General features: G+C 33.1%; 6 protein-coding genes and 2 long non-coding RNA genes across 10 annotated transcripts; 2 read left to right on the top strand and 6 right to left on the bottom strand.

Annotated features, from left to right (window-relative positions):
- Nucleotides 1–16538: 16538 nt before the first annotated feature.
- LOC135120287 (proteasome subunit beta type-1-B-like) lies at nucleotides 16539–22548 on the bottom strand. The gene is made up of 7 exons (XM_064044591.1): nucleotides 22388–22548; nucleotides 22106–22213; nucleotides 21701–21782; nucleotides 19933–20062; nucleotides 18395–18457; nucleotides 17246–17361; nucleotides 16539–16652 (listed from the first exon to the last, which is right to left on the bottom strand). Exons 1-7 carry the CDS (start codon nucleotides 22501–22503, stop codon nucleotides 16539–16541), a joined length of 729 nt encoding a protein of 242 aa, XP_063900661.1. The 5' UTR covers nucleotides 22504–22548.
- Nucleotides 22549–23675: 1127 nt separating this feature from the next.
- On the bottom strand, nucleotides 23676–24912 carry LOC135120290 (grpE protein homolog 1, mitochondrial-like). Its single transcript, XM_064044593.1, has 6 exons — nucleotides 24616–24912; nucleotides 24452–24553; nucleotides 24277–24385; nucleotides 23979–24043; nucleotides 23824–23923; nucleotides 23676–23758 (listed from the first exon to the last, which is right to left on the bottom strand). The coding sequence occupies exons 1-6, from the start codon at nucleotides 24886–24888 to the stop codon at nucleotides 23697–23699; spliced, it is 711 nt and encodes a 236-aa protein (XP_063900663.1). The 5' UTR covers nucleotides 24889–24912; the 3' UTR covers nucleotides 23676–23696.
- Nucleotides 24913–33637: 8725 nt separating this feature from the next.
- LOC135120277 (L-aminoadipate-semialdehyde dehydrogenase-phosphopantetheinyl transferase) lies at nucleotides 33638–35242 on the top strand. The gene is made up of 5 exons (XM_064044575.1): nucleotides 33638–33901; nucleotides 34092–34404; nucleotides 34461–34544; nucleotides 34651–34759; nucleotides 34871–35242. Exons 1-5 carry the CDS (start codon nucleotides 33792–33794, stop codon nucleotides 35194–35196), a joined length of 942 nt encoding a protein of 313 aa, XP_063900645.1. The 5' UTR covers nucleotides 33638–33791; the 3' UTR covers nucleotides 35197–35242.
- A 5-nt stretch (nucleotides 35243–35247) lies between these two features.
- LOC135120276 (uncharacterized) lies at nucleotides 35248–37727 on the bottom strand. Its single transcript, XM_064044574.1, has 14 exons — nucleotides 37649–37727; nucleotides 37444–37586; nucleotides 37317–37396; nucleotides 37050–37188; nucleotides 36916–36994; nucleotides 36640–36860; nucleotides 36494–36561; nucleotides 36355–36432; nucleotides 36240–36293; nucleotides 36069–36186; nucleotides 35868–36005; nucleotides 35658–35812; nucleotides 35462–35599; nucleotides 35248–35395 (listed from the first exon to the last, which is right to left on the bottom strand). Exons 5-14 carry the CDS (start codon nucleotides 36957–36959, stop codon nucleotides 35333–35335), a joined length of 1077 nt encoding a protein of 358 aa, XP_063900644.1. The 5' UTR covers nucleotides 36960–36994; nucleotides 37050–37188; nucleotides 37317–37396; nucleotides 37444–37586; nucleotides 37649–37727; the 3' UTR covers nucleotides 35248–35332.
- Nucleotides 37728–37814: 87 nt separating this feature from the next.
- LOC135120274 (uncharacterized) lies at nucleotides 37815–38268 on the bottom strand. Its single transcript, XR_010278556.1, has 3 exons — nucleotides 38216–38268; nucleotides 37937–38158; nucleotides 37815–37889 (listed from the first exon to the last, which is right to left on the bottom strand). It is a non-coding gene; the product is annotated as an uncharacterized LOC135120274 (long non-coding RNA).
- Nucleotides 38269–38381: 113 nt separating this feature from the next.
- Nucleotides 38382–39031, bottom strand: LOC135120275 (uncharacterized). Its single transcript, XR_010278557.1, has 4 exons — nucleotides 38755–39031; nucleotides 38625–38702; nucleotides 38492–38554; nucleotides 38382–38441 (listed from the first exon to the last, which is right to left on the bottom strand). It is a non-coding gene; the product is annotated as an uncharacterized LOC135120275 (long non-coding RNA).
- Nucleotides 39032–50924: 11893 nt separating this feature from the next.
- LOC135120279 (uncharacterized) lies at nucleotides 50925–54058 on the bottom strand. 3 transcript variants are annotated; one of them, XM_064044578.1, is made up of 15 exons: nucleotides 53947–54058; nucleotides 53744–53877; nucleotides 53595–53654; nucleotides 53471–53544; nucleotides 53169–53298; nucleotides 52903–52966; nucleotides 52572–52664; nucleotides 52214–52507; nucleotides 51949–52005; nucleotides 51829–51895; nucleotides 51684–51774; nucleotides 51488–51556; nucleotides 51266–51432; nucleotides 51095–51204; nucleotides 50925–51044 (listed from the first exon to the last, which is right to left on the bottom strand). In XM_064044578.1, exons 2-15 carry the CDS (start codon nucleotides 53871–53873, stop codon nucleotides 50927–50929), a joined length of 1524 nt encoding a protein of 507 aa, XP_063900648.1. In that variant the 5' UTR covers nucleotides 53874–53877; nucleotides 53947–54058; the 3' UTR covers nucleotides 50925–50926. The 3 variants fall into 3 exon arrangements, with proteins under 3 accessions (XP_063900648.1, XP_063900647.1, XP_063900649.1); XM_064044577.1 differs by having other exon boundaries at nucleotides 51829–51898; XM_064044579.1 differs by having other exon boundaries at nucleotides 50933–50993; nucleotides 51045–51204; nucleotides 51829–51898.
- A 3342-nt stretch (nucleotides 54059–57400) lies between these two features.
- On the top strand, nucleotides 57401–59431 carry LOC135120289 (uncharacterized). The gene is made up of 7 exons (XM_064044592.1): nucleotides 57401–57531; nucleotides 57623–57664; nucleotides 57789–57860; nucleotides 57917–57994; nucleotides 58045–58089; nucleotides 58161–58246; nucleotides 59417–59431. Exons 1-7 carry the CDS (start codon nucleotides 57447–57449, stop codon nucleotides 59429–59431), a joined length of 423 nt encoding a protein of 140 aa, XP_063900662.1. The 5' UTR covers nucleotides 57401–57446.
- Nucleotides 59432–62807: the final 3376 nt, after the last annotated feature.

A 62807-nucleotide genomic window follows, 5' to 3' on the forward strand; every position in this document is an offset into this window, starting at 1 on the left:
ACTCTATGGAGGCAAAAATATGAGGTTTCTCATTACCCAAAAGCATCCTCTGACTAATTACGAAGAGGATAAAATAATGAACAAGTTGTTACTTAAGAGGATTACTGTTACATAAATTATATGAAAGCACATAGGTGGCAGTCTAAGCAATATTATATCGTGGCAACTTGAAAAGCGCCCGAGGTTACGCGCTACCCTGGTTATAACTCTTGGGTTAATTGAGATAAAAAGCTGATAACTAGATTTGTTTACTTTGGTAACAATTTTTAACCTCGTTATACTAAAAAATTATTGCAGAGAGTTAACAAAACGTGTATATTTTTTACTTAATTAATCAGTTATAGGCATTTATTCCTTTTGTGTACATGTAGAATACCTAATGAACTTTTTAACCACAAATATATTTGTCGAGGTTAACACTTAACGCTTTAGGAAGACAAGAAACCTAATTTGTTTCATTCAGGAATTCTGGACTGTCGAAATCTATTATAATTAAGAATGTATTTCAAGATGAAAGCTTCGATTCTATAACCCTCGTTTTATAAATTCCAAAATATCATTAACTAAAAAGTCCAGGTGGTTTTATAAGCCTAATCCTTTATGTCTAACATTTGCCAAGCTTCTTCAACAGACATAGTAATTAGTTTCATTGAGACCACTGTATTTTTCTGTAATAATAAAAAGGTCAAAACTTTGTTTACTTTCAAAGTAGGAGCCCTTCGTACCTCTTAAGACTTTCCTTGCCTCTCAATCTTCTTTTTTTGTTTAATTACTTTACAAATTTGCTACTAAAGAATATATTATATTAATGGTTATATTTTGGGCTTCCGTGTGTCTATATGGAGCTTATTTAATTAATTTTATGAAATTAAATCCGTTTTTTGTCTACTTTTCCTCTTATTACATCATACTGGTCTCCTAGGTTGGTTGTCTATTGAAAGAAAACAGTATCAGAGTAAGCCACGTCTTTTGAGAAAAAAAGTTTTAAACAGACGTGTCATTAGAATTAAAGGTTATAGTATTTAACAAATGTGGGCAATCAAGTTAATTTTGCTGCCACTCTAGCTTAGCCTTTGCCAATTTCGCAGGAAAGAATAACCAGTATTTTTAAGGCGTTTTCATTTTATAGCAACAATTTGTTTGTAATTATATGGTCACCTTTGACGATCAAGGAGGTTTTTAATTTCAAAACCTGATATTAATTAGTTAAAATAACAGTTTAAATAACCTGTTAACTCTCATTAAAGAAGTACGACTACACATAGATCCTATAGACTTGTAGCTTTGTAATAAGATTTATGAAAATTAATTGACAACATCAATTTTTATTGCATTGAATTAAATAAGCTCTCCTGATATTTATTTTAGAAGAAAATTTTTGGAGAAAAGCATTCCACATACGAACAAGTCACATTTTACTACTCACGAAACCAGGCGCGTTCTCTGCTTATTATCAGTCCCTGTAAACCAGGTCGGGTAAAATATTGTGAACATTAATATAGAATTTTGTGGGAATACTTAAGGTGTTAAAAACGTAATAATTGTTCATAGAAGGTTATAGAGCATTTAAATTATCTCGGGTCTGTGAGGCCCGTAGCATAGTATTTAAAGGTTTAGTCCCAGTATTTTTTTTTTTTCACTTCAAAAAAATTAATTTTTAAAGAATACATATATCAGATGGCTTGGATGAAGAAAGTAAAAATATAAATAATAGGAAAAGCTACCTGCGTTAAACAGGTCACTAAATTTTTTAAACTTTATTAGCGTATGACGTTAAATTAAATTTGCCTGGTTCTAGAAATTCACGTTGTTTTTCTCTCTCAAAATTAGAGTACTTTTATTAACGAACTTCGCAAGAGTTAAAAACTAGAGATCCTGAAAGTAACTGTGAACGGCACATCTTTTCTTAATATCAGAACGCCAAATACCGGATTAAAAGGTTGTCAAAGATTTTTTCTGATCTTCGTGTAAAATACATTAGCTGATTCTCACAGAAAAGAAGGTATTAAGTCTCAACTATTTATTTATGCCGTATATAATATCATCTTCCCCGGGTACTTTGACTAACAACCAACCCATAATACACGATATATTAATATTAAGAAATAAAGACTGCTCTTGGCGATGTGTTCAACTTAAAGACAACTCGCTAACCTTGAGGCAAGCTCGTACTTGGCGGAAAACCTACACGTGAACCATTTATAACTTATAATGAACCAACAAAATCTCTCACTTAGTGGCTCTTGCAAGTGTTTTAAATAAAATGCAGATCAACTTTATTCAATTATTATGGCAACAATAATGAAAGATTCGGAATTTGATTAAAAGATAACAAAGTAGACCAATGTTTAGAAATAAGAAGTAATTTTTTTTTTAAAAAAAGTTTTATACTGTAAATGAACACTTTATAGAATGTAAAAATTATTAGTAAGTGAAAAAACCTTTTAATAAATAGACTTTGAATAAGAGAACAAAGGATAATTTAATATGCTCGAAATTGAATTACTATTAAGTTTTACAACAGTTAACTCAATAGGAAGGTGTAACTTTAGGCAATGAAAAAAATTTCACTAAAGAAGCACTTTGAGTCAAGACTGAAAATATCTATGCATAATTAGTCATTCTGGCAATATTTAGAATTTTAAAAGGCCTTCCTTAAAGTGGTTTTCAAAATAGTATGGGCTGATTACCGTCATTTATCCGTGAAGCGTAATTTTGTCATGTTCCCAATATGGGTTTAGAGGTCATAAAATTTTATGGTTAGGATTCATCAGAAGAATCTTTATAAATAGTGAATAAAAATGCAATAACTTTTTTATTGTGTATATTATCGGTTAGGTTACTTAAGTTTTTTAAGTATGTAAATAAAGGGTTTATGTTTGTTTCCTAATTCACAGCGTTACATATATGTTCCCCGAATCTATAATTAAGATATTTCCCATTTATAAATAACTTTATCGGAATATATACAAAATGCAAAAAGAAGTAGTACGTGGCTAAGAAGGTATATGGCTAAGATATGTAAGAAAAACTGCAACTTCAATACGTGGACAAGTGACAAAAATTTTAAGGGTCCCTTGATATATACTTGCATGTATAGGGGCAGAGGTGCAGTAAATCGGATAGTACAATTCTCAACCAAAATAAAGGAATTAAAAATAATTTGTTAAATAGTTTAAAATAAAGGATGTATATAAAGAAGTGACTTTATTTTATAATTACAATAGTATTACCCAGTACTCTGCTAGAAAGCGCCTTTTATATATAACTTACTAGTGAAAAACCCTATGTAAACATTAATATTACCTAGCATCCTGCCAAATCTTAAAAAATTATAAGAAATGTACAACTAAAGACACTTTTTAACTAGTACTAAAGCACCTAGAAGCAATCTTAATGTTATTCAATATCGCTTATTCCTTGATACGGCCCAACCTTAGCTTAGAAGCAACTAGTCACCAAAAATAGTCCGTATTATAGTAACTTAGCTCTAGACGCCTCAAATTCAAAACTTTACCGGATTTTAGTACCGAGTAAGAAAATATTATGTTAAAGGGTAGGCACTACAGCTCGTTAAGTCGATAATAGCAGCATACTAGTGTTCGAATAGCCGTTCTTTATAAATGAGATTATTGTATAACCAGTCCGTTTCTAACGCAACGCTGAAAAACACTTTATTATACCACTCAGAGGTACGTTGAATGCTCTCAAAGGTAATGTCGTCGCCTTTTAGTACAATTTCTTTAAAAGAGATTCTTTTGAACTGTGCGGACTAAATAAAGAGTTATGCATAAAATAATAATATATACACAAACAATTCGGATATTCAAAGAATGATCAATGCTTGAAAAGCGACCAAAGTCTAAAAATGTTGCTAGGAAAGAAATGCACAGCTTTGATACTGTACCTCTAGAGCTAGCAGCGTACTCAATCAGTACTCAAGTAAATAGAAATTTGAGTTATACTGGCATACTCTTTTACGATAATGTAAGAACCAATGAGTGTACTACCTTAAGACGTAGGCTCCCAAGCTATTAGCTCACAGTCACAATTACGACAAACAGCTTATAACCCACACTGACATGAAGCTTAAGGATCGAAATGTGTATCACACAGTGGTCATAGTATTAGCTAAGTCGCTGAGTTTTATAAAGACTTGGCGCATTAATGAGCGAGCATTCAAGCTGGACTTCATAGGTATTTTTGTAATTTTATTAGTGCTGTTATCCAGAATTTAGCAGATGTGTTTTTAAATTTTTACATACTCTAAGGAAAGCTCTGTGTTTCTACATATTAAGGTTTCTATTTGGTTGGAGTCTCACTATTTTTTTTATCTGCTTGTGTGTTGAACACTATTGTTGCACCTTGGAGGAGTAATATAACTTTTTGATTAATGCCTCAAACTCGCAGAAAAACGCCTGAAAGCTAAAAGGTTTATAATTTATTGCTTTGGTAAGCAGATTAAAATTTTTTGTTTAAAACATATTTTATAACTCTTAGCTACAAAGTAATTTAATAAAGTTTAAGGTGAAATAGTCATTTTGTATTGATAATACTAAAAAAGTTCTGTTAGATACTAAGTGACTAGGATAATTCTTCATCCGGAGAACAATTCTACACTAAATATTATTTTTTTCTTCGGGCAAGGCATTTCAGAATAATTTCGGTACAATTCAACAAGTTAATTATGTAAAACCGTCATGCCGCGGCCAAGAATTATGGTCGTCTCTACGGTGGGGGGTGGGGGAGCATAGACGCGCGTACACAACGTCGTGGGCTCTATTCCCACCGACGTGACTCTCTTTTTCGGTCTTCGATGATAGCATATATAACCTCGCTCTCATTTATTTCTATTTCAATTTTCTGCTACGGATATACAAATGAAAAAACTGATTTTAAATCTTTCTTCTTCAAAAGATACAGATTAAACACAAAAACAGTAAATTCTGTAACAAATGTTAAGTATTTTAGAAATATTAATTAAACGACTTCAAAGCAGAAGACAACGTGAGCAAGAGGAAAAAGAAAGACGAGATAATTCTTCGTGCCCAGTTTACAAAACTGTCAGTTTTATAAAGATATTAGGGTTACGAATTTTTAATTTATAACTTAAACGTATCAACTTCTTTTACAATATGGTGGTTTTTATCGTTAAGGGGCTTAACAGTGTATCTGTTAGCTTTAGCCCTAAGAGCTTTATATTAAACAGACGCCCTTATCTTTACCAAATTATGCTGTTCCATATTCCGTAAAAATAACTTCAGCTTGTATTTGCTTATGATTTTTTGCTTATGATAAAAGCGGTTAAAACCATAAGGATTAACTGTCTCCCTAAGTTGGCATAAGAGTGAGCTATATTTAACCTTTTTACTAAGTATATACTTTTTAATACTTTTTTGGTCGAATACCCTAGCTTTTACTACTCAGTATAAGCTTCGTAAATTATTATCATCTGTATAATAAAGAATGACCAACGATATATATCTATTTTTATTTTTTAACCATTATATCCGTACGCTTTGACAATACATCTGCAACTCCATTTTCTTGCAGCAAAGTACAACCTTTTAAGTTTATAAACTGTAGCTTTTTAAAAGCCATAAATGGTTCGATGTTATTGCATATTCGACTACAGCCTTTTAAGTTTAAATAATTGAGGTTATTTAAAAGTTGTAAGGACGTTATATCCCGTAAATTGATGCAACCCTTTAGTTTTAATATCTTTAAACCCTTTAACATACTTATCAATTCTACGTTAAAAATTGTGCAACTGCTTAAGTCTAGATGCCTTAAACCGGTTAAGTGTAGTAAAGGGCTAAAATCAGTTATATTTTCGCAGTGCCTCAAAAATAGAGAGCTTAAATTTGTTAATTCTATTAAGGGCTCTAGGTTACATATTTCAGAACAGTCATTAAGATTGAGGGATCGAAGTAGAGAAAGGCCGCGTAAAAAATTCAAATCACTATAACTAAAAACTTTAAATTAATTATTGTTATAATTATAAATTATATATGTTATTATCAAATTACTATAAAATTTATTAAACAAAAAAAAGCACCCAAAAGTTTTAGTTAACTCGAGTTTGCGCAAAGATTTCAATTTTAATAAGGGCTGATAATCCACGAGAGAAGTACAGGAAGCCAGGCATAAGATGTCCAAATTAGCTAATTTCTCTAAAGAGTTGATACTAACTGGACAGTTAAAAATAGTTATTTACTAATTATATATAAAGCCGTTATTTGTAATAAACCTAAGCCCCGGCAGAAGTTTAAATTTAAATATCGAAGCTCCTTGTGGGCTTTCAAACCCTCAATACTAAGTAGAGAGGTACAGCAACTTAAGATAAGGGTTTTGAGAGAAGTTAGAGATGGTATATGTTTTAAGTCCAGCAGTCGCGAACAACTGTTATACAGTTTAAATACTTTACAATAACGTTTAAACAATATAACTTTACCCCCGAAGTATTAATATTTCTAAGTTTACTAAACCTCCCAAACTTGAAAGGGATGTTAATTCCGTAGAAAAACTAAGATCAAGCCTTCGTAGACGCGAATTTTTTTTAAAAAAATCAAAGTTTCTAAGTAGGAAGAAATTGCCAAAGCTACCATACCTTATATTTGAGTGCTAAGTACCTTAAATTAAAACCAGCCAAAGTTAATTCTTCTAATCCACTTAAGGATTTTAGAGTGCTTAAGTCAAGTTGTCTACTATTTGCCTCTTTAAAAAAGCGTTGCATCCTTAATTCTAGCTTTAGTACTTTAAGTTGCCTGTAAAATCACATATAAACAAAAAATAACATTTTTACTTTTTAGAAGAGACCTCAAATGCATAATAGGTGGGAAATTACAAAAAGAAGGACAGTTTTTTATTGAAAGAAATTCCAACAAATTGTAGAGTTCCAGTCCATCTAAATTTTCTAACAAAAAACAGTCATTTAAACCTAAAAAGATTTTGTTCATGTGAGGTAAATGTTAAATATAGTAAAGAAAGAGATCTTTACTTAATTCTTTAATATTTAAAATATTCGCATTTATGTTTTTCAAATAACATAAAAAGTCCAAAGACTTAATATGTTCTAAACCGGATACTTCCAAGGAATTTAAAGAGTTAAAATTAGCAAAGGTATACAAAAACTGTAAAGATTGTAAAAGTATATCTGAATTGAAATGCCTATCGGAGGAGAGCTGTTTCGACAGAATTGCGTTGTCGGCTTCAATAGTTTCGGTTTTAAGTGATTTAGAATTTAGCACAATTTCTCCTCTATCGGTATTAAAATATTTTAAATTTATTTTAAGTTTAGTGGCCTTTTTTAAAGTTAATTTTCTATAAGTTTTACTAATTCTCAGGAGCGTGTATATATCTTGGTAAACGTAATTACTTGATACTAAGAAATTAAATACAAGTTCAAGTTTAGGCACGGGCATCATATTGAATAAGAAAGTTAAGTTGGTATTTCTTCTGAACTTCAAAATAATATATATATGTGTATTTTTATATATATGAATATATATAACAAGTTTGTAATAACCAGTCCAGGTCATAATGTAACAACGTTAAACAATTTTATCATTTATTACACAGCTTAAAATTTTAAAATGAACGAATTAAGTAAATTTATACTATTTTATTTATGTGGTGATAAATTTTATCCAACAGTACAAATTTGGCAGCTTACCTGATATTAAAAGGTGCTTAAAGCTTAAAAACAGCTTGTAAACAACATATTAGTTAAAGCTGTACACTGCAGTAACCTTATAACAATCATATCTGTTTCGCATTTCATTGCACTTCGCTAGATGGCAGAATGTCTAGCCAAAAATTGCTGCAGTATTTAAAATTTTGGGGGCAGCCATTCCCTTGGGAGTCTCATCCCTTTTAAAAGGAAAGTACAAATTAAGAGGTTTTGGCTTCTTAGAAACTCAGCAAAATCTAGTGAAAAAATCCTTTTAAAATACTCCCTGCCTTAGGGTGGCGAGCTGATAGCCGAAGTTCTATTGGCGGCATTGCTGATCGGCTTCTTCAAAAGCCCTAAAATTTAGCACTCGGGGCCAACTCCTCCGTGGCAGTGCGGTATCACAACTATATTCTGAATGGCGTAATACAAGAGCGGCGTGTCACAGTTACCCCTCAACTATAATGCTAATCCTTTAAAGAGCAAGATTAGTGAAAAAACTTATCCTAACATGCCAAGAAATACATGCGTGCTTTACTAACGAAAAAATCTGCTTTAGGAACGTATATGAGAATATTAAAGAAAGTTAGGAGACACATATAAAACGGCAATGGAAAGGTTAAGAACTCACTTGGGTGAAAGTCTTTAGCCATATTCATGCCAAAAATGCTAGAGCTATGTTCTACTAATGAGTTGCAACATTCTTGGCCCGGAACTTCGTCATTCGACCTGTGAGGTTGTGTAAGTACCGATAAAGTTCATTAAGAGCACAAGACCAAGCTCTCCTCCTACATTAGCTTGAAATTAAAAAGCCTTTCTGGTTAAAATGAACGGTTTGTCATATATACAAAAAAAGGACCGTATTGTAGACAAGTCTGTATTTTGTATACAACCAGATAAAAATTTACTAAAGCGCATAGTTAGCTAATTAGCGGTTACTACATTCTTTTCGTGTGTGAGAACACGGCAACTTAACAATTGCTTTCCTGTCTCCTTAATATCGGCGTTTTTGTAAACTAAATACGCTTATATTTTAAAAATAGATAAATTTTTAGACAGAATTTTATCTTAATGAATAAACAAAATTGAAACTTTTTTATATGTAATCACGAAGGAGCTTATTTTTATTTATTATTAATAAATTATTAAAATATTTTTTGTAAAAAGTTATCAGTTTCTAAAGGAAATTCTCTAAGTCATTTTCAAACTTGGCTACTTTGTGTCGCTGGTAATTTTTAAAAATTAAAAGATTTAATCGTTTCTTTTTTAAGCGGCTTTATTATTATTATTATTTTCTATAGAAGTTTTTACTCTTTTTTAGTATAATTAACTTTTTTAATAACAATATTTATTTTAATTCAATCTTTCACAGTTTGTATTAAACAAATAATTGATATAAATATTTTTATATACTAATTTTTATATATACAAAAAATTATGTTTTAATCAATATTTTCTATAAAATATAAATTTTAAAATAGAAAGTATAGCAAAACAAGTTATTTAATATAAATTTAAAGATTTTGTTAATTCATATTGATTATTTTTTAATTTTTTTTTAATGTGCGTTAAATTATTTATAATTCAGAATTTTTTGAATTCTTGAAAGATAAATCGACAAGAATAAATATAAAAAACTTATCTAATAAATAATATAATTTTAAAATGCTAATTGAACATTTAGTAAATTAATTTTATAAACTTATATATTTAGTTTTATTATATTATCTTTTTAGGTTTTTTTTTAATTTTCATAGAAAATAAAGAAGTTTAGTTTTTTATTTTAAAAGTTAATGTTAAAAATAATTATAAATATCTAATAAAACTTATAATAATTTGATCTTGTGAACTTTATAATTGAATTAATTTGCTGTTTTATTGAAATAGATTTTATAAATTTTTATTAATATAAAAAAAAATTTAGTTTTTTATTTTCAATTTTTATATAAAATAATTATAAAATTTTTTCTAATAAACTTAAATAAAATTAATCTTGTAAACTTTTATATTCGAATAATTTATTCTTAAAATTAAATTTTCAAAATTCTTTTAGAAATTTAACAAAGTTTTTGTAAACTTTGATCTTCGGAAATATAATCCATTTTGTATTCTAACTTTTTTGGATTTTTTTGAATTTAAAGAAAATCAAAAAGTATAAAATTTTATTTTAAGTTTCAATTATAATAATTATAAAGCTCAAAAAAAAAAACAAAATCTGAAAACTTTTATATTCGAGTTAATTTATTTTTAATTTCTTAATTTTTTAGATTTTCTCAAAACTTCCATTTAAAAATGTTATTGTAAACTTTTATTATCGAAATAATTTTTTTTTAGATTAAAAATTTTAATAAAATAAAATAGTTTACTAATAAATTTTTTTAAAATTTATAAAATTAATAATGATTTTTTTTCCTACAACTAAATTCCATTAACATATAAATTTTGTTTAAAATTAAAAAATTTTATATAAAAATAAAAAAGTTTACATAAACTATTAATTTTTTATTTTTTTTTTGATTTCTTTATTTTATATAAAAAACTTTTTAACAGCTTATTTAACAGAAAAATAAATTTCGAACTTTTTATTGTGAATAAAAGTTTTTTATATACTTTTTAAAAACTTTTTATTCTCTTTTAGTTGTACTGTAAATATAAAACTGTTTTATTTTTTTTTTAAAAATTGTTATTTCATTTATTTTTCTATACTTTATTATTATTTTTTTAAATTATAATACATTTTTTATTATTAATTAAAATTTATCTAGGTTTATTGTTATAATATTTATTTTCTTTTAGTTTTACTGTAAATATAAAACTTTTCTATATATTTTCATTTTTTTTTTAATTTTATTTATTATTATTGAAGACTTTTTTATTCTTTTAACTTATAATACAACTGGTATTATTTCTTATAATTTAACGAATTTAATTTTTTATTATCTATTTTCTTTTAATTTTGCTGTAAATATAAAACTTTTATATATTTTTTATAAAATTTTCTTATTTTATTTACTTCTTACTTCTTTAACTTTAATTCATTTTTTAATTATTTTTTAAAAATTATCGAAATTTTTTTTAATTACTTATTTTATTTTAGTTTTACTGTAACTATAAAAACATTAGTTTATATATGTATTATTTTTTTATATTAACTTTTATATTTAATTTATTTATTATTATTATAAACTTTAATTTTTTAACTTTTTATTTTTATTATGACTTTTTTATATCCTTTAAAGTTAGTATCTACATGTTATTTTTTTTATGGGTTAACATATATATAATTAATATAAACTTTTAGTACATTTTTTATTGTAATTACTAACTTTTATATATTTTTATTTTTAGATCATTATTTTTTTTATTTTTGGTTATAAACTTTTCTTAAAATTTATATATTTATATTTTTTCTTATTTTTTCTATTTTTTTTTTATAGTTTACTAATTGTAGTATAAAATTTTTTAAAATTTAATATTATTTTTTTTAGTTAAAATATTAATTTTTAATTTTTTGCAAATTAGAAATTTATAATTACTTATTTTAATCAATTTTTTTTATTAAAATTTTATTTTTTACTATTATAAACTTTAATTAAACATATATTTATTTTTTAATTAATATAAATTTTTTATTTATTTTTTATTACTAACCTTTTTTAAAATTATATAATAATTTTAAGTCAACATATTTTTTCCTTTATAATTTTGTTTATTATTATTAACTTTTATTTTAATTTATTATATTAATTTTTTGTTAATATTGTTTTTTTTTATTTTTTTATAATTTTTTTATTAATTTGTTATAAACTTGTATAAAATTATTTATAATTTTTTTTTATTCTTTTCATTTTTTTTTTTTGGCTTTTCACACACTTATGTTTTGGTAGTGACTAGTGTTGGATGAATAGGGTATTAAGAAAAAAAGAAGAATAAACGCATAAGCGGATAAATCACCGAGCTCAATTAATTAGTCACAGAATGGCTTATGTTAATATTTTTAGAAAGCTAAAAATTAAATTATTTTTATTAATCCGCCACAGATTTTTTGCCTTTAATTGGTGTTCTTTTTTAAGACAAAAAGTTAAATTAATATTTTTTCATGTGTTAATATCAAATAAATTAATTGTACAGAAAAAAGTTGACAGATCTTATTTGACTGCTGGTCCTCTAGACCAACGTAAACTAAAACATAAAGACTCGGTAAAAACCGAGAAAGTATGAAAGGGCGAGAAAATAATTGACGAGCCACCATCTATTTAGTTAAATATATGTATATATATGCCCTACATATTGAAGCAATTGATTTTAAATAGTTACCCCCATTCCAAATTTTAAATACGTGCTGAAGGGTGATTAAATCATAAACACAATTTGTAAAACAACCCCTTGTGCAATTCAATCAAAGGTTTTTTCAACGTTAATAAAGATGGCGTCGTTTATGGCTTTACTGGTAAACAAATTGGAACTCTAGCAGGGCTTGGCTTGCTTAAAAAAAAGGCTGGCGCAGTATCACGGCTTTAGCTACTTTGCTCAGAGGCTGCTCTCGGTGTTTTCTCGGGAGCATCACAACAGTAGTCGCTATAGGAAGGAGTCGAGGGCCACCGTCAAGTTGACAAGGTAGTAAAGACGATCCACTGTTACCATTGGGATTTGTTTTAAATTCACGTTAGTGTAACCTTAAAGACTGGGAGCTTTCCTTGGTAGAACTTTTAATAATCCCTTTAACCTCTAATATAATAATTGGCACAAGCTGCTTTTTAGCTTTAGCGAAAAAGTTCGATTTACGGGGTATTTCATCTGCAGCTAAAGTAAGAGGTCAACACTAATTAGCAATGTGATCGGCAAAATTTGTTGCTTTGCCTACATTCTCTTCCGCTACGAAGTCGCCGTCTCGTAAAAGGGTTAGGGTAAAAACGCCCAATTTTGTAATTCTCATTGAACGATTAGAAAGACAAACGGCCGTTATCGCCAGCCTCTTGTATGTACCTTCACTTTGTCTTCCACTGACGTTTGTGGTGTGTCAACAGCTCTTTCCGGAAGTCCCGATGTAGTCGCTAAAATGCAAAAAATTTGCTTTCGAGGCGTTACGACAACGTAGATACTCGAAAGAGGCGTTGACTCTTAGGTTAGAGCATTTAACTCAAGCAAGGCGGTTCTGAACTTGACATGCCGTCGTGGCAGGAGTAGCACGCCATGGTCTCTCTCGACTCAGCAATTGTTTATGTAGGTCCTAGGTAGTGCCGGGAATGTTTTAAGAGCTTCTCTAAGGAGCACTCCCCCCCCCCCCCCCCACCCTCAAAAATTTAGAATAGCCCGCTAACGTTTCGGTAAATGTCTTTAATGTCTCCCTTTAGTCGCCCAAGCAGGACGGGCGGACGGTTCGACATTCGTACAGCCTTAGCACGAATACTGAGCCTGTCTTCGCCATGCACGTCTTTCGTCAGTTAAAGTACTAATGATGCGGTATCGTGACCTGATGGCCAATTAAATACTTGCTATGACAGACAGCAGGTTCCGATTGGTCATTAATGAACGCTCTATTTTTAATGTTTAGCAGGACTGAACAGAGATATTGCATAGTGTTAAATGTTGTTACCGCCCAAAGTAACTGTGCCTCTAATAACACTATCGAGGCGGTCTCAGTGGTACATCGAGAAATTGCAGAACTTAAAGACTCCTAAAATAAATTCTTGCGTTTTGTCATTGGTTTGTACACAATTAAAATTCCTCAACCTTTTCACACCCGCAGTCCACAAAAATTATTTAAAGTATTTTATTATTTAAATGTGATTTTATAATATTTTAAGATTTCGTAACTTAGATGAATATATTATTTGTTGGGGGTATTAAGAGAAGACGATAATTGCGTTTCATCTCTGGGCACCAAAGTGACATCAAAAAACAAAATTTATCAGCTTTGCTTTCTCTTGGGGATCAAGTGCGCATAATTTACATGACTGAAGTATTAGTTCATGGAATTCTTTTAAGGAGTTCCTATTTTTTAGAGTAAATAATTAATTTCTCGACTAACGCTCTTATTGTTCTTTTTATGTTAAATATTATTTTGTGGATGAGATCAGCATCAGTTTAAAATTCTTTTAAAGTGTAAATATTTTTAAGTTTTCCTCTTCCTAGGAATCGGACCCTTTTTAAAGGCTTGTAAACATAATGATAAAGATTTCGAAGAGATATACGCTTTTAAAGGGTTATATATGTTCACTCTGCTATATACACAAGCTTAGCCATTTAATACCTATTCGATGAAAACTCTACTAGGTCAGATTTTCGTTTAGCGGGAACTGATTTCTCCCCGTAGTTCAAGCAGGCGTGCAAGAACTCTTCTTTTCGATAACCATCTCACTTCTGCATGGAAGAGAAGATGTTCGCCATGTGAGTCCAGATACTCACGCAGTGTTGTAAACAACAATTTAGTTAATGATCTTTACAATATTTAGTTCAGCAGAGAGCTCCTTTGCAGCTAGTTGCCCCAGATGGATCATACAGTGTGCGAAGAAACCACTCCTCTATATTTCGCAACTACTGCACGACGAACAGTCAAGATCGCAGCACCGTCCGCACACACACCCACGTATATACTTAAGACTAAGCCCTTTGCTCATAAATTGTTATCGAGGGTATGTCCCTCTCTAAAGTAGTAATCAGTCTAGGGAAATCAAGGCAACCAAGATGTTCTCCCCTCAAGTCTTCGTCTTCACTGTACTTTACGAAACAAAGAAAGATAGCAAGGCAACCCACGTCAGTTATTTCATAAAGGTCAACCACAAAACATCTCGATTTCTTTTTCTTTCTACAACTTGCTTTTCAGTATTAAGGGCCAAGTCAAGAATTCTCCTTTAAATAGTGTTGTCAAAGAGCAATATAACCTCTAGTCTTTTTGTGTCTTGAAGAGACCAGATTCCCTGTGGGGCTTATAAGAAGTAAGGCTTTACTAACTCCTTAGCAAAAGTAATCGGTTTTATCGTTTTAGTTACTCAAAAAGCGACTAAATAAGACGCTTGGTGCAGCAACTTGTCACTAGACGTCACCGTTTTATTTTACTTTCCTAGTTCATCTATTCACATAATCTTTTGCAAAAGTTCGGTGGCATATCAGTGAAATCTACAGGCTTTGAAAGCAAATGACACAGTATAAAAGGTCTCATAGCGCCATTAGAAAGAACTTTGGAACATATTACACGTAGGGTCGTGGCAATAATCCACTGCCAAGCGCTTCAGTGAAACCAAGCTTTTATTAGTACTTTAACATAAAGCGGACAAAGTTAAAAGGTTTTGCTGTATGATCTTGTTTATCCATCTTGTAATGTTTAAAATTTTACGAAAAATGTTTTTTTTTAATCCACACCAAAATTGGTTTACAAAAAAACAATACACCCAAGCGCGATGCAATAAGCTGGTGCGTATGCTGATTACATAAAATTATTTATTACATACACAAAACAAATTATCAATTTACTATATAACTAAACTTAAGTTAGTAATAAATTTACTAGCATTTTAAGAAAGTATACCCTATACGTTAACTTTTTAATTGATATCCGTTTTTTAAAAATAATATAGTTATTTTACAAACTATACGCTTTAAACTGAAGACCTAGCAAGCAAATTTTGCGTTATAAAAAGCTACCCACAAATGCAAGTGGAATTCTAGGTTAACCTAAAAAGTACTTTTGCGTTTATCCATTAGAATTTTCTTAAGACGCTTTCATAGCTTCCACTGCTAATTTACAAAGTTTTATGAAGCAATATTTTTTTATAAACCAACCAAAAGGACTGCAAAACTTACGAAAAACTTCGACTCTTAACTCTTAATTTAACAAGTCAACTAAAAAGCTGCTACTCTGTATCTTTATTTGATTAAAAATAATCCCGGGTATTCCAACCTTTTTAAGCTGAGAAAAAATTTACCACTCTTAAAACTATTTTAATTATAAAAAATCCTGAACTTTTTAAACCTCATAAGTTGAGGATAAAAACAAATTATAAAAAAACTATAAACTTGTAATCAAACCCCAGAAATAGGCAAGTTCCCCTATACTTCTTTTTTACCTTCTTTGCTCATTTTTTAATACAATTTTAACATCTGTAGTTATTGTGCATACAATTAGCGAGGTATTATAGCTGACCGCGTAGGGGCATCACCCTAATTAGTAACTATAGGGATACCGCGCTCTTTCTCTTTTACACTCTGTTTGTCGCCGTTTAGTATGTGGCGGATATGGTCGTTCAAAAGCTACTAATAAATTACTGTATTTCTAAAAATTTTAACTCTATATTATAATTCTTTGTATACTACTACTGTGTTATTATACTTTATTGCGCTTAAATGTATAATTTGTTTATATAAACTAGCCAGTGGCGCTGTTTGACAAAATTTTTTCTTCCATCGCGTGGTTATGGAGTAGAGCTACGCTAATAAAATTATAAAAATACATTATATAGTTTCCGTACTCAGTAATTTTAACTATACTTTGCCTCGCTAAAATAAATGTAAGCGCACAAACACAACATATCCCCTAAAGAAATATTGTTTTTGCCTAGCGATATTCATCATCATTACCACTTCTATTTGCGGATTAAAAAACAGTTCGGCCGGCCTTTAACCTACAGCCTCTTAAATTCCCTCTCTGCCGGGCTCGCACATGAATGGTCGGCGCTAAAGCTAGGAGCTAGGTCACGAGTGCATCTTCGGCCATTTAAAATAAATTATGTTTAACAAAAGCTTGCGCCACCCTCTCAAATTGTACAAGAAAGTACAACTAAAGTTTAAAATCGTCTAAGAGTATTATTTAATAGTTATAATAAAAAAGTTCAGATAAGCGTTTTATTGAGGTTAAATAAATATCTAATTAATCTCTACGCAAATTAAAAGTTTCCTGCTGGATCCCAAAATTAGTAATGGTTATAATTTCAACGGAATCTCCGGTGTAGATGTCCCTTTCAGCACAACCAGAAAAGGCATCCTTATAAATAAATAAGAAAATTTAATGAGTAAACATAATAATGTTTACATGAAAGCAAATAGAACATATATACAATTAATTTTTCAGCATAATTCCAACTCGCGAAGATGTGAACAAGTAAACAAGGATTTATAAAGTACACAAATACTTATTCATTACAAATAAGTATATGTGAAGAAAAGTTTTAAAAAATTAATTAGTACGTGTATAGGTTAAAACTGATGTATATATGCATAAAATATTAAGTTATTTTAAATAAAATGATTCTCTAAAAATATTAATATACCACATATAAAGATATGGACGATTACGGAAATAGAGATACTATTTTCAAAAATTACTAAAAAGAAACTGCGACAAATATATCAAGTGTTTGTTTCACTTTCACATGCCACCTTTAACAACACCGCGAACCAAAAAAATTTTAAAAAATATAAAAATATTTAAAGAAATATTAAAAAGAAAATAGCTGTCAAGCAAGTAAAATAACAGCAATAATAAAAATAAAAGCAATATATATTGTATAATAATATAAAAAAGAAACACTTTAATAAAATAACATGTACATATAAATATATAGTAAAAAGCGTTACTTTAACAAGAAGAAGTACTTCACTCAAGGAAAACTTTTTCTTTTCAATATTTTGTTTATTTTTTTGGCCAAGTTCGCTATCGAGAAAGGGCTGCAATAAAGATGCTCCCGTTCCTCCTAATTAGATAAAATTTATAGAAGGGTTGTCACAAAATAATTTTTAGATTTATAGAAAAGGTGATTCTTAGCTATTAAAGTATAAAGTATACCTTTAAATTCTATGAAAAACCTCCAGTTTTATAGTGAAACAAATATTAAGAGGTAAAGATTTAAATAATAAGAACATATCGTATAATAAATAAAAAATATAATGATAAAAAATTACATTTCACTTTGCTTTGCTAGTTAACGAGAATAAAAAATATATCTATTATCCATTAAGTTTTACATTAAAAGTAGATTCATGACGGAAATTATATATCTAAAAATATTTATAAAGAATAAATGATGAAGGAAAGTTTAGCTAAAGCAAACTCAAAGTCACGCATTTCTGTTTTACTTTGTAAAGGAGAATGATCAAACTTACTTTAAAGTAACCAGAATGCATATATACAAACCATTGACCCAAAAATATTGCTAAAAACTCATAATTACTACAAACTCCTGCGCAAAAACTTTTTGTCTCCGCCATGGCGCGTGAAACAATTTGTGTCCAACTCTATTCGGATATGTGATTACACATGCACATGTGGAAACATTGCAACCCTTCCGCCGCTCCCCTCCGGTTACAAAGCGCTTTCCTGCTACCAAGGTCTTTACCGCCACCCAAAAAATATTATCAAGAATGCTCCTGTAGTTCATTTTGTTAGCTGCTATTGTTTATCTTCCAGAATTAGTCATTGATCCCCCGTTATATGGAAAATAGAATGACTGAGCAACTACGAATAAAAACCGAATTCCCAACAGTCTTTTCCAATACGTTTGAAATAAAGCAATTTTGCAGCATTTTTATTAAAGAAAATAAATACTATATATACTTCCTTTCCTTCTATTATAAAACAATATCAATACTTTAAATATGTTTCATGATAAGAATTTGTTAATCACAATTAATCAACTTTCATTATTAAGAAAATTTTTAATACTATTATTAGTAGGAAAGTAAACTCAATTACGTAATAAATAAAACAAACATATAGAAATTATTTACCAGCACGATAGTCTTCTCGCTCGTATGAACCAACAGGATCATAACTATAAACCGCACCTTTGCCTTAAAAATTTACATAATAAGTATAAGATAAAAAATTTTTATATAAAACTTTAAAAAACAAAAGGAAAGAAAAAAATAACAGATACTGATTTATATAGATAATCAAATTAAATAATGTAAAAAAAAATTGTATAATTTAATAATAAAAAAATAAAAATAAAGGTTCCACGAGGTATTTAGCCATATAACGTTAGCATATAAATATTTAATTTACCTTATTTTATCCAACATCTTTATATGAATATCATTTAATTTACAATAGTTTTGCGCACCATAATGATTAAAAGTAAAGGTTATTAACAAAATTTTAGGATCTTATATGATAAATAGTAAACTTGACAATGATTTGGTTTTATAATTATTGTTAGGAATAATTCTCTCATATATGAATAATTGGTTTAGTTAGAGTTTTCTATAATTTAATAATGCTTAAAACTAATAAATTTATCAAAAGTTTATCGTAATATTTAAAACTATAATTCTACTTTTCTTATGGTAAATATAATAATATAACGCTATGTTGTTAATTCATTAAAACATGCTCAAAGTAATATTAATTATTATTATTATGTTGTATTTAATATTAATTATTACAAACTTTTAATTAGTCAATAACTGTTGTTTGATATTATTAATCAAAATGTTTTAAAATTAATATAATTTGCTATCAAATAAAGTTTATATTGTAGATATTATTATGTTCTGAAAGTTTAAAAGATTTAAAGAACGCTTTATTCCTTATATATGTATCATTTAATAGACTTTGAAAGACTTTTTTAATATTCTAAGGAACAGCATATTCTTATATTGACTAATATATATATGATCGTAATATAACTATTATAATAGCAACACACGCAGTAATATCTCATACATAAACTTTTATTTATTTATTTATTTTGTTTTCGAAGTAAACGTTAAAGATGCACTATATTATATAAATTTATTTTATTAGATAATTATTATAGTATTAAGTTTTATATTTAATCACTATAACGTAAAATTATTGATTAGCTAATTATATTTCATACGCTCAGTTTTATCTGCCACCTTTTTTAATTAACTATAGCACTATCATTACCTACACTGTATATAATACAAGTTAAATATTAATTAAGTACTAAAAAAATTCAAAACTATAAAAAATACAACTTTGTTGCGGACGATAATTTAAAAAATTTTATTTTAAATGAGTTAATAAAAGTAATATAATTATAAGTAAACATCTATCTTTTGATAGACCTACATAATAAGAATTAATAATGAATTCTATTAAAGAATATATTTATAAGCTTTTTAACTTATCTTTCGTATAATAAGAATAGAATAATTATATACTAAATTTTATAAAATTTTTAAAGACACCAAAAATTTCAGCAAGAAAAAAATTATAATAGTAATAGATATACTATGAATAATAAAAATAATTAAACAAAAAACTAGGAAAATATGGGTATATTAATATTTAATACTACCATTTTCGTCTAGACCAGCCAAAATATTATAAGCATAATAAGGAAAGAAGCGCTTGTAATAAAGCAATGTGGAAAGCAACTGAGCAGCTGCAGAAATTGAAAGTTCCTTATCGTGGTTTTGCCAATAGACCTTTCATTAGATTAGTATTATTATATTTAAATTAGCTATTGTTATTATTTACTACTATAATTAATATTATTGCTAATAAATTGTTACAGTTCTTATATTTTAACTAAAATTACTATAAAAAATATAATAGCGCATAGTTTCTTGTGTATCAGGAAGTGTAACCTATTTGCATTATTAATAAAATAATTAAAAACGAATGCATATTCCATTCTATTTGATATACACAAAATAATTACTTATGACTAATAAAAAGTATTAGTTCAACTTGAATATTGTAAATACATTCTTTATAATTTATCACAACCTGGAAAGACATACACCGCTTTATTTTCTTTATATTAACCCCTGTTAATCGTTTGGTTTATATTATTTGTAGTAAAGTTTCTTTAAAAGACAGTTCAAATCTCTTATTATATTAATTACTTTTAATTATTATATATTACTATTATTATCCGGGTCTACTACTATTAGTGGGTCTTCATTTTTATCAAAGTATTATTGACGTTTTCTAGAAATATATTTATATATTATTGTAATTATAAATAGTATTATTTTTATATTTCCTGCTGTTAATATTGTTTATGTTCATTTAAGTATTAGTATTATTTTGCCTTCTTAACTCTAAGTTAAGAAGTATCCTATACTATTCACAACGAAAAATGGATATGTAATTACTATATATAATAGTTATTACTATACTTAATATGATATCACAAAAAAAACATAATACTGCAGTGTTATCTTTTCCGCTATTACTACATTCATTCCTTTATTATGCTAACGAATTAACAGCAACCCAGAGGTAAACAATTCAAAATTAAAGTATATACAATACAAAATTAGAAAAAGATAAGAAGTATAATAATAATAAGAAAGGTACATCTCCCAACAACTTTAGTAAATAAATAGTAATGAAATACAAAATAACAAAAAGAACGAAGATAAATTTTTAGAAACTAATAAAGCATACCTGAACAAATATAAAAAAGAACAAGGACGATAGATATGAAGATACTATGAATAACCACTAAAACCCTGTACTTTTTGATCTTTACTTGCGTTAATTTCCCAATTTAAAGTCCAGCGAAAAAAGTTCATCATTTTGTATTTACTTTTAATATATTTTTTTTTAGTTTTAGATGAATATATTTAAGGGAAGACTTACGGTATTGCAAAACATTTTATAAGCGTGTGCACGCCAAAAGAGCAAAGCAAGGGTAAAAGTGTAAATCATGTGCTTTATTTTCTACGTGGTATGGTTCAGATTGTAAGCAATTGTTAAGAAAGTAAAAAAATTACTCACAATTAACATATATAAAAGTTAAAAAAGTAATTACCGTAATGCCATTTTTAATATTTATATAAATATTATAAGTAATAACTAAAATAACTTATAATTTTTGTATACAATTTAAGTATTTAAGTAAACTATAACAAAATAACAAGTTCTTCATTCGTTTTTTTAGGGGTTAAGGTTAAGGTTAGGGTTAAGTTTTCCTTCTTAAAATGGACTATATACACTATCACAAAAAATTATAAGGCTAAACGAAATAAAATTTTGTTTAAAAGGAGTTTCTACAATAGCAATTAACCTTTCTTGAGATGTACCTATATCTATAACTTATAAATAAAATTTACTTTTGCTCTCCAATTTAACTGCTTGTGTAAAGTGACCGCATCTCCATGAAAGCCAGTAGTAGCCAACACACAAGTGGAGGTGCTTTTTAGTCAAAAGTTAAAAGTAAATATTTAAGAGTAAACGAGTTAGATCAATATTTAAATATAGTAAGCATATATAAACTGGAGTTTAGGCGCTCGAGTAGTCTGTAAACAATAATTATAAAGAATAAAATAAACACAGGACACTTACTAAATATATAGCAAGCTCACTTAACAATTCTAAGACACAAAGTAATATTAAAAAGTACATACAAGGAAGCAATTAAGTGATATGCATTGTATAATAAAGTGTGAATAACAATGTTAACCAAAAATTCAAATAGATTTGGTAATATTAAATTCTTTTTTTATGAATAATAATACATTGGTTTAGTTTTTGAGATATTTCTTGAATAAATGGAATAGCCTGTACTTAAGCGTGTATCCCCAGCAATTACTGCGAAATCTTCACCAGCTACAGCCATAATAGTTCTGTTGAATAGTTATACTTTAATTAATTCTGAATGCGAAAGTATAACACAAAAGTATTCCTTAAAATATAAACTATTTTAGTAAACTTTAATTAATTCCGAAAGCGAAAGTATGGCACAAAAGGTATTCTTCTTTTAAGTTATAAACTATTTTAATAGAATAACAAGAGAATACCCGCCGTTCATAGCATAGGGATTAAAAGTAGGCTGGCATTTCTTTTCCGAAAAATTATAAGGAAAAGAAGTTTCTTGATAAATAGATAGGTTCTGCGGATTTACGAATGAAATCATCCCCGCCCTAAGCACTTTTGCAGGAAAACTAAACAATAGCAAAGAGGCCAGAACGAGCAAGCAGATAGTTGGGGAGATGCAGAGGAAAAGAGACGGGGAGAGGACCAATGGTCATTTAACTGTTAACTTTGCTGGGCTGTTCCTCTTTTTCCCGTTGCTGACATAGGATAACTTATAGACTTATTTCCTATATAGAAGCTAACAGTTTTTTTAAAAAGTTAATGCAAATTTTTTAACTTATTTAAAGGCTTAAAAATATATAACACAATGATCCACGCACATGTCAAGATAAACGAAATCTTTAACTTTAAGGCTTTATAAATTTATTTCAACCTTTAATAGATTAATGTACTTGACAAGGCTGTCGAAGCTTTTTTGTTTACGTTATTTAAGAGATGTTCGTTAATCGTGTTAGAAATAGTATTTCATAAGTTGTTAAGACATTTTACATTTAACAACGTAACGTATAAGAACATTAACTCTATAGATCACTGGCCCGACTCTTACCTAAGATTATTATACAAAAGCTTGAATTTAACTTACGTGAGCCCCTTTTACCTTTTATTCTTCTCTTTAAAGTAGCAATCGAAGGTTCAAATGTAAAAACAATAGTTATACAGTCTAGAAAAATACTAGTTATAAATACTATATGAAGCAACAGAACTAAATCAGATAACACTTTTGACAAGTTAACCGTTATATTCAATTTTCATACTACAGCTTAGACACGGGGGCACACTTTGCAGTTGTGCACTAATTAACCTCAGGACAAGTATACCCAAGTAGACAGTGCTCATAGTTTAACTGATATTTATTATTTCTCCAAAGAATCTCTACTGAAGAAGTGATACCTAACAATGTAGCCAAAATTCTATTACGTTTTAATAAAAAATACCTCCATAACTGTGCTACTACTGTCATATGACATATTACATAACCCCATCGTTTTTTAGGCATAATGTTTTCCCTTAGTTACTAGCACTAAAGTATTGGGTTTATGGCGAGCAATAGCAAATTAAAGTGTACTCTAGCTTAGTACACTGTCCACTTTACTTTTTTTTAACCACATAAAAACACTACTTAGATCTTAAAAAGAAGCCTTATAAAATAACGATAAATTATACTTAAAATAGTATAAACAACTCCTTTACAAGAGTACGATATAAAAGTAAATTCGTTTATTTTATAGAATATTAAGCTTTCTTTGATACGCCAACTACCGCAGCTCGAAGTGTTCTTCCGTTAAGTTGGTAGCCTGAAAATAGAAGAGTTAACTATTATACCCAAACAGCAAAAATAAAAACAAATATATAATACAACCCAACTTCTGAACCAAAGTAATGGTTCCTGGTTCCTTTTCGTTATCTACTACTTCAAACAGAGCCTCGTGGTAGTTGGGATCAAACTTTTCGCCAAGAGGCTTAATAAGTATACGTTAGGTACAAGAACTTTAAAAATAGTATTAAAACGAGTACGTTATAAGACACTAAGCCATGCTCTCTAAATACTTTATGTAGTTCTTTTTCAGTCATAATAAGACCTATATATGATAATAAGTAAGGTAAAAAACAATTGATTAATAGCATTAACGTAAAGGATGTAGTTCTTGCGAATTCTCCAGAAGACAGATAATATATAATTATATTATATAGGAAAAAGAATTAATAAAACTCGTAAAAACGAGAACAAAAAAGGCCTTTAAATTTTCTTTTTAGTAAACAAAACAGGTTTTACATTTTTTATATTATTCATAACAGTAAAAATATAAGCCACCTCGTGTCATTTCTGTCCATATTTTATCTACCTTATCACTAATGTTTAAAGGCTCCTTAGTAACATTTTTAATAACCAATTCAAATAAGTCTGCCACTTGAATTAATGACTATTATAAATAATATTTAGTCAAAATTCATATTATTGAGTTTGCTTTAAAATAAAATAAAGGTACCTTTGAAAAATTTTGAAGTGCAAAAAGCCGTCCTTGTTCAATATCTTTTTGACAACGTTGCCGCACATTTTCGGTTTCAGCAAGCGCTCTAAAATATTTTTCCTTTTATTAAATTAAAAACACCATAAACAACAGAATGAAGAAGCTTTTAACGCGAAACTTACCTTAAAATCGTCTCTTAGGACAGTAACGGCATCAAGAGTCTTCCTAAGTTCCAGAAATTCTTCCTCAAGTTTTCTTTTTTCTTCCTCTTTTTTATTCTGTTGACCTTCTAAATTTCTTGACTCTTCCTTCTTCTCCGCTTGTGCAGCCTTTATTTCAGAATAAGTACTGTCCAAGTCGACTTCACCAGAAAAATAACGATTATATGGGAAACGTAAAATCGCTGTCAATGGGCTCTTGCAAACGGTTCGAAAGTTGACATATGTTTTTAACATGTTGTGAATATGAAATTTTTTATCAATATTAGGTATGAAAATACTGAAAAAAGTGAGCCGGGCGTATAGTTAAATGAAGAAGTTAACTAAAGATTCTGCCGCATGACTTGCACATGTAATATTATATGTTACTAGCGTATGCTGGTTTAGAGATCTGAGTTTTATAGGCAAAAGCGACTTTTTAATACTTTCAGATGGTTTTCCTGGCTACAGAATTGAATTTAAAAACAGTAAAGCGCAAATTTTTTTTTTAAAAATTATTTAGTTTAATGTTTCTGGACCAAAAGATGGATGGCGAAAAAAAATCCAACAAATTTTTTTCTGCCCAAAATTAACGTAACAATTAGAAGGTAACGCAGGCTTGGCACTCCGCCTCAAGATATTTCGACTAATTCACTGGAGGCGTCCAATCCTAGAGGGTTACTAACCACCACCACAAGATTTTATTTAGTTTTGTCGCACAGACTAATCCTTCTGTGGATTATTAATTGTTGTCTTTTTCCTAAATATATGGTAACTTGGTAGACCTGTGGGGCCGATTAGGTAACTTAATTGTGCTACTATTCAAAAATAAAACTATTACTAAACTTAATATGGGCCTAGTTTTATAAAAGTTCTGGAGAAGCTGCTTCATCGCTTTTACAGTGAGACTAGCAGTTAAGAAGTCTCCCCACTCTTTTCATATTAACTATAACAGAATAATACGTAAAGCCATTACGCAGGAGATAAAAGTTGTCGTCTACCTCAGAGGTGAAGAGTATATATCTTGTTGGGGTATTTAAACCTTTACAGACCGGTATCCAAACGTTTAAGCTCTTTAAAATTAATTGTAAACAAATATATATATATATAATATAGAGATGTACAGATGTGACCAAAACAAAAATAAGCACTAAAAAAAATTAACCCGACCGCCAGTTTATTTTTCGTGAACCTTCATTGTATCCTAACAACTAAGCAATGAAATAATCAATAATAATCATAAAATTGCTTAAAAAGGGTAATTTGCGTTAAAACTGATGAACTGGGATCTTTTCCTCCACATATCTAAATTTGTATAGAAAATGTATGAAGAAGTATATTAAATCAAGAATGCTTCCATCGACCAGTTTCGTTCTGTATTTATTCCTTTACAAAAGGTCGAAATACGCTTCCATATATATACGATAAATTTAAACTGAACCAGGTAAAATTTTATTGTGTTTAGTTTGTATCCAATTAATAAGGTGGGCCAACTCAAATTTTTTGTGTTGAAGTAATTTCTCTTGTATTTTTATTGGTTGTTTCTCAGGTTTCTGATTGGATTAATCACTGATCATTTTTCCTGAGAAAATTTAGTGGGTTAGTGTTGTGTTCCCTTTGTGCTCTGTGTTTGTGTACCTTACACTTAATATATTTATGTTTTTGTTATGTATATTTATTTTTTTTTTTATTTTGTGTTTTTGAAACTTGTGTTTTAAATTGTCTTAGGTGTTGTGTATACTATGTTATGGTGTTAGTATAGATGTGCATATTAAAGTAATGGGTTCGATTCCCACCGACGCTACTCTCTTTTTCGGCCTTTGATGGTTGCGTATTTTACTTCGCCCTCACAATTCTAGTAAGTTATAAGCACCTGCCATTGGTTAAACGTAGGGTTACCTAATTTTTGGGGCCCTCATAACGGTCTATTATTATGATTATATAGATAACTTTCTTGTTTCCCGAGAGAATAAAACTTCTATACTCGAGCTCTCCGTTAGAAGGAATCGCATATATATTCCATCAATCGCATTTTTTGCTCATCTGGATATTCTGAAGGGGACGCAGTACTACTCAAGCGACTGGAGCTTGACTTCTTGGAATTGAAAAGGTGAAGACTCTCGAAGACTTCGACCATCTTGAGTGCCTCGTGTTTTGTATAGTTCGTCTGGGGCCAAGGGCTTCAGCCCATCCTCAGTGCCCCAATATTTATTGTTTGTCCTTCAGACTGGAGTCTTCAGCATTTGCTGCTAACTTAATTGGGAGGACGAAATTCTATACACACAACCATCAAAGCTTGAAAAGAGAGTGGCATCGATAGGGATCGAACCCTTGAGGATATGCGTCTCTCTTAATTGCTAACTACGAAGCAACTCTCGACCCCATATAATTTCTTACGTATTTATCCTGCCAAACTACATCCACAGCGCCACCGACGACTTCTGAATGAAGACTTCTAACATTTGCATTAGGCTACTGGCATCTAATAAATGAATACTGCAATTTTAAGCTATGGATATTGGATATGTCACAGGCAGCTACAGATTGTAATTTGATCGAAGAGGCTGTGATGCTATTTTTTTTTTAACTTTAAAGAAAATAATATTGGAGTTAACTTTGATAAACCACACGCCATCCGAGCGGTGAATCATATGTGCTACTATACCACATGATATACCATGTGACTCTTCACTTGCTGCTTTTTTTGTCCCACCTTTTGGATTACCTCTTTTTGAGGTCTAAGTGCTCTCTATCATTCAACGGTAACTTGATCGATCCTCTGTACAAAGATACTTTCTTCCAAAGTTAAAAAAAATGTAAAAAAAATGGTTTAACTAGAGGTTGTCGTTAGTAAAATCATGTGCATTCGCAAAGGCAAGGATCAAACCACTAAGCCAAGGAGTGAACGGTCACTAATTAAGGTCTCAAGTCCTAACACTTTGCAAAACTAGAATCTCATTGTTTTCACACGCAGTGTATAGGCCCCTTATAATTCTAATTCAAACCATTCTGCAAGCAAAAAAGGACTGTTTTCTAGCCCTCGGCACCTATAAAACAAATACTTTGATATATTATTTCATAAATTTTTAGTAGCTCATTTAAAGTAAGGAACTTATTGCTAAATAATAGTAGAGTTCAAGAAGAACTGGTAAGGGTATCAAACTCAAGGAAGTGTTTTTGCAATTTCATATTTGTACATCCTTATTAATTACAGCTATATAAACTATAGGACACCTAAGTTATTCTAAAACTATAGTTATATTCTTTAGGCCGTTTAATGTTACTAAATATTTAGCTAGCTCTCCACACTGACAAATACTCATAAAAATAACTTTTTATATTCACATTTTTATAAAATTCTTTTTTACAAGATAAAAGCAAACTGGTCTTACCTTGTTGAGTTAAAGGCATATGGAAGATTGATTTGAAAAAAGATTGTATGTAACACGAAGAATATAACAAGTATATAACCTTTAACTTAATTACTGCCATCTATATAACTTAGAAATAGAAAAGTAACTTTACACACTATACAAACTTAAACAGGTACGTCGCACATACATGCCACAAGATATATGGGATCAAAGTTTTGTGCACAAATTTTTTTTTACAAACCAAAACGGTAACTAAAAACTGAGAAAAAATTATCTATGGCCAATTAAAAAGTAAAATTATACCTAGTTAATAATTGTAAATGAGAATGATTAAATTGGATTAAGATCTTCCTTTTCTTTAATACAAATAATGTTTGGTACAAAAACACAATATTGAAAAAATTAATTTAAAGCCTCGATTCTAATTAGATGTAAATTATAAAATGGAACAAGATCCCGTAACCAAAAACAAAAGGTAAAAATTCGTAATACAAAAATTGGAAGTGATTATTTAGCCTTTGGTAAAGTATTAATTATACGTTATCTACGGCAAATAAAATGATCATCAAGGTTTATTAGCTGTTGCCCTTGTTTTTATTTTCTCATTAACTGTGCAAGATTGGAGTGTGCGAGATTATTAAGCTCTTATAAGCGGAATTCAACACCGAAAACAAAAATTGCTATTTATACATAACCTTTTTATCAGTAGAGCATGATTAACAAAGATGGTCGCTAACAACTGCTCAAATGAGAAGTATAACTGTTTACTGACCGAAGTTTTCATTTAGGGCTCGTTAATTAAATAGTTTTTCTAATAAGCTTTTATAATTAAGGAGAAGACGTGTATAGACCTAAGTAAATGGAAGCACTAAGTTTCATACTTTAATTGCGATTCCACGTCCCAAAAAGAATCACCCAAGGTATTTTGTCTCTTCATGTGGTTCGAATGCACACAAAAAAAAAGGAACGAAGCGACCTTTATCATTGGCTCTGGTGCAACTACCGAGGTGTGACCGACTGGAGTGGTTGTTTTCCGCTTTGACAGAGTGGAAAAGCTAGGGAAAAGTAACCTGTTGGAGAGCGCTAAAGTTACCGTCTTCGAACACACATGTTCCCTTAATCCATTAATTGTGGCGAGGGGTACTTAATTGCGTGCACGGCATACAGAAGCACGAGAATGTCCCGCCAAATGCATATTGCGGGGCAGCACACACCACTAACTTACGGACTGAAAACATTATCCGCTAAGACTTTCAATACGCAATTAAAAGGCTTGAGCCACACTTCAGACGCTCACTTCGTCTAATGTAACTTCGTAAAAATAAACTTGTATTGCCACTCCTAGATGACTTGCTAAACTACCGCATCTAACACTACGGCAACCGCTTGCTATATTTCCACAAACCTGTCACCAATGCTATATAGACAGTAAGGGGCCTGGACTTTGTTTGCTAAGGTTTTTAGCCCCTGGGCGCCCAGCTATATCCGGCTTCTTTACTGAGAAAAGCTAGCTTTTTATGAAGTAAAGCTGAATATACTAAAAAATCATCTTTTTTACCGGGGTCTCCTTTAAGTTCTGCATATTCTCGACGTACAACTAGGACAGCTTCGACAAGGGCGGTAAGGAGGCAGTCATCTTGCTTAAAAGCAACATTCAACACGTTGAGTTGTTCCAGCCTTGCAAAGCGTTGAGACAGTTGAGTATATTTCTGCTTGATCATCAGGGGTCATCTGTGATTGCAGCTTATAAGATTTCCAACAAATCATTAAAAACCACAGACTAAAATGCCTTTTTTATAAGTAGTCCCTCAGCTGTTGTATGTAAGGATCTTAACTGCAAGAATTTCGCTTGGAATAGCTATGTAAAAAAAAAAAGAACCAAACGTCCACGGCGAAGAAGGGAACATCAAAAGTGCCGTTTTACAAAGTAAATATTTGAAATTTAACAGAAATTTAGGTTCTTTACGAATTTTCGTCAGATCAATTGCCAGTCTGCTCAAAGTGGGCTACGGAAAATAGGGATTAAAAAAATTAATCAATTGGGGAGTTGTATCTATGACTGCAGCTAATAAGTCCAAACTACGTGTTCTCTGACGCGGTATCCCAAATGCACAAAGAAATAATGGTACATTAGACTTGTTGGATGATCCGATTTACAGAATCTACATACTTCGAAGACATATAAGGCTCTTTTAACTGAACTATCATCATTTGCCAATTTTGCTTAAAATGGGAGAGAAAAAGACGGTAGCGAAGAGAGCACCTAAACTTTTACAAGGAATGAACCGAATTTTCCGTGCCTCTTGAGAATGACCCTCCCAGCACCTTCAGCACTACCGGCGGTATATCTCCTTCTAAACATTCTTTTAGTCAAATTTAAAGATGCTCATTCCTGCCAACCTCAGTGCACGAACCTCGACCCTACTCTCGGAAAACGAATTTGCACTAAGATGACCATACCCACCTCTTGGAAATAGCTATCTGCAAATTTTAATCGTCGATGGAATTTTTTGTTGTGCGGACAGGCTACGACAGTGGCGACTTTTCACCTCATTTCATTTTGAGATAAAGGTCTTGTTCTGTTGCACCAACTCGCTGCTGAGTGTGTGCCTCCTGCCCCTTCAGTTGCAAAAAAACAGCTACTAAAGATGGATTCTCAGCAGATCTTACACCAACTTGCCATTACAACTAGCTTTCAGAAGATTGACAAAGCTCTACCGGAACGGAAGAAGTTTGGCCTACACGTGGGATGTTAAAGCGATTGTCACGATTAATCACCTATCGATAATGAAATGTAAGACGACGACTAAGTATCTAAAATAATTATAGTGCACCGCTTTAATGCGTTTGTCGACTATTGCGACGTCTTGTCAGAGCTTCAATTAGAATTTTAAAAGAGCTCTTCGACACAGTAGTTTCTCCCTCTAACAGAGTAATCGATCGTGCTTTCAGTTTCGAGAAGGCGATAAGCGCTGAATCACTTAATGTGGAAAAAAAGTTTAACCGGTTTAGTAAAGGCTTGCTTTACAAACTACGCATCATCTATCCCTTTGTGCCCTCTTCGACGCGCTCAAGTTTTGTTTAAAGGCCGCATTTTATGCACCTGTGTGGATCATGCATTGCTGCCAGCAAAAGTTTCGCAGGGTTCTCTCCTATCAAGCTTGTTTTTGGCGCTTTATGTGCACGACTGCTTCTGTTAGTCAGTCCTCATCGTAAATCGCCTTATGCGCAGTAGATACCGCGGCCACTCGTCATCAAAATTGCTCGCCTACTTATCCAGTATCTGCGTAACTATTTATCGCACTCACCACCTAGTGTCGCTGGTGAAGAAATACTATCAGTGCGGTGGAGAGCAAAACCTTTTTATCACGAAGAAAACCGTTTCACCACCACCGCCTCCGATCTTAGAAGACGATGTCACGAAGACCGCACTTAAATCATATATTGGAACTATGCCACACTTGTATGTTGCTCTAGAGCTACGACTCACCGGCAGTATAGCCCTCGCTTCATGTAAGACAAAACAAGCTGCTTTTTGCAAAACAATGTATTACAATGGTCTCTAGGAAGTGCTGCTGGATCGTTTTTCAGAGCCGCCTCAAATACGAACGACTGCTTAAACTCTCTAACAGACTGCCGGTAGGAGACCTCATTTACCGGTCATACAACAATTTACGTTATTACTTTCACCTGATGAAGCTAGTTTTGGTTGTAAACGTAAAGAGGTTTAGCGCTTAAGGAGATAATAATAAATAACTGATAATAATAAAATTCTAATCTAGGTTAAAACTTTATTCATCACCACCAAGAATCAAACAAAAGTTATAAGAATTACAAATAGAAACCTCATTTAATTATCATGGGAAAAATGCTGCACGTAAAAGGATAAGAGCAATGTTGACAATGCAGTAAAAAAAACCAGATAAAAAAACGAATAAATTTATAGATTAGTAGGGGGGTTTAAGTTATATTTGACTTGAAATTTAATAAGCGAGTTTTTAACATTAATTTTGGTGGCTGGCTTTATAACAAATATGAATTAATAAAATTTAAAGTAGGGACCTGGTATATGCCAAAGGCTTATAAAACTTTCTATATATAGTAGTCGAAGCTTAAAGGCATAATTATTTTAAGGTTTATTATTGGCCTAAAATTTCGCCCTCTTAAGGCAGCTTAATCCTTAGACACGATTGCGAAACAGTTTAATAAAACTGTCTTCTTTTCTTACTGTTACTCTTACCTTAGGGGGGATTGAAGTAACTTGATCTCCTTATTTATTTGAATATGTTTAACTAATCTGGCAAAATTAAATTCATTTCTACCAATAGGAATGCACCTTTGAAATTATAAATACTGGGAAAAATGGGCAGTAAGTGCGTGGTTCTCTTCCCACTTTACAATATAAATATGCTTCTCACCCCTTTAAGCCTAAAAAAGCGTAATATTTTAGTATAATAACTAATTGCAATCATCCTTTAAATACTTTTTAAATCAATTTAAAATTTAAAAGGTTAGATAATAGAAAACTGCTTCTAAAAAAAAAATTATTTTTTATGAAGAGCGAGATGATTAGCAAGTAAAAAAAAAAGATATACTAGAGAATTCCAGTTTCCACAACTTGTCCTTGCTGTAACTAACTCTAACGCTACTTGGTCAATAAGTTTAGCTTTACCCAGATAACTGGAAGTCTTTTACTGCTTAAAAAAAAAATAAAAATATATTAGAAGACAAATAGCTTAAGAGCGCAGACAGAAAAATAAAGATACTAAAAAGAAGAAGTCCCCTCTTGCTATTAATCAGCCAAGAACTTCTGAAGACAGGTGATTACTACATATTAAACAGTGGAGGTCGCCCATTCGGGTCTTAAGAAGTCGCCAAAAGGTTTCTCTATTTTCCTCCCACTAGGAAAGTTAATTCGTTCTACTTTGATAGAGCAAGCTAATTAGCATATCTGGTGGGTTAGTTATGTTCTACCAAAGTAGAACTCTAGCATTGGAAAGGATTCTACCTTTTCGGCTGTTAATTTAGTCCAGGTGTTAGGTAACCTCAAAAACTAGTGCATAAGCTATGTCTTAACAAAGGCAAATAATTGCGGACGAAAGTGAAGGGCTTACTTTAATCTATCTCACACAGCCAAGAGCCTTTTTCCACGTTTTTTAAGTTATTAAGTTCAACATTTACTAAAATAAGATTTTACTTTATACACTACGAAAACATAAAGCTTGTTAAGGTGTTATACACGTGGATACTCGACCAACTATGCCAAAAAAATTTAAAAATATTTTAGTAAGCTACTCTGTAACTGATTGATTGGTTTGTTAAGTGATTTTTTTACATTTTTATAAAGTATTTTAATCCTAACCTTAACCTAGTTGGAAACCATAACCCTAAGGGTTACCTTCTTTAAACACTTAAAGAAAGGGCATGTAAGGTAGGGAGCTTTTACGGACACTCGACATGAAATTACCATAACTCATTTATTGGCCTAGCGCAGGCTAGAAAAGAATATTAAATACTTTTAAGTCAGCTAAATAGACAAAAGTACAGAAATTTTTTGCATGTGGGTTTCAAAAGTTAAAGAAGATACTGGGGGTACATGCAAAAAGTGACCTAATCGACATAAAATACGAAAGAATGCGATGTATGTGTAAATTACTAAGTAGGCCGTACAAATACAAAAAAAAGTTTAACCTTAAAATCTTTTGGAGGGCCCCTTGGACTAAAACTTTATATTTTACTTGAGCAAAATAGAAAGTGGAGAGATTAATACTGCTAAAATCTGTTTTTATGCCAATTATCAGATTATATTGCAACATTTCTGATTGGGAACCAGACTTCCAACAGTTATTGCAGTGCCTTTGCAGAATTCAGAAGGACGAAATATCAAGACTGAAAGGGTTATAATATATAGAGAAAGTGTAAATATAGTACTTTAATAATAAAAAAGTTAATTGCTAAGTCTTGTGGTATATATGCGTGAAGTATTCTTTGTTCATTAATAGAATTGGCAGACAAGCCATTAAAATGAATTACGATTTCGTTTTTGTGTAATCGCAATTAATTGTTAAAATAATTTTTTTTCTTTAGTATTTTAACTCTGAACGACTTTAAGCTTTCTGTTGTTGGCCGTCTTCTTCTTCGAAAAGCAGTTTCGTCTTCTTTGTCAGTGGGATCTAACTGCTTGACCTTTGCAAGGGATTCGCGTAATAAACCCGTCCTTGTAAAGCCTGCCCGTTATGAAGATCCCATCGAGGCCGTAAGCTTTAACGTCTCTCATCAAGGCAATATTGCGGTTGCAGTTTCGGCAATTCGGTACCAGCAACATCGTGTAAATGGTGCGCATTATGAGGAGGTTGTAAACTCCATTGGCGTTGATGTAGTAGCCTTTAATTGTATTAAGGTAAACTTAACTACATTACTAACTCTTTTCACTGAACTTAACACAATTTGATTCAGAACACTCGTGATATTGTAAAAGAACTTTTTGTATACAAGCCCTTTTTTAACAAGGAAGAGTGGATCAAAATTCTTCACTCGAAGGTTTCCACTCCTTTGTTAAGTTTGTAGTTTGCCAGCTTCTTTTTTTGAAATTTGAACTTACAAGTGCTTAACGCCAAAGTGTAATATAAATTGCTAATTCTTACAGGAGCCCCTGAAGTATTTTTGCCGGAGTTGGTCTTTGAGGGAAGCATATGTCAAGGCCACTGGTTCTGGTTTGGGCACTAATCTTTCCTCTTTGAAATTTAGGCAATTGGGTTAGTTAGCTGTGACCCTTACTTTATATATACAATACACATCCATTAAAGTTATGTAATTCAATGGAAACCTATAAGCTAAAGAGCCGGTGACTTAATTTATTATTATAGAAGAAGCAGAAGACACGGATATTGTGTGTCAGTCGACCCGTTTAGTAGTTAATTCGGCTTTGGTGGATGAGTGGGTTTTCGAACAGTCCTATCTGGAAAAAAATTACTGCGTGTGTGTCGCTATAAAGAATTATAAGAGCGAGTTTGGTAGTGACTACCGGCAGAATCGACAACAAAATAGTAATACTGAAAACGAGAGTAGGCGAGAAAAAATGTTTAATTTTCAAGGCATAGAGATTGATAGCCTGCTGGCGTCTGTAACTCCCTTGCGGGAATATACTGAAGATCAGGAAGAAGTCTTTCAGTTGTTAAAACTATTTTTTTAATAAAGACATAAAAAGATCAAAATGTTATGGCGTAGCAAAAAAATTAAAATGGCAACTACTCTTGCCGGGGCAATATAAAAAAGTTTTAATCTTTTGACAAACCATTTTTGGCTATAAGATAGACATTTAAAGTAATTCAACAAACACTGTGCGGTGTATACTTTTCCCAGAGCTCTTTGTGTTTTGAGGACTGCTCCCACTTTTAAATTAAAAATCCATAAAAAAAAACAGCCAGTCTCACTCGGTAGTTTCAAAATAATCTTACAGGCTTGTGCTTTCCGCACCAGTGCAAGACTTTAGCAGATGCCACCCTCTCAAGAGGAATCTCTCTCCAACCAAGCCCTTCGATGTTCCAGTCACTGCTGAGCGCTGCTACGCGACCGTACGATAGTAACCACAGAATCTGTGAACCTTAAATTGTAAGTAGTTATATACTTTTCTAAACTTAGAGTCGCACTAACAGGTTGAGTGCCAAACTCCCAAAGTTTCTCGTGCAGAGTAAAAGCCATCCAAAACTCAGCCTCGCGGGTAAGAAGTAATTTCTGCCAGCGATCTACCCGAAAAGCGTACAGTCCTGCGTTGAATTGAACAAACTTTTCTTCTTCGAAGGCAACTCCTGCGCGTTCCGAGTGAAAGTTTTTAAAGTTGAAATTTATTATTTTAAGTTATACCGCTTCTTTCGGTGAAAAGTTGCTTTACTCTCTCTGTAAGACCACTTGATGCTCGCGGAACTACGGTAAATACAAGAGAAGGATCCTGAAATTTTTGTTTTGCCTCCTTCCATAGCTTTATCACATCATCCTGAAAAACTTAAACCGCAATCGAGCGGCTTTCTTTAGGCAAAGTAGTACTAAAGTTATTTACTAAAGTACTGATGTCCACGTCAACATATATCAGCATTGGGATGTTTGGGATAAGTTTAGGCAGGTAAAATCTTGCAAAGTTCATTGATGAGCTCAGTTTACCAGCAAAATTTGCGGGGGTGTACACCTAACGAAGTAGTTTACTGCTCTCAACTTTTTATAATAAGATGATAGAAGCACTTTATATAGTCCACGTATGAGTCGAGTGTCAAAGTAATGGACTACGATATTTACCTTTAGTAAAAAATTAAAAGGTAAAATGAGGAGATAGGTTTATAGTAAAAAGGCTGCCAACACTTTTCTGGGTATTATCTCCGTAGACCCGGCAAGCAATTGCGCGTTCCACTAAAACTGCATCGTTGGCATCGGTGACCTATCAAGAAGCAGTAAATGGCACGGTGCGGTAGAAAGTCCACCACTATGATTGCCTTTACCACGTGAAAAAATATATTTTCGGGATACTGGCTGTTTACAGCTACTGAATTAATAAGATTAGGAACTCCTATAAGATATCGGTAATAGTATTATGTGACGAGAATTTGATGTCCTTCAGGCTTGTAGGGTTCAAGTGAGAGTTTACCAGACAAATGGTTGCGATCTACACACGCCACCACGTGAACTCCCTTAGTACCTTTGAAAGTTTTATAGTCCTCTAAAGGGGGAGCTGGAACATGAAGTTCCGAATAATTAATTTCAAGAGAAGATATGCTACTAAACCTCGACGTACCGCTACCTTCAGTATTGTTTTTACACTCCTTTGCTCTGGTGTAAATTTCCCCATGAGGGCACTCGCACCGATAGCTGAGCGTCAGTACACTTTATTAACAGAGTTACACTGGAAATGGCTTCCGCCGACCTGTAATTCAAGAACATTCTACACTCCGAAGAGCCCCCGCACATATTCAAGTGGCGGGACTTGCAAAAGTCGATGTTTTCTGTAAGTTTTTAGTATCAGACAAAAAGCAATGGTTTTTCCGTGAAGCGCTTAACCTGCAAGATAAAGTCCAGAAGTACAATTAGGTGCGGCCGAGTACAACCACCAATTGTGGGGTTCGACGGCGCGCAGCAGCTCTCCTGTGGAAATAAAACCAACGCACCTGGGATTCCTGTTGCAGAATTTCTCAAGAATCTTAAAATTACCGTAAAAATAATTTTTATGAAAATTGAAGCTAAAGCAAAAAGCAAATGTTCAATAGAGAACGGGCTTTTAACTGCTACTTGATACCAAAAACACAACTAACAGCACATAATAATCACCTTTAAATCTTTGGTCTTATAGTGAATTAAAGTAGTCCCCCCGTGTAATACTCCGTGAAAGTAAGTAAAAGTTTTAGGACCTGTTCACAGAATTTTAGAAAAACGAAGCCCCCTTTAAACTTGAAACCTAAAGTCTTTGGAAGCTCTAAGCCGGTCTCCCTAGCGTAGGCGATATATCGTTGGAGATCCTTATCTTGCTTTCTGGTGAGCCAAATGTTCTTTCGTTTAATCCAAAGCTGTGAGGAGGGTGTGAGACTTCCGCTAAAGTTGCTGCAGAAAGTTCGCAAAATAGACAGAAACTGATATGAAGGCGAGAAAAATGCTGGGCTTACGTAGAATTATTATACAACCATTGTTGCGACCAAAGTAAAAAGTTTTTGACGGCCACTATGGGAGTAGGGTTTAAAGCAGAAGAAATGCAGTTCTTTCAGACCATATGAAAACAGGTGATTTTTTGGTAAAGATATTAACTTTACGTTAAAAATTTACTACTTTAAAAAAAAAGTTTGAGTGAGCGCCCAGCTGGCTCAAGCTTACAACTATTTCGGATCCTCGCTTCGCAAGGCTACTTAACTTACAAAAAACTTTACAATAATATAGAAAAATAGTTATTTACGTACATTTTTGAAGCCTTTTGTATAGCTTCGTGATATCATACTCGATAACATTCCGTCACACACATCTTCAACGGAAATCAACTCTTTTGACAATAACGGGGGACAAAACCCAGAGATATTTTTATTGAGAGCCTCCAAAAGGGTGAAAGAAGGGCCGTCTCTCGATTCCCAGGGCCCAAAAACTGAATAAGGAACGTGGAAAACTAAAACTTCTAGTTTCCCTTTCTGAAAATTATTGTAGTAATATAAATATATGTGTAACCTGAAGGCCACTACATTTACCGCTCGATAATAGGATATGAAACTATAAATATAGTTAAGGATATAACTAGAGGGCTTACCAACTGCAGAATGTATGTTAAAAAGTTGGAGCTAAAAAAATAACAAGTTAAATTACCTGAAATGAAAGACAAAGAAACAAATATGTCTTTTTTTTGTAAACAAGCTTCTAGAAACGAAAATAAACAGCTAGTATGATTTTTTACGAATTCAGATAAATTCCTGATTTCTTGAAGTTTATATTAAGTTTTTAAGTTTTCTAAATAAAACAATTTGTACCTTCATCAATAAGCAAAAGAGCATGACTTGCACTTAGGAAAGCTCCACTAGCGTACAGGGTGCCTTTTCATATATGGAAGTCAGAAGAAAAGGCTACTTCATATATTTGTTAAAAAACTATTGAAAGTTATACTTCTTGTGCAGGAATCAATTATTTTACAGTCCACACCTAGAGTTCTTAAATAATTTAAGATTAAAACTCGTGCCATCCCTAATTATATAGTTAGAAAAGCTTTTAAATTCACCAAAGTAAATAAAATAACCTCCTCCCTTCTCAAGCGCGAAAAGTGGTACCAACAAAATAAAACTGATGTTATTTTTATTAAGTAACAAAATAAAATTTGTTCCTGTTATTCCTAAATCGGAAAGGACCACAAATCTCAAATGCTTATGCTGAGACTTTAGAAGATCATAGTTTATATAACGGATTAAAAGCAAAGAGAACCAGAAGGCTGTAAAAATAAAAATAGAGAACAATTTATTGTAGAACCGTGGCATCTCTACAGAAAACTTTAGTAAACTTTGTGCAACGGCGCGAAGGTTCACACGCCAAACACAGTAGGATGTGAGGGGAGTTTGAAGCGTTGAATCTTTCCTTATCGTTAAATTCTCATTGTTCCTCTGAGCGAGCTCTGTGCTGTCGAGGGCTCCGACCACGAACTAACTCTTGACCGACTGCACAGGTTTATTCGAAAGAAGTTGATGGCCCGTTCTTATTGTAGATGGCAGGCAAAGATAGGCCATGTTTTGAAGTCAGTTCACGGCGTCCGTCCCTACTTTTGAAAATTTGGGGAACAGGTCAGAAATCGCGAGCATGTATCACTAGTACCACTGCGCGAAGGAAATATTGTGGCCAAAAGCAATTTAGACTTGCTACGCTTTTCGCTGCCCAGAACGTGCCCCTGCTCTCTTAGCAGCCAAAGATGCGTTCCATTAGACGAATTTCCCCTAAACCTAAACGTTGCCAACGAGCCACTTGACCTAGTTAATGCCGACGAGATTCGAGCGGTCCTCGAAGCTTTACTTAGACAAAAGGCAGATTGTTAACTCTCGTGCCCCCTTGCCGGAGCTCCAGCTTGGTTTCGGCAGAGAAGCTTCATGTCCCAGTAGCTCCTCTGTTTAACTAAACGGACTACTCGCGCTATTAACTTTATAAAGGCAACAGCCATCTTCTTAAACGTTGAAAAGACCTTTGATCAAGTTTCCATGAGGTATGCTGCACAAGCTGTGCTCATTGCTTGTCCCTCACGATCTTTACTAGACGCTAAAGTTATATTCATACGCCTGCTTCTTCAGCCTGCGAATGGGAGAAACACAGCCGTCGTCGCCATCACTGACACTACGGGCCCCTCAGAGATCCCTTTTCTCTTCTCTATTGTCCGTAATCTGTAATGCGCGACGTGCCTTTGTCAATTAATTCTCACACGCGTGTCGCCCTATATGCCAATGGTGAAACCATATACTCGTCCCTCATAGTTTCCCGCCCGCGCCGGATGGTGTCGTAAATGAAAAGTTGCTATGACTCGACGACGAGCTTTACCCTCCTAATAACGAAAACACGTACCCCGGTTGGCACCTTTGACCTTTGATGGCATGAAGACCCCGTAGTGCTTTAAAGCAAATATCTTAGAGACGTCACTGTCAACAAATTTTGGCGCTCGCATGTGGTCTAAGTAGTGACGAAGGTCAAAGCAGGCCACATAGGCTCTTTACCCTTAGTTCTGCAGCGAGAGCTTGCTTTCACCGCGTAGTTAACGACGATCGCATATATCTTGGATTTAAGTAGGTTATGACAATCGCCCTACCGCATGGATCACCATCCTCCGGCAATAGCGTCTGCATTCCAAGTGCGAGAGACAATAAGCTGCGCGTAATGACAAACATGCCGTGATTTGTGCGAAAGGAAACTCACCACCCTCAGAGCAAACGCCGTTTTCTAGGCTCCCACGTGACCCTGGCTAATGGCGTCTGTAGACCAAATCAGCATTTTAAAAGTTAAATAAATATAACGCATAATTAGGAGGGACAATGCCCGTAGAAGTAAGGGCTAAAGGGAATTTGTATTGGATTGTTAAAATGCAAACAGCACAATCTGTGTATAACGTATAGTAACTGTGATTACGCGCTTGTCCCAGGCTGTCTCTCGGGTGAAGTGGGAAGCAACTCTATAAAAGATATCGATCCCACCTATTTTTTCTCTGCTTTTTTGTTAAGAGACGACTATGTATCAACGAGAGTACTTCGTGACGGGCAGTCGGAACGACACAGTTGAAAACATCTGAAGCAACAATCGATTTAGGAGTAAAATGTTCTTTGGCTGCGATTACTTCTGATTGAGATCTCTAGTATTCAAAGTTATAGAGTCGATCTAGCATTAGGAAAAGTTATTTATACAAAAATAAATATCGTAGAGTGCGGCAGCAAACTTTAGAAAAGAGTCAAACGCAACACCACGGTTTGTGCAAAGATATAAAATTTCTTACATGAATATTGAATGACCAAGAATAACGCTTTTTAAAAACTTTTTTTTTGTTATTTATAAATAATAATTAGGAATACTCCTTTATAGTATACATTGTTAATTTATAATAACGAGCCCGCTATAGAAATCATGTTCACATAGATAATTCATATATAAATTAGCCCTTTAATACTTTATTTACCATGTCATTACTTCTAAAAGTCTTTAATACTGAAGAGTTAATTTAAAGAAAAACATCTAAATATAGAAGCAGCGTAGAAACAAAAAATTTTTGTCTAAGTAAAAATAAAATCATAAAACTGGTTTTCCAATTGTTTTTTTTTGATACTAATATTGTCGACTTTCTTATACAACTAAAAAGTCCTTAAGGTTTTTTTAGTATGTATGTGATTTAAGTAGTAGGTGAAAAAAATATATGTTAGCTATCGCTCGCCATATTGCTCTAGAAATGAGAGTTTTATTAAAGTAAAGTGTTTAGAAATCTAATTTAACACCTCTTTGCCTTTCACGCGAAAAATTTACGACTACGCAATAAGAGCGGGCTCTTTATGTATTAAAATACCTTTAAAATGTAAAAAAATACAGGTAAAAAGATTTTACAACGGTTATTTCTTTTATAGGTGCTTGTCTCTAAGACTACTTTTTTTTAGTGCGGGGTTAACAATCGCTTATCTGGCCCTTTAGACCAAATAAATTCTTTATACAAATTAGCTTTTAATCTTTTTAAAAAAGGTATCACGGGTTTTTAAAAAATAGCACAATAACTTGAGCAAAAGAACTATGCATAAAAATAAGCGTGTAATAGTGACTTTTAATTAAGTAATTAGTGTAGGAATTCAGTGTTAAAAAAATTATAAAAACTTAGTAAGGTAGCTAAGTTGCACTTTCCATAAGCAAATAAAGGAAAAGGATGAGAATAGTATTTTTTATTAAAAACTTCCAAAAATAATTGGATTTTTCAAATTTGAACTAGATCTAGGCTACTATGGCTGAAGAACGTGAGTGTATGCGAATTTATCTAAAAAAGGGCAAGAAGAGACGTGGAGGGAAGGTCTAACAAGGATGTAGAGAGACGGGGAGATAACGTTACAGGGGTTTAGAGGGCATGGATAGTTTTCTGATGAAGTGACAATGCCAAATTGAATGTCTTAAGACGAGTAATTATGAGTGTAATGTATTAAAACCATAAAAGTGATTCTTTAAGAAGGTGCTGCATCTGTTTGGTGCGAATACAAAGAGAAAAAGAAGATAAATAATGAGCTAGCATCTTTCAAGGATTAAATTTGTAAATGAGCACGTGGTTGAGTAGTTAAAATAAAATATAATATATAAAGAGTGAAAATAAGAGGCCCCACCTAATTCCTTCCTATTAGGAGAGCAATTAACAATTTTGAGGGCGCACTGAAAGCTGCCCGTGCTATCAGGATAACCAGCCTTGAAGTTGCGTATCGCCCTGGTCGTCTACCAGATTATTTAATGAACCATGTTCGTCAACGCCTTCGGTTGATATGCCTAGCTGTTGCCAAGCAAAACTCTGACAAAAAACTGACGCTAAACCGTCTTCATAGAGACATTTAAAAAAAGTTGAATATTTTTCTCAATAGTCGCTGGAAGGGGAAACTGCTGGAGGTGTCTGTAGCGGCCGAGGAAGAACAAATATCTTTTTAAAGCTTGTAAACGAATTAAAAACTGCTGCTACATGCCACCTTCTCCATTTAATAACGGCGTAAATGTACCTGAAAGCGAAGAAGATGAAGCGGTGCGGTGCTCTTTGCCGACCATCTTGCACCTCAAATGCATTTCTCCAATTTGGGCGACCTCTTGGGAGGAGGGCAAGATACCGCAAGGCCCTTCAAACGTTGGCGACGGACTTACCAAACTGAGCATGGTATCTGCACTAGAAAGCACCAGGCCCCGACGGTAATAGATATAATTTGCTAAAAAGTTGCCGCTTGTAGCTATCAAGAACCTTTCCTGTTTTGCAAATTCTGCAACGTCGCTTGGCTCCTCAACACGATGGAAAGCATCCACTGGTGTAATGCAACCTCAACTTCCGCGTGCTTCACTATACCCCAGCAAATAAAGTCCTGTTAGCCTAATTTAGAAGTATGCAAAACTGAAATGGCTGTTCTACTACACAGACTGGAAGAGCTGGTAGATACACACGAAGCGCTTTTAAAATTTTACGTATATGAATTTTGAAGAAGCCACCCAACGACACAAAAACTGTGTTTTGTTGAGGACAACTCGGAACTTCAACTTCAATAAATCCACGGATTACGACTTTATCGAAGTTAAAAGTCTTTTTATTAAAAAATTAGAGGTTATAAATATAAAATACGCACAAGAACGCTAATAAGACAACAAAAGAAGGAAAATTGAAGTAAAAAAGTAAAGAAATATTTATTCGAGAAGTATTTGCTTTAATTATATATATAATAAGGCCAGCATATGCTTAAATTCCTTTACATCATAAGTAACAGGAAAAAGTTCATTTATAGAAACGTGAGTCCCAAAGCTATTCTCACCACCACCCTCACCCAAAATTTGGGCAATTACTGTACATAAGCGTGCTTACCCAGTTTATGTACTGCACTTGGCTATACCCTTTGTTAAAAATCTGCAAGCATTTCCTTAGTAGGGGAAAAACTCTATATAGATAGTCACCTTCTAAATTTCGTCTGATGTAATGGTATTTCACACTAATACCTTGATAATCTCGTTCCAATACGATTTTTGGAATATGTATACTGGGCTATCAACGTGTATTATTCCTTGAACATCTTAATGATAGTGGCTGATGCCTTTAACATATCTTAAAACGCATTCGCAGCTTCCCAATGTTCTTTTCTAAATGAATTGAGGTCCTGTGTTATTTACCACCAACTATATTCTGGTCTAATGTTGGTTACATACTGTAATGACCCTACTAACTCCCGGTATGAGTACCTTTCTAAGTTAATTCTAGCTTTTACAAAGAAATATAGAGCATAGGGTATTTCACAGAATTGCACCCATTTAATTAATAGGGAATAAAAAGATCATCATTAAACTTCTCCTGGGTCATTCAAAATGACCACAATATTTAAAATTTAGTTCAAAAAAATCGAATTGGGACCTAAGTGACACTATTAATTTTCGTCATTAGATACGGGTCCAGCTCTCCTTCGTAATATATACTTTAAAGTCATCAACATAAATCATGGTTTTCACCACCCATTTCTCTCGACGTAAGGACAGGCAAGACTCTTTTTTCATCTCTTTAAAACAGACTCCATTAAGTTTGTGCACTATGTACTTAAACCATAATATTTCGGTTTGTTTGGTACCATATAATGACTTTACAAGTTTAAGACATTTATTGCCCTCCGCCGAAGGGTGAATTAATGTAAAGCCGCAGGGACCTTAAGGTATATGGTGTAATCCATGTGGGTATGCACATATGCATTTTTCACATAGAACTGTAGGGGCTTATAGTTCATCTGATGTGCCCATTGCTTCAACAAGTCTAATCGCTTCCTTGGAAATTACGAGTGTGGTTGTTTCAATATAGTCCTTGTCCTTAATTTGAGTGAAACTCCGCACGCACAACCTGGATTTCAATCTTTAGTCCGCTTAATCGAAAAGTTCCATGTGATTGATTTAAGATGAATACTTTCAAGTGCCTCAGTAACTTCCCAGGTACCAGCCTCATCCGGAACTTTGAGTCCGTTATTACCGATTCTTCCATTCCTCGGAGGTCATAGCTTCCTGGGGTGTTTTTGAACACTTGTCAATAGCGACTTTGCCGTTATTCGACTCTTGTCTTTCTTCGCTTCCGGTATATCTTCAATACACCCGTTGTCAAATAGAACGGTGTAGGTAGCATTCCCGTGAGTTTCCCGCACCGTTCCCGGGAACCTCTTTGGTTCCACCTCTCGTTAGGAAAAACAAGTAACCCATCTACCTGGATCCAATTCAAAACCTGTTTCTACGTTTGTGGCTTTCATTTTCTCCAGCGAAAATTCCGCTTCTCTCCTTGAGTGAAATCGAAGGTCATTCCATCAGCGGGGTTATCAGTTAAACCCGCTATAATGTCGGAAGCACCTCGGTCAAGTTTGCAATAAGGAACCAGAGATTTATCGGGAGCAGTGAGGTTAGCAATAGAACTGTTTTCACTTATCTTAAAACTTCCGCACTTTATAACTCTTTTGCTCGAATAGTCATGTATACGTGCCTCCCCCACAAGTGTTTATAGTAGACCGAGTAGTATCCCCTGTCATTTTTCCAGAGCTCTTATGCCTGTAAATACAAATGCGCCAGACATGAAAAGAGAGTGTATCTTTGGTTTGGTTTTATGAAATTTCTCCAACTTACAGAATATATGTTCGTGACAAACGCAGAGTGGTTAAGAGCTTCAGCCCGAAAGCGTCTGATAATTTAGTTCTGTTGATCATGGCTTTAGCGATTTCCTTCAAAATTCCATTGTACCTTTTTACAATCCGGTTATGTGAAGGTTTTTCTGGAGATGTAAATTGTTTTTACTCTAGCTTTCAATGTATACCTCTTTTAAAGCCTTATTGGTAAACTCGGCCCCTTTGTCTGAATGAGACTTGTTAACAACGAGGCCGTAACCAAAGTTTGTTTTCATACAGAAATTTCCTAAAAGACAGGGTCACAGAGGATTTTGGTGCGATCGGTATAATCCAAATAAATTTAGTACCTTTGCATACTACGGTAAGGATGTAAACTGCCCCGTCTAGTGATTCCGACCATGGGCCACATATATCGATATTAAATGAGATCCGACTAGGAGCCCATCATATGATATTCTTCGCACGGGCTTAGGATAGAAGGTTCATTTTTGCACACGAAACACAGGAGAGTTTCTCCATTTTTATATAGATGCCATATTTATTAAAGAATTCCTTATTTTGTCTTCTATAATGTGCCCTAAGATATCATGCCGGTCATGTATAGAGCCTAATGCTCTGACCTCGTCCAAGTAGTAACAACCGTTTATATTTCTAGTGGCAGCCAAGATTGGAGATGCTTCACATAAAAGATGGTTCATGCTGTCTTTATTGTACACTCTTCCTTCTTTTGAGTTAAAAACTACTATTTTATCCTCATCACACAATTGTCCCACATTACCCAGGTTCACCGACGCAATAGGTACGTAAAGAGCCTTCTTAAAATAAGATTTTTCGACACCTAAGGCCGGTATATGACCTTTTATGCCCGTGACTCTTTCATTAGTGGGTCAAAAATCCATCATAAGCCTTAAGCCGTTGAGGAAGTGGCAGCTAGCACCCGGATCCAAGTTAATTATACTTGAGTCATTATGAACTTAAGAGTTCTCGCTCAAAAGTCCTCTTTTAACTTCTCGGTTTCTGCACAGTCTTGCAATATGCCAAGCCTTTCCACACTTGAAAAATTTAAATTTTTCATTAATTTTGCCTTTATAGCATTATCACTTGTCATTTTATTACTACCATCCTCGTCCTTCTTCTTTAAAGACAGCTTTAACGAGCTTGCTCTCAAGGCTACATCTTCAAGTGCCATATACTCTTCTGCTTGGCTGTGATCTCCCACGAAATTGCAGAGGCTGCGACTCTAAGCTTTGATTTAGATCCAGAACAATTTCAAGGAGGCCAATAGATCATCATTTGGTAGGGCTCCCAGAAATCTAGTAAGTTCATTCTTTCTCTAATTCTAGCACTCTTGTCTTGATATTTCTATCCTATAGCTTAAGACATTAATGCGGTCCCTTGATGATTCGATGTCTTCATCATCCAACTTCTTTATGTTCGCAAACTCCTCTTCTAAAGCCAAAACATGCCCTATGTAACGACATTTAACTTGTTGTACAAACCATTCCATAATTGAAATGGCTTCATGAGGCAACCCAACTTGTGAAAACCCGAACCTCCCGAACGATAGTCGTTAAACTCAGATCAATACTAGAAATAATAGCGTGTCATTTAAAATCCATGTTTTCTCTTACCGATATATTTAGTATCAGTAATCGCTTCAATAGCATTTATACCAATCAGTTAGGATTCTACGGTTTGCCCAGTCCTCCACAGACTTCAATTTCATCTAAAAATGCTGGAGTGGCGCTGTGAAAAGACATGATTGTAAATAGAGCTTGGCCGTTAACCTGTTGAAATATAGTATGCACTATCGTTCAAAATTGTTCCTATGTTTTAAATTATTTCATATAAATTCTATAACGCTTTAATTAATAACTGGTTATATTGACCCCTTGTACATATATAAGTTTAGATTGAGAGCTATTTAATGTAGTTTGTATTAGAGAAGTTGCTTACTTACGTAAGTCTTTATCACTTTTTAGGTTTAAGTATCGATTGAAACGATATTGCACTTTACCCCCCTCCGTGCAAAATTGTTTTAGTCCATATGAAATTTCCATGTCCCCTTCATAGGGGGTATTTTTTTAAAGCGTTGGAGTGTCTATAAAGGATAGCTTATGTAGAGACCTTGATTTAATAATGCGTAAAAAGAAAATGATGTCAAATGTCTTTTAGATCAAGGCAAGCTTTATACTGAGATTGCTCGTGAATGTAGTGCCAGTAAGGTCACATTATCCCGAATCCAAGCTTAATATGATCTAAATTGTCCTTGCGGTTGACCAGGGAGTCCAAAGATTTTGAAAAACCGGGATGTAGCTCGACTTGTGCGACAAGTGACATTGATGCAATTAAATCTGCAAGAAAACTTCAAAAATCATAGAAACAACTAGATAGACCAGTTTCAAGATCGACCATACCGAGAGCATTGCATTCTGCTGGTCTCCATGCGAAAATACGTCCACTTTTATGGATCGTCACAAGTGACTAAGATAGAGTTTGTGAAGAAATACGAAAATTGGTGCATTTCTGACTAGGAAAAAGTAATTTATTTGAAAGGGATCAAGATCAAAAGATATGGTCCAGAGGTAGTAAATGGCGTTGGAAGCGATCAGGCGATAATCGAATATTTGATCACCAGATGGAGCAAAATATAAACATGAGGGAGGATAGATAATGATTTGACCCTGTATAACATCTAAGGGGGCAGGATTTTTAAAAAAAGCGACAGGGAGCATCACCGCAAGCACGTATATAGACATTATTAAGATTGACCTATCAGAACGTGCTATTGATATGGCCTTGGTCTTGGTAAAATGGTTCTCAGCAGGATAACCCCCATTTCACACTGCATTATCGTGCGATCATGGTCCCAATTACAGTCGATCCAAGTGCTAGGCTGTCCTCCGCTATCTCCTGATCCCAATCCCATTGAGCATGCATGGGGAACCTTGAAGAGGAAACCTGGGATCATGCGAGTCAGCTCCTGCTAACTTGAACGACCTTTCGCACGTGTACAATCGGAATGGAAAAATATAACAACGTATCAATGCTACAATCTGGTTGCCAGTAAGCCAAAGAGGATACAAGCGGTGAGCCTGGCAAAAGGAAGTTAATGATTAAAACCTCGTTTATTAAATTAGATTTTTTCTACGTGCAAAATTGTTTCTATATTCTTTAAACTTTCCAAGCTCATATCTTTTCGAATATTAAACAAATTTAAGATCAAGTATTTAACAAAATGTAGCTAAAACATAGAAGTTTACTGTGCATAAATTTTAAAGTAGTCCATAAAGTTATTGAAAAGTAATTCTTTATTGAATGAAAAAAAAGCAAAATATTGAACAATTTTGCACGATAGTGTATAAATATAAAATAAGCACACCCACAAAAATAAGATAAAAAAAAAGGAAAGAAAGAACGAAGAAAACGAAGAAAAAGAGTAAGATTTATAATTTTTTCTAGAAGTCAGTATTTGCTTTAACATACATTTCATGATATCCAGCATGTGTTTAAATTCCTTTACATCATAAATAAACAGTAAAATTTCCATTTATAGAAACATGTGTCTACATTTCACTGCCCAAATCTATTCTCACACATTCACCACTCGTTGCACGAGCGTAAACAAGCGCACTGGGTACTTCGTTAGCCCTCTACAAGATTCTAACATCGTTTCTATGCGAACGCACCTTTAGAGTAAGAATTCGCGCTGCGCTGTCGCCGTACCGTCGACCGAGAGCTTGTTTTTGCAAGGTTCTTAGATCTCTACCCTTGTCTTTTGCAATCTATCTGCGATTCTCACACCCGCGTTGCATTTTACGCAATGAAATCACAGTTTACGCCTTCTCGAACGTCTTTCATTATTACTAAAACACTTGCAACGCTACCTGAAAACACTTGCCAACTTGTATCGTGGGAAGTGACCATTAATGCGGAGTGCAATGCTCATTTCAAGATGCATTGCACTAATCACGCTTCTAACACTCGAAGGTGTTAAGATCGTATGGGATTTTCAGGTCTGATACTTGACTATCAGCATCGGTAAATAAACCAACTTAGCGGTAATAGTAGAATTCGTTACTAATATGGTCAAAGCAGAACTCGCACGCACTGCCGCTGCTAAGTACAAAGGCGCAATGTCCCTAAGCAATAAACGCGCCTTTGCGAAATGTGCGTGCGCCCTGATAATGCCAACGAACCTGTTTCTAATAAGTACAAAAATCATCGACCATTGTACTCTTGAAAACGCAACATAACAAGCCCCTCCGACAGCAGGCGCACCTTATTTTGTCCGCAGTGGCACGTTGCGCCACAATCTGGTTCTAAAACGACTTAAAGTGTCTTTTCAACTGCAGTTACTGCTTTTTTAAAGTGTTAGTAGGCATGCATAATACCGATAGTGGGCTCAAGGACTTACATATGAGCTCTGGACATGGGTTCTATGAGCTTTAAGCGCACACTTATCCTTTCTGTATTTAAAAGCACACATATATTTAACATATAAAATGATTTGACTAGTGGGAACTTTATAAGAATTACGAAGAATAATTTAAGTAGTTAGCAAAACTAAGCAGTCTCGGCGCTCGAATGTATTGAACTTCTGCGTAAAACGTTAATAACAGCAATAAAGGTAAAAAAGGAAAAGGAAGTAGTTAATGATATTGTGTGACGCGTGGCAAGTATTAACCAGATAGTCCGCTCTAAAAAATGTGTTTTTCGAGTTTATAAAATTTCAGGGCGTTGAGTCTCACCACTTGAAAATATCCTTTGAGTAGCGGTAATTCATCATAGTAGGTAAAATGGGTTAAGAGCTTTTGGAAAGAGAAGCTAAGAACTCTCGTGGTTTGAGAATAAGAATATTTAAAGATTTCAGCAATCCTCTTGTTGTTTACTCGAGTACTTTATATTTATTTTTCAATTTTTGTTCACTATACCTCTACGTGATCTTTGTTATTACTACTATTTATAGTGATATAATATATTCTTTGGCTTACATTGTTACATGGTTATTAATTTTTTTAAATTTTAATTTTAATTCTAAATATTACTTTGTTAATAACAACACGGGTCACTATTGCCTAAAATAAAAATTTTAATTATCAATCTTTAAGAAATTATTTATTTTTTTAATGTATTCTGTTATGGTTCTATATAACTAATATATAAGAAAGCATCCTTTTTTGGTTAAGTTGGTTTTTTTTTCTTTATTCTTTTTACACAGTTGGTAAGTACAGCTGTATTTTATTTATTTATTTATGCTGTAATATTTTTTCAAAATGCAATATAATTAGTAATAAAGATTGTTCATATTATATAAGTTCCCCTTCATGTGCTTTCGACCAGGACCCCAGGATTTCTAAGCCTTTGGCTTCATTTTATTTATTTACGCTTTTTCTAAAGAGCACTGTAATATTTTTTTTAATTTTTAGTCGAAAGCGTTACCCAAGTAGTTGGTGTTAAGTTAACAGACGTGCATGCCTTATACATAACAAAGGAGAAAAGCGTAGGGAAGTGTTAATTAGTATGTAGTAGTAAAACATGAAAGAGAGAAATATTTTGTTTCAAGTTTATTAAGAAAGCATCTTGAGGAGCCCCACGTTATCCACTCTTAATTTCCTTTAGATACCTCCAAACTTGCTCGACACTTAAAATTTTTTTAGGGCCACTAATATTAGAGGCTCTTCCCTGCTCGAGTTCGTAGTTATAGAGCGCAAACCTTTTACATTTTGGTGTGAGTAAGTATAACTCTTTAAAACATCCGCTCACCAATCGTTCTTGGTTATAAATCGACGATTACGTGTTTTTAACAAATCGCAAACTTCTGCTTGGTGGGTTTCTTTGTATTCTATTACCCCGGTATCCAAATCCTCAAGAATCTTTTTTTAAAAAAAAAACTGAGGAAGGATACAAACAGTAATACGGACAGAAAGGACTAACCTTGTCCACAGTTTCCTCTGCGTCAAGCTTTGAGCTCAGTATTACCCCCCTTGGCCCTCTTTTAACCCATCCAGAGCAGTACAGCGGGGACAACTGAGTTTGTTTGTCGCTGATAACAGCTCCCCGCACATTTGGGATCAAAAAGCGTTCATAGTCAAAGGGAACACCTGAACAAAAAAGTGATAAAAATACATTATACATAACGAATAAAAAAAAATAGACCTTCAATAGGAACGCTTTTATAACCAACGCTTTCGAATACAAGATCGCACGGAATTCTTTCAGTAGTCTCTAAAAATAAAATATGAAGGAAAAACGTGTACCGCCGTGCGCACAGGTAAAATAATTTAGTCGTTACACTACCCACAACTTCATACTTAACGAAATTTATACCCAGAAGTTATAAAAATATGCATACCCGTCGGCTGGAACTCGGCGTGCTCAAATGACTCAGCGCCTTCAGGAACAAGTCGGGTTTTCTGAAATTCCACGTGGGTTATGCGGCCAGCCTTTAAACAACAGGTAAGCCCGCACCGAAGACGCGCACATGAACCAAAACGCACATGGTCCGTGACGAGCTGGAGAGGTCTCCGATAGTATTTGAGCTCGAAGGTTCTTTTCTTGGACGAACTACTTAAATAACAATAACAAAGAAAATGCTGTGTTATATAACATAAAACTACCAATCTTTCAAATTTGAGGAAAGGTAGCATTCGTTAAAAAGGTTAAGAATTCTTTTCCTAAATAAAAAAAAGGCAATACGTTACCAATCAAGAAGTATGCCTTGAATAGTTTTTCAACTTTTGTTGTGCAGCTGTACACCACTTAAAATTTGCCTAACTTGATTAATAGGGACCGTTTAACGACTTTTTAAAACTATTTTCTCCCCCGATATGCGTGGAGAGGAGCAGTGGGAAGATGCCCTTGACGCCAGTGCAAGCCACCCACCTCCTCCAAGCACTTTTCTCGGTGTCTCTCACTTTTTTGCCGAGTATCCGCAAATCGTCATTCATTTGTTTCACGTCTTCATCAAGAATACTAATTCTTACGTCGCCAAGCTTCGTAAGTTCCCGAAATTCCTTTATAGTATAGGCTGCCTGGGCGGGGCCCCGGCGGCCGACGCAAATAATTCTCTCTACTTTGCTTTTCCAGAGCTCTTCCAGGGCGTAAGGAGAAATGTCGGTATTCTCTAGCTCTGTAGGGGATTTCAGCATCATTCGGCTGATGTCCATAGCAACATTGCTAAATACTCCGTATAAAACAAAGTTTAAGCTAGCGATTTCCAGCGAAAATATACGACGAGCACCCATTTCCTAAGATCAAAACGGTGCGGCTTTCGCTTAGCTTAAATTTCTCGTTCACATATTCGGGGTGGCCATTGTACCAGTTAACAAAACGCCTTTTTAGATATTGAAAAAAGGTGTAAAGCTAATTCTAAATATTATATGTAGTGTAGTAGTGCAATACTACTATATACTTTTAAATTTCACAATGCACTAAGCAGGGGCGACCTTAGCCAGCAGCAACACATAGATAGCTGGTAAGTTTTACCGTGTCACATACGTAACTCTACAACGAAAAAACTTAGTAACAGTCGGAAGTAGATCGACACACGCCAAGGTCTTCAGGGTTGTTACCTGGCAGAATAAAGGCCGTGAACGCCTGAGGCTTGAGGGAAACAAGTGCGGTTATCCTCGGCACCTTAAGAAGCGCGGGTTACGAGTGTAGCCGGAGCACAGAGAGGGTTGACAGACTTAATTAGAAATTAACTACAAAAATCTTTTTGTAAAAATAACTAGCGAAGCTTATTTGTCGACCAAGTCATTTCGTGATTGAATCAAAACCCCAAAGCACCACAAAAATATAGAAAACATATGCCAATCAATACACTTATAAGTTCAACCCGTGCAGAGAATAGTGGCAGCATAGAATCGGCGCAACTCTTTTAGCTTTATGTCTTCGCCGATCTTTACGTTCCCCAGAAACCTGATCCTCGTGTTGCGCAAGCACTGCTCAAACGTGGACATCACCCTCTATAAAATTATCTTGTATTATATAATGCTTGCAAACAAAAAGGGAGCTTATATATATAGCGACTACTTAATCTACTTTCTTATTAGTTAAAAAAACTTCTCTTATAACTCAATATGTTTTTAAAAAAAGTTGAGGTAAATAATAACTTGTAAATAATAAAACAATAAATACTTTTGTCTCAGGGTGATCCGGAGCTACACCATAACGAACTAAACCTCCAGCGAACGGGAGTTTTTCAAATATGTCTTTTTGAAAGAGAATGGCAATAATTTAAAAATATTAAGCATTCTTTTACCTATGGTAAAGTTTAAGGTAGGAGGGACTAATTTAAGTAGGCGCAGAGCCGTAAAAAAACCTAACAATATCAAGTAAATTAATAAAAATAAATAAACAATTTAAGATATTACTGACATTGAAAGAGAGCTTTAAAATGATTATAGTTACCAGCTGGCCCGCTTCCAACTATACAAAGCTTTGTAACAATGTTAGGGCTTCCGTGAAGCCGAAATCGGTTTTCTTTTACATTATAGTAAAGAGACTTCAAATTTAGTTGTTTTGAAAAGTGCGTCGGCATACCACTAGACAAAGTTGAAAATTAAGCTAAAATTTTTATTGTTAAAGCAAAAATTAAATTTCGAATATTAGACCTATTTTTATTATTCAGTTTGGCAATGCCTGCTTCTAAGTGTAAAAAAAAAGATGGAAAAAAAGGTTCAAAAGCAGGGAGAACCTCGAAGTCAACTCTGCTTACTAACTACTAGTTTGGATAGTCATCCGCCTTAAAAAGAGTGTACCAATGAAGTAGGATGAAATTATAAAGTACAATATCCTTTGCTCGTGAGAAAACCGCCACACAAAACTACAATTTTAGTAGCCCCCGGATTTTAGTTCCATAAAATTTTCTTTAACTATATTTATGTAAACCATTAGGCATTGTCGCTTAAATTTGTTAATTATAAAAAGGAAGTACATAAGTGGAAGTCGAATACAAACTTGAGTCCGGGGAGCTCTCTTGCAAGGTACTTATAATTTAGAAATTACCACGAGTAGGTGTGGAGTATCTCATGATAAACGCATTCTTTTAAGCAAGCCATACTTTTCTCCCCATATCTATGCACGGTTTTACCTGACATTGTAACTTTCCTAATATGTACACTACTTCTCCTTAAAAAGAGCTCTAAGTATTTAAATTTTGTTAGTGTAGCTACTATAAGTTTGCAATACTGGCGCCCTCTCTTTATAGTATGATTTTTTGCAGATAGGAAGGAGCGCTATAAACTGCTCTTATTTTATTAATTTTTCGAAGTTTGAAAGTCTTTTAAAGATGGATAGAATACTATGTGAATTTAAGCTTGATTAGCAATGGTCAAGCAGGGCTTATGGTAGAAACCTAAATGAAAGTTCAAGTGAGCGTTTTAAGGTTAATTTGCGTATGCGTGTAGGGATACCTCTAACCGTATTTTTAGCAGGTAAATTATGGTAGATTTATTGAAAGACCTTAAACCGCTTTAGCTAATTCTTCTAAACCTTAAGGGGTTTATGCACGAATAGCGCAAGTGCATACTCTCGAGGAGTATAATGACTGTCCCTAAGGCCATGTTGCTGACGAGTTCTTTCACTAATTAATAACTCATTCGCCCTCGAATTATGTACACAGTATGCAACACATTCATAAACAGTCTACTTTTGAGTATACATATTAAAAATGGGCATGAGGTCAACGCGCTGTGCGTTTAAGTTAAAAGGTGTTGCTCTTTTCGGAACTTAAAAATAATAACTATAATTTTATGGGATCCGCTAACTCCCGACGCGTATCAATTCATAGATCGCTCCCACTAAGTTGAACCTGGGGCTCATCTAAAGGCAAATTTTTAACGATTTTAAGGACCGTTAAGAAGAATTTTGAGCAGTTTATTGAAGTTTTCACGATATAAAAGTTGTTTAATTAATTGTACAAATTTTAAGTTATTGGGTCAGTTGTTATTTTGAGATTTTGTAGGCATAATTACGACTCCTCTAATAAATCACTCCGATATATTGCCTCCTGGAAATACTCTTTTCATGTATTAAGTGAAAAACTAAATGCTAACTTTTGAAAGGATAGCTAAATATGGTATCCCTCACAGAATAATGACTATTTTTAGTTAGGTGTGATCCGTTATATAGTTAAAGATAATTATTGAGAAAGCAAAGTAATCGTACGCAAATGCAAAAAACTATTAATAGTAAATTTACTAGAGTTGTCGACTAAAATGAAATCATGGTTAGGTAGTGCTTCTAAAACCTAAAATGGCTGAAGCTTCTGAATAAGAAGTACAATTAACCCGAAGCTCGTATGTAAAGGTTGCGATGAATTAGGAGATTTGAATAGTCAGTCTGTTGTTAAACTATACAATTCTGGTCAAGAAATTAATTAGATGAAAAGCAAGAAACAGCTTTACCGCTTTGGATAGTGGCCAAAGGGGTTTATCAGTGAGCGCTAGATGTGGCAAGTAAGTAGAATTTTGCATTAACGGGGACAGAGTACAATGAATAGTTGGTAGCTTAATGTAGCAAAATTGTTATGATTGGGCGCCAATATTATCTATTTAAGTGACCGAAGTAGTATAATAACTAATGAATACAGAAACTATATTATACTTCATTAATTTTACTAGCCTAGCAAAGCGACTAAACGCAAAAAACCACAAGACTTAAAGGAGATAGATCTTGTGCTTATTAACATTGTAACTATTACAAAACCACCTAACTATTAAACTATACCTATTTAATTTTGTGTTGGTACAACAAGTGTCAAAGTCATAGCTATAAATTAGGTTAAAAAAATTTTGCTTTCATTTCAGCTTGGAGCCCAACTGTTTCTTTTCTTTTTCTTTTTCTTTATGTTTTATACATACATATCTTTCTAGTTAGCAGTCTGCGCCACCGGCTAGCTTATATCATGATATTGCAGTTTAGCCCTCGCTATGTTACATGCTCCTTAATCTCTTATAGGTTACTGGTTACTATGTTTACCACTTGTCGCCTAGGTTCAATTTGCAAGAGTAGGTGACCCTAAACGACAGACTCGGTCTCTGAAACAATTTCTGGTAAGTTTGAGTATCATGTTCTAACGGATTAGGCAGCAACTAACATAGTGGTAAATTTAGTTACAGAGCGAAATAAAATTTATTTTAAGCCCCAGAATCTTGTCCATTATAATTGATAGATTTCTCTGCCGTGTCAGGAAGTGGGCACCCGCTTTAGTAGGAAGAGACTAGTTATTACTAAAAATTGGATCAAATGGTAATATTAAATGGTATAACAAATTTAATAAAATGAAATAATTCAATAAGGTAAGGAAGTTCGCTAGGACTCAATCCTTAATAAACGACCCCCGGGTACATAACATTAACTACACTCCGCAAAAATACTTTATTGCAGGTGGATTGGTGTCACACCAACTCTGAAGAGAATTCTTTAGAGATCTAAAAAAAACTTTATGGCTAGCAGCAAAGTATTGCTTTCAAATCTAATGATACTTGATTGTGAATATATTGTGGTACTAGTGTGCACTCGTTTTTACGCGCAATAGCAGATGATTGTAGGAAACTTATAGTCCATAAGCATAAGCAAGTAAGAAGCGAAACTTAATAATTGTCAGTTGAAAGGTTAAGCAAACTTATGTCGCTGAATAAAAAAGCTAACTAGTTGAAAAATTACGGAAATGCAGACCCTTTTAAATAAATGACTTTTTTTTTAAAAATTAGCGCTACTCTTAAACGTGGATCTCATTAAAAGTTTATATAGTGGTAACCACCAACACGTATATTATAATTAGTATAAACTATTTACCTAATACTAAAAATGATGAGAATATACATCCCTACTTTTGCAATACCCAGCAGAAGAGCCTTCAGAGCTCATTATTTTTGTGGGTCTTCTGGCTTTTTTCAGCCTTATATTTCTTTCACAAAGACTTAAAGTGTAGAATCTAAATTCTAAAATCGTTTTAGTAGTAAATACTATAGTTCATCAACTAAAATCCCACCTGTTAAAGTTAGGAAGGCGTGCCCAGGTAGGTAGAGCTTGTTCATCAGAATTAGCTTGGGAGGGGTTTCTTTGGGTTTTACTGCTTGCTTTTCTTTTAAAGTTACTTTTATGTCTAATGACCCGCTACGCTCGCTTTACGAAAAAATGTTATAGCCCCACTAAGTGGGAAGACTTTAAAGATGTAAAAGTTTCAAATAAAGGTGGTCTATAAAACTGATTGCTTACGTTTCTTTTTTCTCATACCCTTAGGACGTTTTTAAATTTTATTTTTAAAATTCTTATTATATTAAGGATCAAAGAAGCAAGTCAAGAACAAATATAAAAGAGTGCAAGGTTATATGTAAGGTTTTTTTTCCTTTGCTAAACGACTGTTCTTGATATTATTTTTTTAGCACAGATTCTTTTGGAATTCATACTTTTTTAAGCTTTTTACAAACTATCTCCACTGCTTTTTAAGACAAGGAGACTTATTGTGAATCTAAAAGAAATAGAGAAGATAGCAGTACTTGTTTAACTTCAAGACCAGCGAGTAAAAGTGTATATTATTTTACTAAAGATTTATGTTTCAAACTATATTTAATGTAGCGGCCACACCTTTATTTTCCTCTTCAGCTCACGAGAGTATAAACTCTTCTCTTCTTTCTTTTACATGCAGTATAAAAGGTAAGATGAACGACTTTACGTTCTATAAGAACTTTTAGAATATTTTGTAGAAGACGTCCCTTTGCTAGAAAACAATTCTAACATTGCTCGAGCAGGTGCAGTATTACTACTTTAGTTTTCCTTTATAAAAAAAATATAATTCGAAGACATATTTTTTATATGATAGACTTCAAAAAAAAAGTTTATAACTGCCAAGGTAGCGAATCTATAGAAATTTTAAAAACTTCACCGGCTTTTAAACCATCTAAAAGAGTTATTTTTTAAATTATAGATTAATTTATATTGCACTAATAAACTGCATAATATTCAGTTAATTTTTTTTAGAGTATATTAAAAAGAGTTAGCCTTTCATAAAGGATATAGTTTAGTATCTCGAGCGATAAGGCAGTTTTAATTGATTTTTAAAAACTATATAGAAGCCTTGATTTTAATTTTCTTTGTTAGAGCAAATATAAATATGTGTCGAGATACTTACATGGAGGTACATTTATTTACGACCAGTTTCAGGATATTTTTATAAAAGTATGAAGAAAACTTTTTTACTTAACAATATACTCTAGAAACATCGTTTTCTAGCCACTTAAAATGGTTTGAAAAGCAGAAACATTGCCCATCTTTTTCCTGTAATTTGAAGAGTTTCAAACTTCGGGTTCTATTTTACATCTTTGCTTGATATGGGGTCCGTTATAGGTTAAGAAAAACAAAGTTCACCTAAAAACAAAGTAAAGTTATTTCATATTTTGTGGACTTTTATGTTTTCTAGAATAACTGCTGAGTGGACGTTATTGCAAGCTTGTAATAATTTTAATTATTAGATAAACTCCGCGAAGATTAATCATATCTGTTATTAAGACTCGGTTTTTTTTAAAGGTGAATTCACCTTACTGTAAATCGTGGTATAGATAGTAAAAGTATCTGAATATTCTGTTACTTTGCATGGTTTGTTGTGATATGTATTGTATATATTTTAATTATTAAAGCATATTGTTTTTTGCCGACATTTTAGTAAGGAAATGAAAGGTACTTGTTCATTAGACCTATACATATTAATTTTAGGTTCGGACCATAAAAAGAAATTATTTTATTAATACGCTAAACTAACCGCTAAATTTAATAACTTGGCCCTACTAAGTAATTTTCCTTTTACAACGTAGATTTGTGGGCTAATTGTGTATTTAGTAATGTGGTCTACAGTTAAGATTCTACTTAAATAATCGAGATTTGAACAGCAAAACTTTATTAACACATGTTAGCAATTAGTTGAATCGGTAACTAATAAAAAATAATTAAAATTCAATTACACCATTTCTTTTATAATGTCGATTCTTTTATAAGTGAACTCGGAGAACCTCTGTACAGTAGCAGCGCCTATTTCCTTCAAGCAGTATTCGTTTTGTGTTATCAACCGCTTTGTGATTGTAGCTCGCCACCCCTTAGAGTAAACCTTTCCTATTATCAACGAGCTCAATTGGACGAGCTTCAGGCAATTAATAGGTTGTCCTCCTCTTTTTCTACAAAGTGAATGTTCTATCGCAAAAGTCTACTACGGTCTTTTAGGCCAGGGAACATATTGCCCACATTGGTAATCGTCATGAATATACGGAAAATTTTTTTGTTTAATATGGTCACTAAAGTACACTAAATATATGCGAATCCGGATTTAAGAATAAATAAACAACTTAGGCCCAATAGCGGCCCATACCAGCACTTAAACCTTCAAATTTTGCTTTTTTGACAAACTTAACACTAGAAGATGCTTCAGAGGCATAATTTGTACGAAAACCACAATTTTCATTTATAGTAGTGTGTGAAAGAGTAAAATATGAACCTTCGTCCAATATAAAAGTTTCCCAACAAACGACCGCACTTGGTTTTGCAAGTTGAATTTGTTATCTGGACGCTTTGGTATGATTTGCTTTCTCCGATATCATAAAATGTTTATTTTTAAGAATATTACACAAATAAGATGGGATTACGCCAATTTCTTGCGGTTAGGCAAAGAGAACACGAATCTGTCCGCTATTTTGACTTTCTGGCGTTGCTACTTGGGGATTTTGACAGCTTTACGACTAGTTTCTTTTTTACTATACTCTCTCACTCCACTCTTAAAACGTTGCAGTGTACTGTATAAAGTCGATTGATAAATTTTGTGCGGAAAAACATTTGTAAGTAAATAAGTATTCACGGTCTCTTCTTTGCCCATTTCGTACACAAGATTTCTCCTAGATGCTTCATTCGACTCCGTTTTTGTAAACTACAGAAACTATATGACATTTTGGCTTTTATTGTTAAGTATTTTATAGTCAACTACATTTATTAAAAGACATATTCTCTATGCTGTCGTTGCAAAAATACCTTTAAAATTAGTCCAGATTTCTAGAAAAACACCCATTAAGCTCAAGACAGGTTTCTCTTAGGTGGGTTGATTGTAATTTGCCACTGACCAAGCCATACCTTTTAAAGATATATGTATCGGTTCTGAAGAACCGGAAACAAGGAAACCTCTTTGTCCAGCGTAGTTGACGAGTTCACTTCACTTCACTATTTCAAGAAGGATCTCTGCAATTCTGACCACCGACAAGAATTTTGTTTCACGACGGTCAATTGGTCCAGTTCTTTAGGTAACAAGGTCAGTCTTGGGGAATTCCTAACAGAAACAGTTAGGTCCCATTGGTCATGAAGATTGTTCTCGATAGCCACTGCTACAATATATTTTTTATAAATAAACGGTAGAAGAGAGTGAGCGATCTGCTTTATAATTAAAATGGCAGCTCCATTTTACCTTGTGTTATTGCCGGTAAAGCACGTAATTAAAGAGATCTATAAAATGTACTGATTTTAAAAGGATCTCACTGGTCTCACTTATCAAGCCTTATCAATTATCTGTGACTCTTGAGGTGTTAAACCCCTTTTTATCTCATGAAAGCCTTCTGGGTCCAAAATAACAAGCTAATATATTTTAAGTGGGCAATGAGATATTATCATAACGACCTAAAAAGATCTATTACATCTTTACTAATGCTGAAAATATATCTCGAATGTTTCTAAAAATGTGTTCATGGAGCTTTATGTTAGCGGCGTTGTGTAGCCCCTTTTGTTGTCTGGTTAAATTACTTTCTGAGAAAGTTCTTTAGTTATCCTTAAAGGGTGCAATTAATTATCTAGGGTTATTACCCTGTTATTCGATTTTCGATTGGTAAGGGCAGATATACGTGCATGCAAAAATTTCCTGAGTGATAAGAACAACCTAGATAGCTGTTGATGTGCTCACCTTGTCAATTAGCGAATTTAGGAGGATTTAGTGTCTTCGTGAAGTTAACAGTTTCTGGTGGTTCCCAGCTTTAACGCACTTAAAGGCAAGAGGTACAGAAAGTTATATTATGGCCAATAGTTGTCAGCGGTTCCACTAGCCAATCACATTTGAATTCTTAAGTCCTTCAATGAGATTAAAAGATGACAACCTACATCGAGAATTCAGAGTTTGGCAGATGTACAAGCACTAAAAGGAGAGCATTTATCTTTCCATAACTTTTCATATTAACGACTTTTAGTGGGAAAATCCTACATTGCGAGAGTCTTCCATCAACCGCGCTAGAGTCAAGTTTGGGAAAAATTTCTCTCGCACCATTTCTAGAGGCCTCGCTTCGGAAAGCTAATAACTATAAAACTCTTAATTACTTTATTGTGAAGAGTCGAAAAAATAACCAGGGGCTCTGAATCCCATATCGAATTTTTTAAATTTTGTATTTACCCTCGCACGTGGTATAACTTACGCATAAGCGATCAATGAAAGATATAGAACTAGATGCTTTATTGAAAGCGGAACAAGCAAACCAAAAAAGCTGTTTTTGACCCTTGAAAAATTTATAATTTTGGATGCGCGCGTACCTTTATCAGTTATGGGCAGTTTTTAATGATACCGATATCCACTTTAACCGCCCAAATGTAAGTTGGTGTTTCTTTCACGCTACTAAGAAATTACATCTGACCACCCTGTTTTTCAAGGATAACATGGGTGGATCTTTCTGTCTCCAGAAAGTTTTTAGCTGTTCATAAGTTGCATTTCTGTTCTGTGGTGCGTTTTCGTTTAAAAAACAGATTGTTTTGCATAGTTACAACACTAATTAAAGGCGGGAATTCGTTGATATCAGTACTTTTGTTATGTTGAGGTAGACCAGAAAAATAATGTGAGCGGGCAATTGGTAAAGATTCAGGTTGAACCTAGCCCTTCTCTTGTTTCCACTTACATCTTCAAAGTGATTAGATTCTAGCTCGTTAATTCTGCTTAGCGATATTTAATTTTTTTGAAGCTTATCGTTCATAGCTAGTATCAGCGACGTAGGCAGTAAGATTTTTACGAGAGGGAGTTAGAAACATGATAACTTAAATTAAATATGAATATATAAAAGTTAGCTCCCAAAACTTTTGCTAATTACGTTAATGTGATTTTATTAAGGAACTCATGCCTTAATTAATATAATTTTTTTTAAGTATCAAGAAGGATTTATAATAGTCATCTGGTTAAGAGTTCCTTTGGTTCCCCTATGTTGGTAGTTCTTAAATAAGTCAGTAATATAGATTTAGTTCTTATAAAGAAAATATTTACCTTGATGCCAGAAGTATTTTTATCGGCTATAACAATACTATACCATCATATTAGCATTTAATAAAACCACAAAGGATAAGAGTAAGAGGTTAACTTAATCTTGGCTTGTATCACTTATTTATAAATAATTTTATTATCTATTTAAAAATTAGAAGTATTTGGAAATATTTTTAAATAAAATTTATAGCTTCAGGTTTTTATTAGTTT

Source organism: Zophobas morio, unplaced genomic scaffold (assembly GCF_036711695.1).
Source record: "Zophobas morio isolate AGI-343-1 ecotype UQ-CSIRO unplaced genomic scaffold, CSIRO_AGI_Zmor_V1 ptg000369l, whole genome shotgun sequence".
Taxonomy (NCBI): domain Eukaryota; kingdom Metazoa; phylum Arthropoda; class Insecta; order Coleoptera; family Tenebrionidae; genus Zophobas; species Zophobas morio.

Bases quoted from the DNA above. Each gene is read 5' to 3' on its own strand.
- LOC135120287 (XM_064044591.1), bottom strand. From the start codon at position 22,503: ATGATTTCATTCGTAAATCCGCAGAACCTATCTATTTATCAAGAAACT. The intron at 18,458-19,932 runs GTAGTATTAAAT...TAAATTTTTAAG, and splicing joins GGCTGGTCTAGACGAAAATG to GCAAAGGTGCGGTTTATAGT. The intron at 17,362-18,394 runs GTAAATAATTTC...TTATCTAATTAG, and splicing joins GCGAGAAGACTATCGTGCTG to GAGGAACGGGAGCATCTTTA.
- LOC135120290 (XM_064044593.1), bottom strand. From the start codon at position 24,888: ATGTTAAAAACATATGTCAACTTTCGAACCGTTTGCAAGAGCCCATTG. The intron at 24,386-24,451 runs GTACCTTTATTT...TATTTATAATAG, and splicing joins CACTTCAAAATTTTTCAAAG to TCATTAATTCAAGTGGCAGA. The intron at 23,759-23,823 runs GTTGTATTATAT...TTCTATTTTCAG, and splicing joins TACTTTGGTTCAGAAGTTGG to GCTACCAACTTAACGGAAGA.
- LOC135120277 (XM_064044575.1), top strand. From the start codon at position 33,792: ATGCCAATTATCAGATTATATTGCAACATTTCTGATTGGGAACCAGAC. The intron at 34,545-34,650 runs GTTTCCACTCCT...TAATTCTTACAG, and splicing joins TCAAAATTCTTCACTCGAAG to GAGCCCCTGAAGTATTTTTG. The intron at 34,760-34,870 runs GTTAGTTAGCTG...TTATTATTATAG, and splicing joins TTTGAAATTTAGGCAATTGG to AAGAAGCAGAAGACACGGAT.
- LOC135120276 (XM_064044574.1), bottom strand. From the start codon at position 36,959: ATGTGCGGGGGCTCTTCGGAGTGTAGAATGTTCTTGAATTACAG. The intron at 36,861-36,915 runs GTCGGCGGAAGC...ACTGACGCTCAG, and splicing joins AGAATGTTCTTGAATTACAG to CTATCGGTGCGAGTGCCCTC. The intron at 36,562-36,639 runs GTAAACTCTCAC...GATATCTTATAG, and splicing joins AGATCGCAACCATTTGTCTG to GAGTTCCTAATCTTATTAAT.
- LOC135120279 (XM_064044577.1), bottom strand. From the start codon at position 53,873: ATGCCGACGCACTTTTCAAAACAACTAAATTTGAAGTCTCTTTACTAT. The intron at 51,775-51,828 runs GTGCGTTTTGGT...TGTTGTTTAAAG, and splicing joins TCCAGCTCGTCACGGACCAT to GCTGGCCGCATAACCCACGT. The intron at 51,433-51,487 runs GTCTATTTTTTT...TTTTTTGTTCAG, and splicing joins TAAAAGCGTTCCTATTGAAG to GTGTTCCCTTTGACTATGAA.
- LOC135120289 (XM_064044592.1), top strand. From the start codon at position 57,447: ATGACCCGCTACGCTCGCTTTACGAAAAAATGTTATAGCCCCACTAAG. The intron at 57,665-57,788 runs GTTATATGTAAG...CTGCTTTTTAAG, and splicing joins CAAATATAAAAGAGTGCAAG to ACAAGGAGACTTATTGTGAA. The intron at 57,861-57,916 runs GTAAAAGTGTAT...TATTTAATGTAG, and splicing joins TTTAACTTCAAGACCAGCGA to CGGCCACACCTTTATTTTCC.